Genomic DNA, 72,089 nt, shown 5'->3' with positions numbered 1-72,089 from the left:
ATGGTACAAGTTTCTTTTGGGATTATGGTTTTCTTTGGGTATATGCCCAGGAGTGGGATTCCTGGATCATATGGTAGTTCTATTTGTAGTTTTTTAAGGAACCTCCAAATTGTTTTCCATAGTGGCTGTACCAACTTACAGTCCCACCAACAGTGCAGGAGACTTCCCTTTTCTCCACACCCTCTCCAACATTTGTGGTTTCCAGATTTTGTGATGATGGCCATTCTGATTGGTGTGAGGTGATACCTCATTGTGGCTTTGACTTGCATTTCTCTGATGATGAGTGATGTTGAGCATCTTTTCATGTGTTTGTTGGCCATCTGTATGTCTTCTTTGGAGAAATGTCTATTTAGGTCTTCTGCGCATTTGTGGATTGGGTTATTTGCTTTTTTGGTATGAAGCTGCATGAGCTGCTTGTATATTTTGGAGGTTAATCCTTTGTCCGTTGTTTCATAGGCAATTATTTTTTCCCATTCTGAGGGTTGCCTTTTAGTCTTGTTTATGGTTTCTTTTGCTGTGCAAAAGCTTTTAAGTTTCATGAGGTCCCATTCGTTTATTCTTGATTTTATTTCCATGATTCTAGGAGGTGGGTCAAAAAGGATGTTGCTTTGATGTATGTCAAAGAGTGTTCTGCCTATGTTTTCCTCTAGGAGTTTTATAGTGTCTGGCCTTACATGTAGGTCTTTAATCCATTTGGAGTTTATTTTTGTGTATGGTGTTAGGAAGTGTTCTAATTTCATTCTTTTACATGTTGCTGTCCAATTTTCCCAGCACCACTTATTGAAGAGGCTGTCTTTTTTCCATTGTATACTCGTGCCTCCTTTGTCAAAGATAAGGTGCCCATATGTGTTTGGGCTTACTTCTGAGTTCTCTATTCTATTCCATTGATCTTCCTTTCTATTTTTGTGCCAGTACCATACTGTCTTGATCACTATGGCCTTGTAGTATAGTTTGAAGTCAGGAAGCCTGATTCCACCAACTCCATTTTTCCTTCTCAAGATTGCTTTGGCTATTCGGGGTCTTTTGCATTTCCATACAAATCGTAAGATTTCTTGCTCTAGTTCTGTGAAAAATGCCATTGGTAATTTGATCGGGATTGCATTGAATCTGTAAATTGCTTTGGGTAGTACAGACATTTTCACGATGTTGATTCTTCCAATCCAGGAACATGGTATGTCCCTCCATCTGTTTGTGTCGTCTTTGATTTCTTTCATCAATGTCTTAAAGTTTTCTGCATACAGATCTTTTGTCTCCTTAGGCAGGTTTATTCCTAGGTATTTTATTCTTTTTGTTGCAATGGTGAATGGGAGAGTTTCCTTAATTTCTCTTTCTGCTCTTCTGTTGTTAGTGTATAGGAATGCAAGAGATTTCTGTGCATTAATTTTGTATCCTGCTACTTTACTAAACTCATCAATGAGTGCTAGCAGTTTTCTGGTAGAGTCTTTCGGGTTTTCTATATATAATATCATGTCATCTGCAAAGAGTGACAATTTGACTTCTTCTTTTCCAATTTGGATTCCTTTGATTTCTTTTTCTTCTCTGATTGCTGTGGCTAACACTTCCAAAACTATGTTGAATAACAGTGGTGAGAGTGGACACCCTTCTCTTGTTTCTGTTCTTAGAGGGAATTCTTCCAGTTTTTCTCCATTGAGAACAATGTTGACTTTTGGTTTGTCATATATGGCTTTTATTATGTTGAGGTAATTTCCTTCTATGCCCATTTTCTGGAGAGCTTTTATCATAAATGGATGTTGAACTTTGTCAAAAGATTTTTCTGCATCTATTGAGATGATCATATGGTTTTTATCCTTCAACTTGTTGATATGATGTATCACGTTGATTGATTTGCGTATATTGAAGAATCCTTGCATCCCAGGGATAAACCCCACTTGATTGTGGTGTATGATTTTTTTAATGTGCTGTTGCAGTCTGTTAGCTAGTATTTTGTTGAGGATTTTTGCATCTATATTCATCAGTGATATTGGTCTGTAGTTTTCTTTTTTTGTGACATCTTTGCCTGGTTTTGGTATCAGGGTGATGGTAGCCTCGTAGAATGAGTTTGGGAGTGCTCCGCCTTCTGCAATATTTTGGAAGAGTTTGAGAAGGATAGGTGTTAACTCTTCTCGAAATGTTTGATAGAATTCGCCTGTGAATCCATCTGGTCCTGGGCTTTTGTGTGTTGGGAGATTTTTAATCACTGCCTCAATTTCTGTACTTGTGATTGGTCTGTTCATGGTTTCTATTTCTTCCTGGTTCAGTCTTGGAAGATTGTATTTTTCTAAGAATGTATCCATTTCTTCCAGGTTATCCAATTGATTGGCATATAGTTGCTTGTAGTAGTCTCTCATGATCTTTTGTATTTCTGAGGTGTCCGTTGTGACTTCTCCTTTTTCATTTCTAATTCTGTTGATTTGCATCTTCTCCCTTTTTTTCTTGATGAGTCTGGCTAATGGTTTATCCATTTTGTTAATCTTCTCAAAGAACCAGCTTTTAGTTTTATTTATTTTTCTTATGGTTTCTTTCCTTTCTTTTTCATTTATTTCTGCTCTGATCTTTATGATTTCTTTCCTTCTGCTCACTTTGGGGTTTCTTTGTTCTTCTTTCTCTAGTTGTTTTAGGTGTAAGGTTAGGTTGTTTATTCGATCATTTTCTTGTTTCTTAAGGTAGGACTGTATTGCTATAAACTTCCCTCTTAGAACTGGTTTTGCTGCGTCCCATAGGTTTTGGGTTGTTGTGTTTTCATTGTCATTTGTTTCTAGATATTTTTTGATTTCCTCTTTGATTTCTGTAGTGATTCCTTGGTTGTTTAAGAGTGAATTGTTTAGCCTCCATGTGTTTGTATTTTTTGCAGTTTTTTTCCTGTAATTGATATCTAGTCTCATGGCGTTGTGGTCTGAGAAGATGCTTGATATGATTTCAATTTTCTTGAATTTGCTGAGGTTTGATTTGTGACCCAAGATGTGATCTATCCTGGAAAATATTCCGTGTGCACTTGAGAAGAAAGTGTAGTCTGTCGTTTTTGGATGGAATGTCCTATAAATATCAATTAAGTCGAGATGGTCTAATGTGTCATTTAAAGCTTGTGTGTCTTTATTTATTTTCTGTTTGGATGATCTGTCCATTGATGTAAGTGGGGTGTGCAAGTCTCCCACTATAATTGTGTTCCTGTCGATGTCCCCTTTTATAGCTGTTAGCATTTGCCTTATGTATTGAGGTGCTCCTATATTGGGGGCATAGATATTTACCATTGTGATATGTTCTTCTTGGATGGATCCCTTGATCATTATGTAGTGCCCTTCCTTGTCTCTTTTAATAGTCTTTACTTTCAAGTCTAATTTGTCTGATATGAGTATTGCTACTCCAGCTTTCTTTTGACTTCCATTTGCATGGAATATCTTTTTCCATCCCTTCACTTTCAGTCTATATGTATCCCTTGTCTGAAGTGGGTTTCTTGTAGGCAGCATATAGAAGGGTCTTGTGTTTGTATCCATTCAGCCAGTCTGTGTCTTTTGGTTGGAGCATTTAATCCATTTACATTTAAAGTGATTATTGACATGTGTGTTCTAATTACCATTTTCTTAATTGTTTTGGGGTTGTATTTGTAGGTGTTTTCCTTTTCTTGTGTTTCCTACTTAGAGAAGTTCCTTTAGCACTTGTTGTAAGGCTGGTTTGGTGGTGCTGAATTCTCTTAACTTTTGCTTGTCTGGAAAGCTTTTGATTTCTCCCTCAAATCTGAATGAGATTCTTGCTGGGTAGAGTATTCTTGGCTGTAGGTTTCTCTCTTTCAGGACTTTCATTATATCCTGCCATTCCCTTCTGGCCTGCAGAGTTTCTGTAGAAAGGTCAGCTGTTATCCTGATGGGTTTTCCCTTATATGTTGTTTGTTGCTTTTCTCTTGCTGCTTTTAATATTTTTTCTTTGTGTTGAATTGTCGTTAGTTTGATTAATATGTGTCTTGGTGTATTTCTCCTTGGGTTTATTCTGTATGGGACTCTCTGTGCTTCTTGGACTTGGTGAATTATTTCCTTTCCCATGTTGGGGAAGTTTTCCACTAGAACCTCTTCAAATATTTTCTCAGACCCTTTCTTGTTTTCTTCTTCTTCTGGGATGCCTATAATTCGAATGTTGGTACGTTTAAGGTTATCACTGAGGTCTCTGAGGCTGTCTTCTAGTCTTTTTATTTTTTTATCTTTTTCCTGCTCTGTGGCGTTTATTTCTCCCATTCTATCTTCCAACTCACTTATTCGTTCTTCTGCCTCAGTCATTCTGCTGGTTAGAGCATCTAGAGTATTTTTAATTTCAGTTATTTTGTTATCCATTGCTGTTTGTTTTTCTGAGTTCTTATGAACTGTTTCTTGTACTTTCTCTATTTTGTTATCGAGATTTTGTATCATTTTTACTATCATTACTCTAAATTCTTTTTCAGGCATTTTTCCTATTTCCTCCTCATTTATTTGGTCTTGTGGGTTTTTTTCCTGCTCCTTTGCCTGCATGGGGTTTCTTTGTTTCCTCATGGTTGTCCAAGCTTTTGGGGTTGCTTGTCCTGGTGATAGAGGTGTTTATAGAAGACTGTCCAAGCCTCAGACTAATGTCCAAGTATTGGATTAAACGAATATTCAGTCTAGGAAACACATACATGTATAAGACACACAATTATTGAATCCGTTAGGACATAAGGCTCTAGGAAGACCTGACAGAACCCCAGTGTGCTATCAGATATTCAAAGAGAAACCCAGCAGAAATTGACAACTGAAACAGAACAAATCAGAGACAAAAGCAAAAGCAAACAAACAACAAATAACACCCTACACTTACAAACATCAATCCAGGGAGATTTTGTAAGCTAGGATCAAATATAGAAATGAGCTGGAGTACCACCAGAGAGAATGGAGATTCTCATAATGTAATTAGACAACTGTACTAAGAACTAAGATAAAGACAAAAGCCTAATATTAATACCAAGGCAGTGCATCATCTGGAGAATAGAGCAAGGAGTCTGAGCAGACCGATAGTGTTGCTTATACGTATGTTAAGATAAAATAAACTTAAAAAGGCTGGAAGGAAGGGGAACAGAAGAGCGTAATGTGGTTGGAAATATGCAAAGAAAAAGAAAGGAGTAGAAGTGTATAAAAGATAGGGATGAAAGGAAAGTATGAGAGATATTTTGTCTGTACTACCAAAAACTTAGCTAGATATAGAAGTATATAAAAAGGCAAAAAAAAAAAAAAAAGAATAAAAAATATCCTTAAAAAATTATGTTTTAAAACTTGTAGATCCCTTAGGGCTAAGATCGTATTTAATAAATCAAAAAAAAAAAAAAAAAAAAAAAAGAGAGAGAGAGAAAGAAAAAAAAAAAAAATCCAGAACTGATCCCAGAATGGACCAGTTCAATAGGTATTGATACTACTATTTCTGTGTCCTTAGCGTCTCAGCTGTAAGTGTCCTTCTCCTTGCCTTGGGTTTTTTTTTGTGTGATTCTGTGACCAGCAGAGGTTCCTTTATTGTTCGTCTGTAAGCCTCGGTGTGTGGGGAGGGAGAAGGTACAATAGTGGCTCCTTCTCCTGGGAGTGAGTGAGCAGTGGCGCACTGTTGTTTCAGTCAGGCTTGGAGGTGCCTGTTGCAGAGGGCGCTGGTGGCTCAGGCGTACACAGAAAGTCTTTTTTTTTTTTTTTTTTTTTTTATTATTATTTTATTTTATTTTTTTGGGGGGTACACCAGGTTCAATCAACTGTTTTTATACACATATCCCCATATTCCCTCCCTTCCTTGACGCCCCCCCCTCGATTCCCCCCCACCCTCCCTGCCCCAGTCCTCTAAGGCATCTTCCATCCTCGAGTTGGACTCCCTTTGTTATACAACAACTTCCCACTGACTATTTTACAGTTGGTAGTATATATATGTCTGTACTACTCTCCCGCTTCTTCTCAGTTTCCCCTTCACCCCCCACCCCCTCCCATACCTCGAGTTCTCCAGTCCATTCCCTGTATCTGCTTCCCTGTTCTTGTCACTGAGTTCATCAGTACCATTTTTAGATTCCGTATATGTGAGTTAGCATACAATATTTGTCTTTCTCTTTCTGACTTACTTCACTCTGTATGACAGATTGTAGTTCTATCCACCTCATTACATATAGCTCCATCTCATCCCTTTTTATAGCTGAGTAATATTCCATTGTATATATATGCCACATCTTCTGTATCCATTCATTTGTTGATGGGCATTTAGGTTGCTTCCATGTCCTGGCTATTGTAAATAGTGCTGCAATAAACATGATGGTACAAGTTTCTTTTGGGATTATGGTTTTCTTTGGGTATATGCCCAGGAGTGGGATGACTGGATCATATGGTAGTTCTATTTGTAGTTTTTTAAGGAACCTCCAAATTGTTTTCCATAGTGGCTGTACCAACTTACAGTCCCACCAACAGTGCAGGAGAGTTCCCTTTTCTCCACACCCTCTCCAACATTTGTTGTTTCCAGACTTTGTGATGATGGCCATTCTGATTGGTGTGAGGTGATACCTCATTGTGGCTTTGACTTGCATTTCTCTGATGATGAGTGATGTTGAGCATCTTTTCATGCACAGAAAGTCTTAGAGTTGGGCCTCTCTCGGGGTTTTTTCTTTTTGATGCTGGTTTTTTTTTTTTTTTCTCTCGGCAGCCTCCCTGCTGCTGGCGTTGCAAGGAGTTTTAATCTAGCCCCGCCCGAGTGCCTGAGGGTGCTTGTTATCCCTGAGCGCCTTAGGTGGCCCGCAGGGTGTCTCTCCACTGCCTGTTGCAGAGGCACCGAAAGAGAGGGAGAGGCTATGTGCGCGGCCCCTCCCCCCCGCCCGGGAGCCTGCAGCCTCCAGCCGCCATCATGGCCGGGCAGCTCTCAGGGACGGGCACTCCTCTCCGCGGACCTCCTCCCTCCTGTCCTCTCGGTCCGTCACCCTACCGGCAACAATGTTTCTCACCCTGAACCAGCTCTCCGGTTCCCACGCTCCCGCTCCTGGACCCTCCGTTCAGCCGCAGATCGATGTCTCGGTCCGGGAACGCTGAGCTGCGCTGCGGACCCTCTGTATGTTTCTCACTCCCTCCCGTCTGCCACAGCTCCGCCGCTTCACCCTCTTTGAGCCCTCGTAGATGCCTCCCTACTGGCTATGTCAGGCTCCCCGCAGCCCTTTCTGGTGTCCGAGGCCGTCTGCTGGTGTTCAGCTGGTTCTCTGTGGGAATGACTGCGTCCTTCCGTGCATTCCCAATGCATCTGTGGAGAGGGATGCACTCCACGTCTTTCTACCTCGCCGCCATCTTTTCTCTCTCTACACCTACTTTTTGAGGTCCTGTTTTCTGGCCCAGGATTAATTTCTTATCAGGATGATACACAAATGATCTTTGTCTCTAACCTTGGGATTGTGGCCTGGACCTGCAACGTCAACAAAACAAGAAAAAGTATTTTGATAAAAGTATTTGTCAAATATTACTCAAAGTTAAGAGTATTCAGACTTTCCATGGTAAGCTTGATTCTCCTTTATACTGGTGTTTCTTTATAATTTTCATATTTGGAGCAGAACTGCCTCATGATAGGATCATAAAATGACTGTCAACTATCATGAACTTCCTCCTTCAGTTTGGATTGTGTCCAAATTATTTTGTTCACTATGATTAGTGTCTTTTACATTAACCACAAAGATTTCTGTGAGAAATAAAATTAAACAGCAGGAGAATGTAAAATACCCAAGACGTGCTGTGTTCCCCAATCCAGACCTTGACAATGAGACCCTCTCATAAATTTATGTTTTATTGGGGGTAAGGTGGAGTCGTGACCCAATTCAGGTTTGTCAAAGTCCATGCTCCAGGTGCCTAGGTGTGGAGAAGTGTTCTAGATGCTATTTTCCCCTTAAAATATGGTTCTCTAAAGGAGGGTATATCTGGTTGAACAAAGGACAATATTTTACCAAATACAGAAATAAATCCTGCAATTAATAAGAAAACCGATCCAAATGAAAATGGGTGAAACATATGAAAAGGTAAAACACAGAATAATAAAAAAAGACAAATGGAAGAGGATATTCAATTTCTCATTACTTATCAAGGAAATGCATATTAAAACAGCAATAAGGCAATATGTTTATATGTTATATTGGCAGATACTAAAAGTGCATTTAGACCCAATGCTGGTAATAAAAAGCTTGTGGATTTATTTTCATATGCTTTTGAGAGTGACTACTGCGTCTGTGGAAAGCAATTTGGCCATATTTATTAAAATTTTAAAAGTGCATATATTTTGAACTAGGAATCACACTTCTGGAAATTTATCTGCTAAAAGTAAAAAACTAGCAGGTTAAGATATATAGAACAGAATGCTTATTGCAACATTGTTTGTAATGAATCACACTGATAATTATCTAAATGTTCCGTTTTAGAGAAAGTATTGACTATAACACCATATATTCATGTTATAGATTCAATAATGGGCATTAAAAACAATGTAATAATTATATCAGCACCTACACACGTGAATACGTATCGAAAGTGTATATTTCTACTCATGGAGAAAAGTACAGAAGGACACACAATTGACTCTGAACAAGGGTTATATGAGGAGGCGCTGACTGATAAGTGGACTGTTTGTGGGAGAAAAAGAAAAATATATGAAATGGAAAAGAACAGGAGAAAAAATGAAAACGAAGACTCACCAAAAAGTTATCTCTAAATGCTCCCTGTGCCATACATGATATGATACCATTTATATAAAATCTTATGTTGTGTATAGTTCTATGTAAAAAGACGTTTTAGAATAGGAAGATCAATAGCTACTGCTTTGTGAGTAGTGCACATCTGTGTTGAATATAAATGTATATACATGTTGTGCAGTGTAAAAAGCAAACTTGATAGTAACGTGTATATTGTAAGTTTATTTTCATAAAACGAAACATATAAACTCTCCAGTCAACTAATCAGCCAAGTAGTTAGATGCCGAGACCAGCTCGGCAGCTCGGGGCGAATGACGAATGACGGGTGCTGCAAGCTTAAAGAAACACAAAGACAGATTTAAGAGAAAGATGGGACCGGGGGACTCAAGACCTCTAGGATCCAGAGCCCCGCTGATTCATCCCACTTTGCTTTTATTGAGCTCTCGGCATTCAGGAAGTAGGATAGCATAAGGTTCTCACATTCCCAGTTCCGTCCCACAATCAATGTTTTCTTTGAAGTAACCAAATTTCTTTTTGTACATCTTTTTGTTACAAAGGGCCTCACATGATTGGGGGCAGTGGTCTTTTGCAAGAACAGCAGAAGGACAATCAGTGCGTGCGCAAGCAGCATTCTAACTTGCGCTGACCCGGCATTCCTAAATCCGCACCCTTAGCTCCTCCGCTGCTCAAGCAGGACATCCTGCACCTAGTTGCTTGGCCCACATACTTTAATTACTTTTAGCCATATTTTCTGTTACATTTTCAAGGCTTCAGAAAGACATCTGAATGTTTTCCCACAGTTAGAGCTAATCCCTTTTTCTGTGCATGTGTGTGTCTGTGTGTGTGGTGTGTATGTAAGTACACCTTCAGCTGGGTGTGTTGGTAGGAAGGAAAGAAAATTTCATTTTATTTAGAAATTACTACTTTATTTGTAATGTTACTATATATAGATATATAAAAATATGTGTATGTATATATGTGTACATATATATGTATATTTATATATGTGTTTGTACAAGGAAAAATATGTGAGGATTCACACCAGGCTTTTACATTGGTTATCCTGGGTGAGAGGGGGAGGTGGTATTAGAGGCATGAAAATTGGGAGAGATGACAATACTTTTCTTTCATCTTGTTTCCATGTTACAATATGAATCTATTACTTTTGGAATTTGATAAATAGAAAATAAATTTAAAGAGCAGTTTATATGGTAGCTGGTAAACATGTGAAAAATTTAAACATGGTAAAGTTTTTACATGGTAAAAATTAAAAGTGTATGCAATGAAAATTGTATCTATCACTCCATATCCCTGATACCCTTGCGTAGACTCCAGGTACAGTTAGAGTTAATAGTTTCTTGATTATGTACATATAAACAGATGTAAGTGGTTTAGTTTATTATTTTTTTTACACAAATGGGAACATACTAAAGCATATTGTTTTGTACCTTATTTTTTCTGTTTAATACAAATATGGCGCTCTTTGGCATCATTGGAAATAATCATAGTATATTATGTTTGCCTATGTTTATACAGGTAAAGTGAAAGGTATATACAGACACCAACATTTAAACAATGGTTTCATCAGCTGAGTGGAGAGTTTTGGTGGAGGGGGAAGAGAAAATCTTCATTTTCCTTTACAGGCTATTATTTTATTTGAATTGTTACAATGAAGATGTATCATATTTATGATTTAAGCTATTGAATTAAAAAAAGTAGGGTTGTATTTGCTGTTGGCTCTAGACAGTAGGCCTTATAGTAGTTCAGAGAGGGGTTTTCTCTGTTGGTCTGTTAGAAAGTGTGGCTTACTTCAGTAAGGGTCTGACTCAGATTGATGGCAGTGAAGTGACTGAGCACACTGCTGGGGATGAGAAGTCAATAGATCAGCCCAATTTCTGTAGAGAATTCACAGTAGGGAACGGTGGGAGACAAACTGCCAGGCAGGCATTTGGGCCTGGAAGATTCTGAAAGGCCATATAATCATTTGGAAGTTACTTTGTAACAATATTCCAGCATTCTTTCCCCTAGAGCAGGCCCAGCATTGGCAAGGCTTTGATAACCCACATAAAGCACTCCTGAAGGGCTGTCTCAATTGAAATAGTTTTCTGGGATGGTGAAAGGGTCTGAAAGCTGGGGCATGGGGAGGAAGGGTTGAGAGCAGTCTTCTGGGAGGACCACTATTGGGGGTGGTGGTTTAGGGATGCTGCAGCGAACTTAGGAGAATTTTGTGAGGAGTTCTGGGAAAGAGACTGGGAATTGGGGAGATGGGATGCTTGGTGGAGAGCATTAGCCCCCATGGAGAAGGAAAGGTGGGTTCCCATATGACTCTTGGTGTCTGCTCTGCTTTTGGTCAACAGTTCAGGAATCTCCTCTGGAAAAAGACAAGTATCTCAGGGGGCTGATATTTCTTTTTCATTTAAGGCTGCTCTCCGGTAAATCTGTAATTGGTTCTCAGGGGCCCCTCTCCTCTTGGCAATTGTCAGCCCTCTTTGTGATAAAGGGAAGGACCTACAATGAAAAGCCAAAGGACTCTGGGATCTAGAAAAGGAGATGGAGAGTGGAGGAGAGAATGGCTCTGGGGAGTGGAGGGTTACAAGTGTGACATTTCTTATCAATGTCCTACATTATTTCAGATTGAGCTCAAGTAGGGAGGATTTGAAGGTGGGAAATTTCAATATTCTGAATTCTTCAGAAAATCTTAGCACATTTTTTTTGCTTTAGAAGTGCTATTTCAGGTAAGTTTCCTATTTTTGTATAAACTGTTCACAGCTTAGTTCACAGATCTTTTTTAAAAAAAGATAAAGAATTGGTCTTTATGGATTTTTCCCCTCTGATCAGTAACACATTTTGTTTAACCCAGAGAGTCAAAAAATTCTCTTTTTCAAAGGCATTTAAACAAATCCCATGGTCTTCCTCTGGAATCTCAGTGTTGCAACATCTTCCACTGAACCTTTCCTATTTCTATAATCCTCACATCCTACTACCTTCTATTTACCTTCCTCTTTCTCCCCATTTCCCCAACCCCTTGAAAAATAGAGTGGGGAATGTGGTGGTCTGAAAATACAGGACTTGAGAATAGTTATGACTTGAAAATAGTTTTCACATTAGTGAACTTTTAAAACACTTCCAAGAACAGTCTCATTGTGGAGATGAAAACCCTATTTTCACAAACTCTGCTAACAGATTCTGTGACCTCTCTCTCTCTCACACACACACACACTCCTGCATTTTTTCCTGTACCGTTCCCCTCTGCTTCCAATCATTTGATATCTTCCCATTGTTTTTAATAAAAACACACACACATCCCTTTGGATAGCATATGAGATCTTCCTTGAAGGTACTCAGACCCATTTTTAGCTCTTCACTCAATTACACATCTTTGCTTTCAATGATGTTTCTTCTGCCTGGAATGCTGTGAGCAGTCTCCTACCCTTTGTCTGGCCAACTCTTACCTATTCTTCAAAAATAACCCATAACTACTTCCTTAGGGAGCCTCTCTGACCTTGATTCTCACAGTCCCCCAACTGCTAGCCTGGGTTTGATCTCTTTCTACTCCCACAACTACACTTTCTTCAACATTATTATTTATTACATGTGTACTATAAAATCTTGTATGAAACTAGAATATAAAGAAGGTTATTTTGATAAGGGAGAGGGCAATCTAGAAACAGTAAGGCTATAACTATGCTAAGATAGTCATAAAGAGGTTGTGAGACTAATGGGGGAATAGTGCAGAGGGAGTATATAAGAATTTCCTAAGCAACAATTGGTAATGTGCTTGAGGAATGAGAGTATTAAGAATAAAGATGACTACAATATAACAAACTTGAGTGTCAGGCAGAATTTTCAAACTACTCACAGTGGAGCTGGTTGTGGTCAGGGAAGATAAGAGTTCTTTTTTTTAAATCATGCTAATTTGAGCTGATGATGGGACATGTAAAGCAGGCATTTGAAAGGCATTACACTACTGGTCATGAGGAAGGCTCTAGGACTCGTTATAGAGATTGGGAAAGTGGAATTCATTATCTCATAAAAATATTACTCGTAGATTGAACGAATAGGTTAAAGGGCTCTGAAGACTAGAAATTGTGTTTGGATAAATTCTCTTGAGTCTTGAAACGTGTGGACAATTAAGGAATGCAGGGAAGGATAGAAGTTGGAAAAGGAGTACGCAACTAAAAAGAGAGACAGATGAGGACTTGTGTAAATGATTCTTGTTTGGGAGACTCACTTTTATCTTTTCCATTTTAGCTCTACTTATCTCAGTCTTGGTGTAGAAGATACAGTAAGATTCTCCCTTAATCGCTGACAAGCAGAAACGTGGATGATCCTCATGGAAATTGTCTCCATAGGAAACCAAACTATTACTAAATTTGTCCTTCTTGGTTTCTGTGTCATAGCTGAACTGCATCTCCCTTTCTTTATTGTGTTCACTTTCATCTATGTCTCCATCATCTTAGGGAACATGCTAATCATTGTGGCGGTGGTTAGCTTTCAGAGGCTCCACACACCCATGTATTTCTTCCTGGCTAATCTGTCCTTCTTGGAGATCCTCTATACTTCCACAGTGGTGCCAAAAATGTTGGAGGGCTTCTTGCAGCCGGCAGCCATCTCTGTGGCCGGTTGCCTGCTCCAGTTCTTTATCTTTGGTTCTCTGGCCACGGCTGAATGCTTCCTACTGGCTGTCATGGCGTATGATCGCTACTTGGCAATCTGCTACCCACTCTGCTACCCACTCCTGATGGCACCCAGATGGTGTTTGGGGCTGGTGGGCATAGCGTGGCTCTCAGGCTTCATGGTAGATGGACTGGTTGTCATCCTGATGGCCCAGTTGAGATTCTGTGGCCCCAACCACATCGACCACTTTTACTGTGACTTCACGCCTTTGATGAATCTGGCCTGCTCAGATCCCAGTGTAGCCCAGATGACAACATTCATTCTCTCTGTGGTCTGCCTCACGGTCCCCTTTGGACTGATTCTGACATCTTATGCCCGGATCGTGGTGGCTGTGCTAAGAGTTCCTGCTGGGGCCAGCAGGCGAAAGGCTTTCTCCACGTGCTCCTCCCACCTAGCTGTAGTGTCCACATTCTACGGCACTCTCATGGTCTTGTACGTTGCACCCTCTGCTGTCCACTCCCAGCTTCTCTCCAAGGTCTTTGCCCTGCTCTACACTGTGGTCACCCCTCTCTTCAATCCTGTGATTTACACCCTGAGGAATAAGGAAGTTCATCAGGTACTATGGAGGCTTCTCTACGTTAAGCAAACTGAAACTATTGATTGAAGGAGGCTGGTGGTAAAGCTTTTACTTGTACTTTGCGATATCTTCCGGGATTGGTTGGATAGAAATAACTTTGTTCTGTACTGACATTTCTCTCTGTGAAAAGTTTTATAGTTATCATACTCATGCTAAAAATGAGTATTGTAGAGGAATAATTTTAAAGTGCTAACAACATTTTTACTTTAATATTTTATTATGTCGTTACTAAATAGTCTATGACTATTTCCTATAGGAAATAGATATACAAAAATAGCAACACAAAACAAACCTAGAAATCTTGGCTACTGTATGTATATATATAAAACAAGTTTAATCATGGAACTTTGTAATCTAGTTTTCCATTGACTGTTATGTCTTGATTCTCTTTTTATTTTGATGAATATGTACCTATTTATTCTTCTGGGCTTTTTAGTATAGCTAAACATGATCTGTTTAAATAATCTTCTATTGTGGAAGTTTTTAGTTGTATTCAATTTTTTCAACATACAAATATAGTTCAAATCCAGATTTTCCTACAGTAAATTCTTAGGACTTGAATTGCAAGGTTTCAGGAGAAGCATATTAAAAAAATTTAAAGCTGAATGCATTTTGATTGTTTAACTATTTTATTGTAGAAAATTTCAAATATACACAAGGGTAGATAGAATATTATAATGAACTCCATACAGCCATCATCTAGCTTCAATATCAACATTTGCCAATACTATTTCAACTGCTTATAGCTCCTTTTTTCTTTTTTCTGGAAAATTTTAGAGCAAATTCCAAATGTTGTGCAAGTATAGTGTTGTGTAAGTTGTGTAAGTACTTGTTGCACGTGCAATGACAAATGATCCTTGAACAACATGGGTTTGAACTGCACAGGTCCACTTATATGCAGGTTTTTTTCAATAGTAAATACTATAGCAGTACAAGATTTGCATTTGATTGAATCCATGGATAGGGAATCTCATATGTACAGAGGAACCATGTATACAGAAGACCAACTTGAAGTTATACATGGATCTTCAACTTCTCAGTGGGTCAGTGCACCTAACATCGGTGTTGTTCAAGGGTCAACTGTATTCAGTATGCTCTCTGACTGATAAAGGCATTTAAAAAAAATGCTGACTCTGACATTATGATACTTAATACACATTTCCTTAATGTCATCTAATACACAGACCATGTTCAAATTTCTCCAATTATCTTTAAGTATATTCTTAAAATTAGGATGTAAACAAGGGTCACACAATGTAGCTAATGTTTCTTAGTCCCTTATTTCATAGCAGCCCTTCTCCCCTCTTTTTTTCACACCTTTGGCTCATTGGAAAAATCTAGTTATCTGTAGAACATTGCATATTCTAAATTAGACTTTCTGCTGACTTGTTTGTTTGATGTCTACTCCAGTATCTTGTATTTTATATGAACTTGTATTGTGTCAGTCTCAGCCTGTTGAAGGTGTAGTGATGCTATCAGCTAGGAATGCCTGGGGCACTCACCTGTCCTAACAGACATTTCTCTGAGCAGAGCCAATGCCGTGGCTGGGCTGGCCATTGTGGTTCTCATTATGATTACAGGATGCACTTCAATAACAACCGTCAGGCAACTTTGAAGAAATGAGGTTTATTATTCATAGGTCCTGGAGGTTACATGGCACACAAAGAGATCTTAGGGGGGAGAGAAAGAGAGAGAGAGAGAGAGAGAGAGCATGGACCTGGGGCTCTGCCTTTATTGGGATCAAGGGTGGGGTGCCTAGGGTTTTGTGAGTTCACTATTTATTGGTGAATGTAAAACTCAAGAGCAGGAATTAAAGCATGGGAAGGGACAAGCAGGGTCATTCAAGCATTCAGTTAATGGAGGTCACCCAGGGTTTTCTTTTTTTTTGTTTGTTTTTATTTATATATATATTGTATTACATGAATTTATTTCAAATTATTCAACCTGTATCAATATCTCAAAACATGAAGTTACTTGTATAAGCAGTAGAGTGATTCTGGAATTTTCTTTTTTTTTTAAAGCTCTTTATTGGAATATAATTGCTTTACACTGTTGTGTCAGTTTTTGCTGTATACCAAAGTGAAACAGCTGTATTTACACATATATCCTCATATCCCCTCCCTCCCGCGAGTCCTTCCCACCCTCCCTACCCCACCCCTCTAAGTCATCAGCCATCATTGAGTTGATCTCCCTGTGCTATGCAACAGCTTCCCACTAGCTTTCTATTTTACATTTGGTGGTGTATATATGTCAATGCTACACTCTCACTTTGTCCCAGCTTCCCCTTTGCCTCCCCCCCACCCCCGTATCCTCAAGTCCGTTCTCTACATCTGCATCTTTATTCTTGCCCTGTCACTGGGTTTATCAGAACCATTTTTTAAGATTCCATGTATATGAGTTAGCATAGTGTATTTGTTTTTCTCTTTCTGGCTTACTTCACTCTGTATGACAGTCTCTAGTTCCATTCACCTCACTACAAATAACTCAATTTCAGTCCTCTTTATGGCTGAGTAATATTCCATTGTAGATATGTGCCACATCTTCTTGATCCATTCATCTGTGGATGGGCATTTAGGTTGCTTCCATGTCCTGGCTGTTGTAAATAGTGCTACAATGAACATTGTGCTACATTTCTTTTTGGATTATGGTTTTCTCAGGGTATATGCCCAGTTTTGTGATTGCTGGGTCATATGGTAATTCTATTTTTAGTTTTTTGAGGAACCTCCATATTGTTTTCCATAGTGGCTGTACCAATTTGCATTCCCACCAGCAGTGCAGGAGAGTTCCCTTCTCTCCGCACCCTCTCTAGCATTTATTGTTTCTAGATTTTTTGATGATGGCTATTCTGACCGGTGTAGGTGATACCTCATTGTAACTTTGACCTGCATTTCTCTAATGATAAGTGATGTTGAGCATCTTTTCATGTGTTTGTTAGCCACACCCAGGGTTTTCTAAAAGGGGAACTTCATGGGTGGAGTGGCCTGGGTCTTTATCTAGTTGTGTAGTTGACTATACATGTTTATTTGAGATAAGTATGTTTGAAACAGTTGCCCTGGGAATCAAAAGCTTAATGTTAGGCACTTACATTACAATCAAAAATAAGATAATTATTACACACTTACACTACCAAACTGATATTAAGATAGAAGCTTAATTGGCTCTTGATTAGCTTTTTAGCAGAATATCACACAGTTGCTGTGATTTCTACTGCATCATATCATTAGGCATGCAGTGTTTGGTTGTCCCATTTTTAGTGATGCCACTGGTGACTGCTTACTTATGGTTCTGTTTGGCCATAAGTGGCATCTGTCTGATCCATGTATTATTCAGTCCTCCATCAGCCTTTCACGTAATATTTTTAGCTTCCATTGATAAATGTTGATAATTAATGCTCAAGTGATTTAATTCTTTGAACATACTTTCTTTTCATGTTTTGAATATATTTGCAACTGTTGTAACACCTATCTGTGGATTCATACATCAGGGCCACAGTAAGTTCAGTTTTTATATGACTTCCTTTTCTCTTGAATATGGATCAGATTTCCCCATGTATTTGTATGACTAATAATTTTTTGACTGAATACGGATCATTGTGGAAACTTGATTCTGTCACCTTCTTCAGAAGATTGATTTTTGTTCTAGCAGACATTTCGAGTCACAGAGAATCATCTTGAACTTGAGTAGGCTTGGTTTTATGCTTTGGTAGTATGGATTTGTGAAAAGCCCAAGGTGTCACTGTTGTGTCACATGACTCAGCTTCCAAATTCTCTCTTCCTGGTGTGCATAGTCAGGGCTTTGGCTTTAGCCTGTGTTTGGTCAGGTCTAGAGTAGACCTTACTCAAAGATGTGGTTTTCATTCTTAAGGCTTGGACTTAAGAGTGTTAGGTTGATAACAAGGATATTAATGAGGTATTAACAGGCTGTCCCCAGTTTAGCAGGGCCAGAACAGCACATTCTCCTGGTATTGCTTTTCCCCAAGACCTGCTTCTCTTCCAGTGTCTGTTTTATTTTAAGCCTGTAGCAGCTTCTTTCTAATAAGTCTCAAATGGTCTTTCCATGTACATGTACAACTTGGAAATCAGTCACAGCTACAACATCTGCCCCCAAATGTATTTTTTGGTGTCCTCTGCACAAGTCTCTCTTCTCTGATGCCTATCCTACAACTTTCAGTTGCTTCAGGTGCCCCAGATTTCCCAAACTCTGATTTCTGCTTTCTCAGATCAGTGGGATTGCCCATGGGTTGATTCTCAACCTTGGGAAATCCCCAGGTGAAATTCAAAACTGGCCCCTATACATGGAGGGCAAGGAGAGAACTCAAACCTAGTTCTGATTTCTATTTCAGTTTTCTTTCCAATAGTCTATGTAATGCTCCATGCAAATCTTGATGTTAATTGATTCACTTTGTCAATGTGGTGGTGAAGTGGGGAGAGATTTTTCCTGCTTGTTTATGGGGGTTATCCCTAATCCCAAGAACTCTCTATGCCCAGAACCCTTTTCAGTGAACTCTTCACATCCTTATTTCTTAGACTATAAATAAAGGGGTTGAGAGTGGGAGTTACCAGGGTATACATGACAGCAGCAATCAGCTCCCCAGAGCTGTGAGAAGTTGATGGGGGTTTCAGGTAGGTGGCAAAGACCGTGCTGTAGAAGAGGATGACCATGGAGAGGTGGGAGCTGCATGTGGCCAGGGCTTTCTTTTTCCCCTGTGCTGATGGGACCCTAGCTACAGCAAGGAAAATATGGGCATAAGAACTTATGATGCAGAGGAGAGGGCTGATTCCTAAAAGTCCTGTCAGAACCATCATCAGCTCCTCATTGAGGCGGGTATCAGAGCAGGAAAGCCATAAGAGTGGGCTGAAATCACATAAAAAGTGGGGAATCTTTAGATTAGTATAGAATGATAGTCGGGTTAGCAACAAGGTTTGGATCAAAGAGTCAGAGTGGGCCACTCCCCATGACCCACCCACCAGCAGTCCACATCTGCAAGGAGTCATGAGGATTGGATAGTGCAGAGGATGGCAGACGGCAGCATAGCGATCGATAGCCATGGCAGTCAAAAGCAGGTTGTCCATATTTGCAAAAACAGCAAAGAAATACAATTGGGCCAGACACTGAGAGAAAGAGATTGATCCATTGCTGGTCCACAAAGCCTCCAGCATTTTGGGGGCTGTGGTGGTCATGAGGCAGAGGTCGACCAGGGAGAGCTGGCTGAGGAAGAAGTACATGGGTGTATGGAGGTGGATGTCAGCACTGATAGCCAGCAGAAGTAGCAAGTTTCCTAAGAGACTCAGCAAGTAGAGGGTGAGGAAGAGACCAAAGAGGAGCTGTCGTTTGTCTGGGTCACTGGACAGCCCTGAGAGGACAAAGTCAGGGTTCTTGCTGCAGTTCATTCTGGGTCTTGATGTGCTATAAGGAGGGAATCAGCATGAAGAATATTCACTCACTGTTAGCTACTGTGGTGGATAGAACATGGATCGTTCTCTTATCTGTGGGTTTCCTTATACCACCAATGTGAGGAATGGATAAAAAACTAAAATAGCAATGGGAAGGACAGGAGTTGGACTTCATGAAAGATGGTCAAAGTAAGGAGGCGTGAAAGTAAGAGAATGGGAGAAACAACAGAGACTTCCTGGAGTAATTACAGTGTAAAGGAGTTTTCTTAATTAAACTTTGTATGATTTATGGTTTAACTACTTGTTCACGAGTCTGTTTTCTTCAGAAGACTACCAGTCTTTCAAAGCAGAGGCTGCATTTCAGTACTTAGCTTTGTGCTTGGCATATAGCAGAAACTCAATAAATGCTCCTACCCACCTGCACAGTCACTATTCTAGTTCAAGGTATTGTTGATTGACTGGAGAACTGTTATCCACCTAATTGTTTTAACATGGATCTTGCCCCATCCAATATGTTCTCCATACTGTGGTCAGCATGATCTTTTCAAAAAAAGAAAATCTCATCATGTCGCTTCTTTGTTTAAAAATGGGTCTCTATATTTTGGAGAGTAATCCCTTATCGGTTGCTTCATTTGCAAATATTTTCTCCCATTCTGAGTGTTGTGTTTTTGTTTTGTTTATGGTTTTCTTTACTGTGCAAAAGCTTTTAAGTTTAATTAGATCCAATTTGTTTATTTTTGTTTTTATTTTCATTACTCTAGGAGGATCAAAAAAGATCTTGCTGCGATTTATGTCAAAGAGTGTTTTGCATATGTTTTCCTCTAAGAATTTCATAGTGTCTAGCTTTACATTTAGGTCTTTAATCCATTTTGAGTATATACAAATAGCTCATGCAGCTCAATATCCAAAAAACAAATAACCCTATGAAAAAATGGGTGGAAGATCTAAATAGATATTTCTCCAAAGAAGACATAGAGATGGCCAAAAAGCACAGAAAAAAAAATGCTCAACATCACTAATTATTAGAGAAATGCAAATCAAAACTACAATGAGGTATCACCTCATACCGATCAGAATGGCCATCACCAAAAAATCTACAAGCAATAAATGCTAAAGAGGGTGTGGAGAAAAGGCAATTCTCCTACATTGCCGGTGGAAATGTAAATTGGTGCAGCCACTATAAAAAATGGTGTGGAGGTTCCTCAAAAAACTAAAAATAGAGTTGCCATATGATCCAGAAATTCCACTTCTGGGCATATACCCAGAGAACACCATAATTCAGAAAGACACATCCACTCCAATGTTCATTGCAGCACTATTTACAATAGCCAAGACACAGAAACAACCTAAATGTCCATCAACAGATGAATGGATAAAGAAGATGTGATATATGTATACACAATGGAAAATTATTCAGCCATTAAAAAAATGAAACAATGCTATCTGTGGCAACATGGATGGACCTAGAGATTATCATACTAAGTGAAGTCAGAAAGAGAAAGACAAATACTATATGATATCACTTATATGTGGAATCTGAAATACAACACAAATGAATACATCTATGAAACAGAAACAGAGTCATAGAAATATAGAACAGACCTGTGGGAGTTCGCTGGCAGTTAAGTAGTTAGGACACGGTGCTTTCACTGCAGTGGCCTGGGTTCAATCCCTGGTAGGGGAAATCTGATCCTGGAAAAAAGAAAAAACAAAAAACAAAGAGGAGACTTGTGGTTGCCAGTGGGGAGGGGAAAGGGGAGGGAAAAGGGAGGGGGGAGAGAAGGGGAGTCTTGGGAGTTTAGGATTAGCAAACTATTATATATAGGATGGATAAAAAACAAGGTCCTACTGTATAGCACAGGAAATTTGTTCAATATCCTGTGATAAACCATAATGCAAAAGAATATGAAAAAGAATATATGTATAACTGAGTCACTATGTTGTACAGCAGAGATTAACACAACATTGTAAATCAACTATACTTCAATAAAATTTAAGAAAGTGGGTCTCTAGAAAACCATTGCTCTTATGAAAAATGCCGTCGTATTTTTTTTAAAGCTCTTTATTGGAATATGATTGCTTTACACTGGTGTGCCAGTTTTTGCTATACAACAACGTGGATCAGCTGTATTTATACATATATCCCCATATCCCCTCCCTCCCGTGATTCCCTCCCACCCTCCCTATCCCACCGCTCTAAGTTATCACCCATCATTGAGTTGATCTCCCTGTTTTATGCAGCAGTTTCCCACTAGGTATCTATTTTACGTTTGGTAGTGTATATATGTCAATGCTGCTCTCTCACTTTGTCCCAACTTCCCCTTCAACCCCACCCTGTGTCCTCAAGTCCATTCTCTACATCTGCATCTTCATTTTTTCCCTATCACTGAGTTCATCAGTACCATTTTTTTTAGATTCCATGTATATGAGTTAGCATACTGTATTTGTTTTTCTCTTTCTGGCTTACTTCACTTTGTATGACAAATAACTCAATTTCATTCCTTTTTATGGCTGAATAATATTCCATTGTATATATGTGCCACATCTTCTTGATCCATTCATCTGTTGATGGGCATTTAGGTTGCTTCCATTTCCTGGCTATTGTAAACAGTGCTGCAGTGAACATTGTGCTACATGTTTCTTTTTGGATTATGGTTTTCTCTGGGTATATGCCCAGTAGTGGGATTGTTGGGTCATATGGTAGTTCTATTTTTAGTTTTTTGAGGAACCTCCATATTGCTTTCCATAGTGGCTGTACCAACTTATATTCCCATCAACAGTGCAAGAGAGTTCCCTTTTCTCCACACCCTCTCCAGCATTTATTGTTTCTAAATTTTTTGATGATGGCCATTCTGACCAGTGTGAGGTGATGCCTCATGGCTTTGACTTGCATTTCTCTAATGATGAGTGATATTGAGCATCTTTTCATGTGTTTGTTAGCCATCTGCATGTCTTCTTTGGAGAAATGTCTATTTAAGTCTTCTGCCCATTTGTGGATTGGGTTATTTTTTGGTATTAAGCTGAACGAGCTGTTTGTATATTTTGGAGATTAATCCTTTGTCAGTTTCTTCATTGGCAAGTATTTTCTCCCATTCTGAGGGTTGCCTTCTTGTCTTGTTTATGGTTTCTTTTGCTGTGCAAAAGCTTTTAAGTTTCATTAGGTCCCATTTGTTTATTCTTGATTTTATTTCCATGATTCTAGGAGGTGGGTCAAAAAGGATCTTGCTTTGATGTGTGTCATACATTGTTCTGCCTATGTTTTCCTCTAGGCGTTTTATAGTGTCTGGCCTTACATTTAGGTCTTTAATCCATTTTGAGTTTGTTTTTGTGTATGGTGTAAGGAAGTGTTCTAATTTCATTCTTTTACAAGTAGCTGTCCAATTTTCCCAGCACCACTTATTGAAGAGGCTGTCTTTTTTCTATTGTATATTCTTGCCCCCTTTGTCAAAGATAAGGTGCCCATACATGCGTGGATTTATCTCTGGGCTCTCTATTCTGTTCCATTGACCTATATTTCTGGTTTTGTACCGGTACCATGCTGTCTTGATTATTGTACTTATACTGTAGTTTGAAGCCCTGCCATGTCTTACAAAGCTCATTTGGTTTTGACCTTAAGGTGTCTCACCAGGTTCATCTTGCACCATAGTCCACTCATCATCTGCTTCCCAGCAATGCTGGCTGCATTGCATTACCTTATATGTACCACGTTCATTCTCTTTGCTCTGAGTTTGCTCTTGCTCATCCTTCCAACCTCAGATCTACTGGTGACTTTCTTAGGAAAGTCCTCTGTTGCCTCTTTGACTAAGACAACCCTTCCTTTTCTGTGCTGTCATGGCACCTTGGTAGATTACTACAGTTTTAATGTGGTGAATGTAACCACATTTATTTTATTTAAATATTTATTTAAGTTATTTAGCTAATGTTGGTCTCCCTAACAAGGCTATAGGATCATTGTGGCAGAGATTGAATCTGGTTTTCTTCTCCTGTGTATCTCAGTGCTTGGAATACAAAAGACAGTATTTGTTAGAAAATGAATAAATTAATTAATGGAATGTGAAGGCAGGACAAACAATAGGTTTTCTTCCCCCAAAAGTCCTATTGCATTTTAACACTTCAAGAATAAACTTCTTTCCTACAAAATATTGTCCTAGTAACATGGGTTGGAAACATTGATTCATCTTTTTCCTTTATTCATCAAGTTTAGACCAAAGGCTGTAAGCTTTATTTTCTAAAAATATCATTCATTTCAGTCCCTTTCTGACCTTTTTAATTGTTACCCTTTTGGGGCTTTCTCTAATGGACTCACTCCAGTTAGTTTCATCAGCCACTTAACAGGCTTCACTGTCTCTAGTTCCATGCCGTGAGCATCTGCCATATATTTTAGGGCTTTCTTCTTTGGGCCTGACTCTCCCTGGTTAAAATTCCTCTAACATCTTATTTCCTATTGCATCATATATATACTCAGTGCCTGTTTATCAAGAATTTCTACCTCTGTATCCTCCTACCTAGGCAACAGGATTTTCCACTGCTCACCAGCATCCACTCTCCTCTCTCCTTGGACTGAGCACCTCATAGTTCTACAAACATGCTTACTTCTGCCTTCACACACTTACTCTCATTAACTTTAAACCCCAGTCCTCTTCTCTCCTGATGTGTTTCCTTCTTCACCCAAATATCATCAGGCCTTGTGGGCTCATGTAAAATTTATCCTCTTCCCCACCATGAAGCTATCCTGTCTATCCCTTATTATTTTATAACTTCTGAAATATATAGATTGAATAATTTAGTCCTTAATACAATACTAACTGAAGGTATCTTCTGAAAATCCTCACATGTAAATCTTCTCTTCTCAATTATAGTATAAATTTGTGGGAGTAGGGACCATACGTTCTTTTAAAAAATTCTTTAAGCACCACCAAGGAGATGAGTACATGGTCGGTTCCAAGGATTATTGTTCAATAACTGCTCTCACAACATGAGGACATCTATGTATTTCAAGTGTGTAAGTGGGGGAGGAAATGCCCTTTGCATTAACTACTATGATGAGATGAGCTATACTATGCTCCTTGGAAATAATCAATTACACATAAACAAAAGGATATATATATCTATCTAACTGATTCACTTCGCTGTACAGCAGAAACTAACACAACATTGTTAATCAACTACACTCCAATAAAATTAAAAAAATATTTATTTGGGTTTGCTAATAATGAGTTGTGTAAGTAGATGATCTCTAACATCCTTTTCAGCCTGTGGAATCTATAATCAAAGTCTTTTAATGAATCTTGTGATAGGCACAATTACATTTTCATTTCCACTTACACTCTCATTTCTTTCTTGTTTCTAGCAATCTTTAAATATTCCAATGTTAACTGACTTAGGGTAAAGAGATATAACTTTTTCCCTCCTTATGCCAAGCAGTTTTGAATACTTGAGAACAGAGATTCTCAAACCTTAGCATGCTTAAGAATCACCTGGTGAGCCAGTTAAGTCTCAGATTTCTGGGATCCACTTCAGAGATTCTGATTTAATAGGTCTGAGGCGGGACATGAGAATCTGGTTTTCTAGCATGCTCTGACATCAGATGATGTGAATGCCATTAATCTCCTGGGTAGAATTCAAATATAGCATAATATATTCTTTCATTTTCTGTATTACTCTATTTCCTTTTTTCTTTATTTTCATTTTCCTTATCCTTTTTATTGAGAACTGAACTCTTCCCCTTTTCTTACAAGGTTAAGTCTTCCCCTACTCCTTCATCTCTTCAGAACAATACTTCAGCTCAGAGAGGGCCATACCACTCACATTTTCAAATCTTCTCCCAGATTGTGCCTTCTTGACTGTTACTGAATACTCTTACTGTTATTGTATCCACCTCCGGGTTATTCTCTAGAAAATATATGGTTCACCTTAGACCTCAGGACAAGTGCGGCTCAATACTGAAATTACCTATAAACTATTTCAACACCTCACAGTTATGAGGTCTTTTCTATTCATCTTTAAAATTTCAGCCTCAGAAGGACCATATCCTAACCCTGGTGAGTCCCTGTAGACTTCTCCAGCTAATGGCCCACGTCTCAGATCTTAGGGAAACCTCTTCAAAGAGTTCATTGTCTCCACTATTCATTGTCCATTACTCTTCAAACTGATTGTTTTGCCTTGACTCCTCTCTTGAACCCACTTCCATCAAGCTTTTGCTCTTATCATTCCACTGACTTTCCTCTTGTCAGTGTCAAAGTTCAATTCTCAGTCCTTAAGTTACTTGACCTCTCAATAAGACTTAACACAATTGAGCCATCTTTTCTTACCTGGTACATTTAAAAAAATCTTGCTTTCAGGATACCCACCACACTCTCCTGGATTTCCAGCGCAGACTCCTTTTCAATCTTCTTGCCTGGTTACTCCTCTTCCTCCCTGTTATTCACTTTTGTACCTCTCTTCTTCTCTGCCTTCCAGTTCCTTGCCTCATGTATCTATAAACAGGTAACTCTCAAATTATACCTTCATTTCAACCTATTTTCTTAACTCTAGACTTGTATATTTAACTTCCAAGTAGACATTTCTATAGTAGCAGTTTTACCATTTTAGATGTTTTCTTACAGCTGGATTGATTTACATACTGTGTTGGAAACAGATACACAAATCAAACAGACTTTCAACATTATATAGCCCACCAAGTGCAGAACTTTAACTCTCTGTGGTCCACTTTGAAAGCTGATCCCATTCCTCCATTTGCCAAATGACATCTTCAACACTTGCCTCTAGCTTTCCTAATCTCTACTCCATGAATGATGACCTTGGAGATGTTCATTCTAGCCAATGCTATTGGTGGGTAGATGGGACAGAACATGTCCAGGGCCTTGGGATACACCAATGAGAGCAGGTAAAGATAATGCAGTATAGGAGCTGAGCATTATCAACCTTCATCTCTCTTGGGACCAGAAAGAGTTTGGCTTCAGAAGAAATCTTTTTGGCCTTAGAGACTCAGTTCCCAGAGTTACTCATTAGTGAAAAACCTTGAGGAATTTTTGGTTGAGGAAATGTCCAATAGATAGAGTTGAGGAATAAAATCAACAGTTAAACAGAAGCCAACATTGATTTGGAAGTAAAGTTAGAAAGATTACTTAAAACTCACAACTTCTTTCTAGTCACTTCCCTGTCTCCTTAAGTAAGAATAACTTGAAGAGACTGATATAGGGCCATGACATTTTATGTGTCATTTTATTGTTATTGTTCTGAGAAGTTTTATCATAGAAATATATTGAAGTTTATGAAATTATTTTCATACATCTATTGATAAAGTCATGTTGATTTTTCTAGTCTGTTGGAAACTGTGCAAGAATCAAGCAAAAAATAAAATAACTCTGGCAGACTACTTTGATATCTCGGACTACAAGAGAATCCCAGAGAAATATATAGAATAGTAAATATTACAAAATGTGTCAGAAAAAATGCAGCATCAATGAATGAGATAAAATAATAGATTAGCATATTTAGTATTTGATATAAAAGAAGATTCTGAAGTCAACTAAAATGTTTAAAATTATTATAGAGATAAAAGAAGAAATAGAAACCAAAAGAGAGATAAAAACATTTTTTAAAATAAACAACAAGCAGGTCTGGAAAATAACCATGGAAATCTTCTAGAAATAAAACATAGAATCTTTGAAATTAAAAACATGGTGAATGTGTCAAATTGCTGATTGAACAAAGCTAAAGAGAAAAATGGTAAAATGAAAGGGACATCTAAGATAAAAACCAAAATACAAACCTAGACAATAAATAGGTTGAGTTAAAGAACATGGAAAATAGATTGAAAACTTGCTACTTCATCTGGTAAAAATGAAGTCCAGAAGAATATAGCAGGGAGAATGGGTTATATTTGAAGAGGTAACCGCTAAGAAAGCATAGTATAATGTTTAAGAAAAAAGACTGTAGGCAGAGTGCTTGGACTTGGAGTCCATCATTGCCAATCATTGTCCCAAAACTTTGGGGAAGTTACTTAACATATCTGTGCCTCTATTTCCTACGTACAAAATAAAGATAAAGATTGTTATGATGATTAAATGCGTTAATGCATGTGAAATATTTAGAATAGTGTCTGACACCTAGAATGTACTATATACATTTTTGCTAGGTAGAAAGAAAAACATAACTCTTCAGATTGGAGCGTCACAATGAGTCTCAATAGAGTGTGCTAGCTAGTCTCGAAACATGGATGGCCAATGAACCATGTCTCCCAGGATTGATGCCTTTTGGTGTTCTTTCTCCTTGAAATTGTGCTGGCACAGTGACTTACATGACCAATGGAATGTAGCAGAAGTGATGTTCTGGGACTTCTGAGTGTAGGTCATAAGATACCTTGCAACATCTTTCTGGACCTCTTAAAATACTCATTCTGGGGTGCTACTGAGAAACAAGAATGCATTTGCCAAATCAGTTTGTATATACTATGTATCTGAAATCCTGTTAATCTGGTCTATCCATAATACTATGTCTGGCACCACAGCTGTGATCAAGACTACTACTTGGTTGAGCTTGGCATAGTCTGTAGTCATTATCCAGAATCCATCTCATTTCTGCAAGTGACATTTCAGTCTTTTGATATTTAAGGGGTGGGGCCACTAATCTTGGCTATCCTTCCCAAGATGTGGTATTGTTTTAGTGTAATATCCTAGCCAGATGAAACAGATTCAAAGGCTTCCACTTGGCTTTTCCCACAGATCAAGGACCTGATTTAGGCTACAATAACTTTAAGCATGTCAATCCTGATTATATATCTAGTGGCTGGGGAATGACTGTTAGATGTGTCTGCACTAAAAAGTGCCCCACTGAAAGCCAGACTAACCACAACTCTATTTATCACCTGGCCTCTGTATACTCACTCTAACAGGAGAGCCATGATGATGCTTTGGTACTTTTGAGTTTTAATATCGTCAGACTATATCTCCAAAAGTCCTTGAAATATCTGGGAATTCCCCTTTTCCCAGTTTACAGTCATCTGCATAAAGGGAGATAGTTCTCTTTAGGGAAGAAATGGGGGTATCTTTCAATAAATGCTTGCCATGATGTGACATGCTAATTCCTCCTGGGCGACATTTTCTGGGGGACATGTGTTCTGCATCTAAGAATTGGCTTAGGTCAATGAATTGAGTGGAGAATTTTGACATTTTATTGGGGGGGGACTATTCTTAGTCTTCTGCTCCACAATTGTTGCCTTATTCTGACAGATGTCAAGCAGCACCCTCATTGACTCCTCCCTGATTTTTTCCCCTACGGACACCATATTACATTAACCATCTCCACAACTTCCTGTGACTGCCCCCTCTGACTCACTGTTAACGAAAATTGTAAACTGCTGTATTTTGGTGGTTCAGTCCTACGATCTGTTCTCTATTGCCTCTTCTTCCTCATCACTATTAACAATACAGCTCTGTGATTACCTCCTCATTATTCAGCCCTGGTTTACAGAGGAGAATCATTGCAGAATTTAGTAATTCTGGTGCTCCTTCACCAGAACGTTCCTAATGGCCTTGTTGAATGATATAGCTCCTCTAGGCTCTCTCATATGGCATAGTATAGTGGATTATCTGACCTAAAATAATATATCCATTGCATTGTCCCACTTTCCTTCAGTTTTTTTATTCCTCTCTCTATGATCTTCCAGGGCAACTCAGACATTTCATAATTGATTAGCATGCTCCGCTGACTTTTTTTGCGCTTCTAGGAACCACACTAACAGCAAGTTGCCCCATCCCTTGGGTCCATGTCTAAGAATTCAATCTCCTGACTTTAATGCTTTCTTTTTCACTCAGTTTTATGTTCCAATCTCTTGATTAAGCACCCTCAGAATCCATGTATTCTTCTGCTGGTACATAGTGGCTAATACTTGCAACTCCTTTGGGTTTAATCTCTTTCCTTCCTTAAATGCCTCAGGACATCCTTAGTTAATTTATGCAGGGATTTAACTCTAGTGATTGGCTTAGAACCAAGAAAAGATATACAGTATTTTCTATGGTAATATGAAACATAGGAAGAGTACCTATTAAACCCATGGATTTTGCTAATGAGATTGCTAGAAAGCTTGGTGAAAGTTACAGCTGACTTCTTTTAGTCCACAATTATGAAACACAGAAGAAAGAGAAAAACTAAGATACAGACAGACCAATATTCATGCAAAATTTAAAGAAAAATTAAAGGAGTCAGGACTTCCCAGGCTCAAAAAATTAAACTGTATATTATCTAGAATAACTGTCTTAGTTACTTGAGGAACCTTACCCAAGAAGCCCAATGTGTACCTTGATTTGATTTAGATGAAGAGACCTAGACTTTGAACTGATGTTACAATGTGATGAGGTTTTAAGATTATTTGGAGGGAGAATAAGTGTACTTTGTATGTGGGGGAAAATGTAAATTACTAGTAGTCAGAGCTGGGATTGTGGTGAATTAAGAATGTTCCCAAAACTTTGATGCTCTTTCCAATGAGAGGTAGGAATTATTTCCTCTCTCTGTGAAGCTTGATTAGCCTTTGACTATTTAAACCAATAGAGTATGGTAAAAGTGATGTGAATACTGGTCCTTGGATTTGTCTGTGAGATGACTGGCAGCTTTCACCTTGGTCCATTGGTCCCATGTAAAAAGTCTACCCTGAAGCATTTCTGCTGAAGAAGCTCATGATATCCACATGGAGAAACTGGAGAAAGAGGGAAATAAAGAGAGATTTAGTTAGCTCCCAGCTGTTTCATGCCCAGTAGCTCAAGTCATCTCAGTTGAGATCTGACACGTTATTAAACACAGTCAACACTTCCTTGCTGTGTTCTTCGCAGTTTCTGAACCACAGAATAATGCAGTTTAATTAAATAAGTGTTTAACCTTCTGTGTTTTGAGTGATAATGTGTTATGCAGTAATAGGTAACCAGAACCCATACAGTCCATGTAGGCTGGATTGTATAAAAAATTCTGAACAACAGAAATTCTGGTCTGAGATAGTTCAGGGTAGAAGATGCCTTCTTCACACACACATTCTTTTTTATAACAAAACTGGAATTGAGGGAAAAAAGAAGGTAGAACTGGAAGATAGAAGAAACATGTGAGTAAGGTTGGAACCAAATTCTATAGATTTACAGAAGTGAATGTAGAAAATTCGAGTATTCCGTCCATGAGCTCAAAATACCCTTTTAGTAGTCTTACCTGTCTGTATCTCTAAATAGTTGTAAATGCTGGCAACCATTGTTTCAGGCCCAGCAGCCAATTCTAGGAACTTAGAAAGTAAGGAACATAGCAATTCTTGTGTATTAGCTCCAAAAATACCTCAGCAATTACTATTTACTATCTTTCACTTAGTATATGTTTGGTGACAGGTAAGAAAAACAAGACAAAATTTTGATGAATTTTTCATGTTTTACTGGTATTACATTATATTATAATCTGTGAAAGTAAGTATAGAAATAGAAAAACAAAATAAATAGAGAGGAAGAGTTTTTGAAACTCATAATTTTTGTTGACTAAAAATTGAGGGGAAAATAATATACCAATGAGCTAGAAAGGTATTCCTGAGATTTTTTTCAAGCTGCTTCCACATTTAACAATATTTAACAGCAATCTTTGACAGTTTGTCCAATTGACTTATAACACATCTTTGGAGTCAGAGTTCACAAAACTCTTTAGATAAATCATTGGTTACTTAATCTCTGCTAATTAGTCCTCACAGCATGATTTGTTTTAATCACTTGCCTCCTTTCTTAGAGGAAAAGAAATCATGAAATACTGCTTAAAATTTTCCTTTAACTCATATGTGAGTCAACATTTACCTTTCCATGGCTCTGAATTTAATACCTTAAATTAGAAGAGCATAATAATTTCATTGCTCACAGTATAATATGTTAACTTACAGGGAACACACAGACAAACAAGTCTAAGTACTACCCAACCACACAATACATGAGTAATATAGGTAAATTGCTATATCTGATTTCATTCAAGAACACCAAAGACTACATAACAAATTAGTTTTATCAACTGATGTCCTCCCCAAAATACAACATTAAGATTCCATGCACAGTGTCCCATTTGTTCAAGTTTCCCTTATATTACCAAGGAATAGCATTAACACAACTAGATTGGACTTTCCCATTTATTTTTCCTTTATACAGTTCCCTCTGTTTTATGAATAGTAAACAATTTGAAAAGCAGCATAATTCCATATTTCAGCTTTCTCATTGCCTGTTTATTTACATCTCAGAAGAGTTCTCTATATTTCTGCAGGTCAAAACCTCCTTCTGCTCACCCTTCTCAAGGCCCTCTTTACTTCCTTGTTCCTCAAAGTATAGATCAGTGGATTTAGTACGGGAGTGACCACACTGTACATAATGGCAATGATCCGGTCCTGGTCCATGGAGCTACCTGAGGTAGGACGAGTGTAAATGAAAACAACAGGAACGTAGAAGAGAACAACTACCATGAAGTGTGAAGCACAAGTGGACAGTGCTTTATGGAGCATGCTGCAAGAATATGTCTTGAAGAAAAGATAGATAATAATATAGAAATAGGAGAGAAGTATTAGAAAGAATGGGCCCATGGCAATGGTTCCTGTGACAGTATTGAGCAGCCACTGGTTGAGCTCAGTGTTCCCACAGGCCAACTCTAGCAATGGCTTGACATCACAGAAGAAGTGATGGATACGGTTGGAACCACAGAAGTTTAAGCGAGAGGTCATCATTGAGTGCAGCAGGGCATGGAAAAAACCAGTTATCCAGATAGTGATAGCCATCTGGGTACAGACCTGAGGATTCATGAGAAGGGTGTAATGAAGCGGTTTGCAGATAGCCACAAAGCGGTCCAAGGCCATCACAGCCAACAACATGGCCTCTGTGCTGCCCAGGAAGTGGAAGAAATGCAGCTGGCTGATGCATCCCAAGAAAGAAATTGCTTTGTGTGTAGAGAGGAAGTTCTCCAGCATTTTTGGCAGTGTCACTGTGGAGAAGCAGATATCTAGACATGACAGGTTTCCCAGAAAGAAATACATAGGAGAATGGAGTCTTGGATCAGAGATGACAACCAACAGGATGGCTCCATTCCCAGTCACGTTGACAAAGTAAATTGCAAGGAAAACCACGAAGAGAAGAGGCTGCAGTACTTGGATGTCTGTCACTCCCAGGAGGAGAAATTCAGTGACTGATGTTTGATTCAGCATCACTTAGAAGAAAAGACAAAATAACATATGGAATGCGATCTCGGATGGGAACTAAAGTTTGCCAGCTGAGGATTTTCCCACCTAGACAACAATATTTTGAGGGAGAGCACTGCTGTCTTAAATACTCCAGTCAGAGTTTGTATTATACAATCTTTGGACCAGTAGATTATTAAATATTAAGGTTACTAATTGGTTATGAACTGTTACTAAATCTCTTTTTTTCTTTATAAGCTTTATCATTGATATTTTTCTTTCTCCCAGGGATTCAGAGCATGTTGCCAGCCTACCATCTTCTCTGATACAACTTACCTTATAGCATCCTAAATTAGCTATAACAGAGGGTAAATTTTTAAGCACTCCACCACACTGCTATCTGTTGACCTAGTAAGAAACCATCTGAAGGGTTTTTACTTAAGAAAAATAGACAATGAGAGAATAATAAGCGTTAAAAGGAAATTTGAATAGAGATGCACACACTGGAGTGCTCCTTATAAAGAGGAATTATTCAAAGTTAGGAAAATCCCTGAAAGGAGAAGTAAAAGATTTGATGAACTTAGAATAAAAAAATGAATTAACTAGAGAATGTTTCTAGGGATCCCATGGGATACTTGCTTTTATAGCTAGAGAAAATTTTGAGAAATTATCTAACCTTTATTACACCTTTATGGAAGGCTGCCTGCAAGTAATTCAGAGTAGCTTTCCTTGATAGCCGTGTATATATCGTTAAAATTTATTTATTTATATATTTATTTTATTTTTTAGAACTTTTATTGGGTGTAATTGACATACAATAAAGTGTGTATATTTAAAGTCTACAATTTGATATTTTTTTTCTTATTAGTAATTTATATGTGGCAATCCCAATCTCCCAATTCATCCCACCCCAACCCTCCTGCCCCCACTTCTTCCCTGGTGTCCATATGTTTGATCTCTATGTCTGTGTCTCTAATTCTGCCTTGCAAACCGGTTGATCTGTGCCATTTTTCTAGATTCTGCATGTATGCGTTAATATACGATATTTGTTTTTCTCTTTCTGACTTACTTTACTCTGTAGTATATCGTTAAAATTTATCACTCCTGCTTAAGATACAAATGATATGCCAAACATCATTTCTGGTTCTCTACCCACAAAACAAAACAAAATTGTATCAAAAATTCACTTGGGGGCAAAAAAACCCTTTTCCTGACATTTAAAGAAAGTAGCCATCAGACTTTCTGTACTAAATGATTTATTTCACTGTATCCTGAATATTTAGATCACATATTTACTCTGGAGAATATCTAGAGATATGGCAATTAAAATGTAGGCAGTAAAGAGCCTTCATAACCCACAAACACAATGAGGAGCCCATCATAAGACAGGAAACAAGCTCTAAATCCAGGGCATGTAAATTTAATACTAGCAAGAAAACAGAGAATATGGGCAACTCCCCATCCTGTCTCCTGATTCATTCTCGTACCTGATTGAGTGCTCAGATTCACAGCTAAGAAACCTTATCAGGTTTCTTACTCCTGAAAAGTAAACAGTAGAAAAATATTTGAAAAATGAAGAGTAAAACAATATTTGAAGTGCTAGTTTATATTGGGATTACAGCATAAAATCTTCATCTTCCAAAACCTCTTCCTTCTGAAATTCTGCCTATTTTTTATGATCCAAAGATCTTTAAACATAGAAACCCCAAGAGAGAGTGTCCCTGGGGTTTGAGAGGATTGTTGTAAGAATAAACAAGGTATCTTTCTATACCTGCAATACAAAGGACTTCTCCTTGGGGAATTCCTATCTTTAGTTCCATTTTTTTGTTGTTGTTCCTATTTTCTTTCCTTACTATGTTTCTTTCTTAGTTTCACAGCCACTTGGATAGTACAATTCTCAATGGCCTCGTGTTTCTTTTTTTTAATAAATTTATTTATTTATTTATTTATTTACTTATTTATTTATTTATTTTATTGGCTGTGTTGGGTCTTTGTTGCTGCACTCAGGCTTTCTCTAGTTGTGGTGAGCGGGGGCTACTCTTTGTTGCGGTGCATGGGCTCCTCATTGCTGTGGCTTCTCTTGTTGCAGAGCATGGGCTCTAGGCACGTGGGCTTCAGTAGTTGCAGCACATGGGCTCAATAGTTGTGGCGCACAGGCTTAGTTGGTCTGTGACATGTGGGATCTTCCTGGAGCAGAGATTGAACCTGTGTCCCCTGCATTGGCTGGTGGATTCTTAACCACTGTACCACCTAGGAAGCCCGGCCTCATGTTTTTTTTTTTAATTACCTTTCATTTCCTGGGACAGAGGTCTGGATACACTTTCTCATCTTGGGGACTTCCCTGGAAAAACTCTATGAAATGGATGGAAATTGGGCAATGACAGTTAAGGAATGAGGGCCAGTCACATCCCATTGACTCATACAGAAAGCTGATTATCTTTAATGTTCTCCTCATTTATTACTGTGCTTCTATGGAAAACAAAAAAAAGAGGAACAGGGAGAAGTAGTATTACTTTTGTTCCTTCTAAATTTGACTCTTCACTGTTGGTAATAACACTAAATTATTTTCTTTAATTTTGGGATCCTAAAGCTGACATTTCTCTCTAGGAGAATGAGGCTGTTCTCTCCAATGTGTATCTACAGTCCTTGCTATATCTTTTAGCTAAAAATATTTTATCTGCTTCATCCAAGGAATATCTATATGCAATCTGACATCTATGCAAGCTTTCTAATTATTATTATACATGTCAGGTAGTTTGTCCATTTTTCTATTGTGGTTCATTTTTGTTGCTTTGTAGAAGTTCATTATATATTCATCACATTAATAATTTCTTGTTATAGTATATGCTGTGAATATAATACAAACAAATAACAATTATTGTGTGCTCATAGTGTAAGTTATTGTTCTGAATCCATGTATTTGTATTTCTGCCCTTCCTTGACAATCTCTACATCTTTAAAGTGATGCCAAAAGTGCTGGTGGACTTCCTGCAGGAAGCATCCATCTCTGCAGCTCGTTCTTTGATCCAGTTCTTTATCTTTGGCTCTCCAGGGGCAGCTGGATGCTTCTAGTTGACTATCATGGGATAGTATCACTACTGAGTAATTGCTACCCACTCTGCCGCTCACTCCCAGATAGTACTTGGGGCTGGTGGGCATAGCCTGGCTCTTTGGCTTCATGGTAGATGAATTGGTTATGGCCCTGATGGCCCAGTGGAGGTTCTGTGGCCCAACCACATTAGCCAATTTTACTGTGACTTCATGCCTTTGGTAAGCCTAGCCTGCTCCGTGCGTACAGAGAGTGGTTCAGGTGACAACATTCATTCATTCATCATGTGGTCTACCTCACTATTCCCTTTGGACTGATTCTTATATCTTGGGACTGGATTGCAGTGGTTGTACTAAGAGTTCTTGCTGGGGTCAGCAGGAGAAAAGCTCTCTTCTCATGGTCCTCCTACCTGACCATAATGTCCACATTCTATGAAATTCTCATGACCTTGTTCATTACACCTCTCTGCTGCCCACTCCAAGTCCCTCTTTAAGGTGTTTAGCATGCTCTATAGTGGTCACCACCATCTTCAATCCTGTGATCCACACTCTTTGGAGTAAATTGGCTCATTAGGCACTGAGGAGGCAGCTCTGCATAAGGAAACTGATACACTTGATTTATGAAGGAGGGTGGTGTTGAGTTTATTTTGGGAGTGCAGATATCTCCATGGAGAAGTCTTCCAAGATTGTTTAGAAAAGAATATCTTTGTCTGTTGTTCTCCTCTAATCCTTCCATAGTTCCTCTAAAAGTGAGGACAGTATGGCAGTTTTCAAGGGCTAGATTAAGAAATTTTATTTTAAATTCTATTATTTCTTATTAAACAGGCCATGAATATTTTATACAGAAAAATAAACACAAACTGTATCACCAAAGGAAGTAGAAATATTGGCTACTTATATTGTTGTATGATATCAGAATTTATATATATATATACACAGGCATAAGAGAAGTTGGATTATTAAGTTTGTATCTGGTTTTTTAGTGAAAACTGTCATGACAATTTTTCAAGATCAACAAATATGCACTATATTCTTCCTGGGTTGATAGTATGACTAAACATGATGTGCTTAAATAATCTTTTATCATTGGGAATTTTTAGTTGTATTCATTTTTTTTTCACTATACAAGCATTGCTTATATCCAGAATTTGTTTTAACATTCTTAGAGGTTTGATTGCCATGGCTAAGGATATTGATTTTTTAAAAATTATTTATTTATTTATTTATTGTTTTATTGTGTTATTTAATTCGCTGCTTTGGGTCTTTGTTGATGTGCGGGCTTTCTTTAGAAGAGAGAGCAGAGAGTGGGGGTACTCTTAATTGCAGTGCTCGGGCTTCTTCTTGCAGTGGCTTCTCTTGTTGTGGAACATGGGCTCCAGCAGTTGCAGCACGTGGGCTCAATAGTTGTGGCTCATGGGCTCTAGTGCGCAGGCTCAGCAGTTGTGGTGCACGGGTTTAGTTGCTCCACGGCATGTGGATTCTTCCCAGCCTAGGGTTCGAACCCATGTCTCCTGCACTAGCAGGCAGATTCTTAATCACTGTGCCACCAGAGAAGCCCAGGATATTTATTATAAAAAAATATTTAAAGCTGACTGCACTTTACTTATTCATTTAATTTTCCATTGTAGAGAATTTCAAATATTCACAAACGTAGAGAGAGCAGCATCATAAATCCTCATGTAGCTGTCATTCAGCTCTGACATCAACATTTGGAGAATATTGTGCCAACTATCTACCATTCCTTTCCTTTAAGGAAAGTTTTAGACATTGTGTGTGGATTGTGTTGTGTAAACTATATAATTATGTATTCCAAACGTAAATATTTATCATGCTGTCAAACTTATGAAGACATTTTTATAAAACATACCCACCGTGTCATTATGATACTTCCCACAATTATGAAGATAGTATAAAAACACAAATAAATAGAACATTCTGAAAAATGAGGCATTAAAAAGAGAAAAAGTTCATGGAAGCAGTTTCCACTCTCTTACTCATCATGATGGTATTGATGGTATTGATGGGGATAGAACTGAAAATGGTAATTTGTAAGGTGACTCTGATGACAGAAAAGATGACATTGAATATAAAAAAGCTAATGGTGAGGATCTTCATTATTAAACTGGTGATAGAAAAGGCAATGGTGATGAAAATGGTGGTAAAGATGGGAATAGATGACCAAGTTTCAATTATATCAGTGTTACAAGGCACTTTAAAGAACAGCTCATCCAATCCACTCTTAAGTATATTATACTTATATAATATACCTAATTATATATTATAATGTAGTATATTGCGATCCCTTTGACATATTATTGATATAATATTTTGATACAATAATTTGTATAATATATAACATATATACCAAAGCAGAAATCTATATATAAGCTTGCACTTAGAGAGGGACCTAATTTCTGCTTAGTGTTCTTCCCAGTACACCATCTCACGCTCTGTGACAGCCTTGGAGTTAACTGACTCACTTTGTCATGTGGTGGTGAAGAGTGGGAATTTTTCCCCAAATGCTTGCTTATGGGAATTATTCCTAATGTCATGAACTCTCTATGCCCAGAATCGTTTTCAGTGAGCGTTTCACATCCTTATTTTTTAGACTCTAAATGAAAGGATTGAGAGTGGGAGTTACCAGGGTATACATGAAAGCAGCAACCAGCTCCCCAGAGGCGTGAGAAGTTGATGGGGGTTTCAGGTAGGTGGCAAAGACCGTGCTATAGAAGAAGATGACCACGGAGAGGTGGGAGCTGCATGTGGCCAGGGCTTTCTTTTTCCCCTGTGCTGATGGGACCCTAGCTACAGCATGGAAAATATGGAGATAAGACCTCATGGTACAGAGGAGAGGGCTGATTCCTAAAAGTCCTGTCAGAACTATCATCAACTCCTCATTGAGGCGGGTATGGGAGCAAGAAAGTTTAAAGAGTGGGCCAGAATCACAGAAAAAGTGGGGAATTTCTTGATTAGTATGGAATGATAGTTGGGATAGCAACAGGGCATGGACAAGAGAGACAGATGGGCCACTCCCCATGACCCACCCACCAGCAGTCCACATCTGCAAGGAGTCATGAGGAGTGGATAGTGCAGAGGATGGCAGATGGCAGCATAGCAGTCGATAGCCATGGCAGTCAAAAGCAGATTGTCCATATCAGCAAAAAGTGCAAAGAAATATAATTGGGCCAGACACTGAGAGAAAAATCCATTGCTGTTCCACAAAGCCTCCAGCATTTTGGGGGCTGTGGTGGTCATGAAGCAGAGGTCAACCAGGGAGAGCTGCCTGAGGAAGAAGCACGTGGGTGTGTGGAGGCGGATGTCAGCACCGACAGCCAGCGGAAGTAGAAAGTTTCCTAAGAGACTCAGCAAGTAGAGGGTGAGGAAGAGACCAAAGAGGAGCTGTCGTTTGTCTGGGTCACTGGACAACCCTGAGAGGACAAAGTCGGGAGTCTTGCTGCAGTTCATTCTGGGTCTTGATGTGCTATAAGAAGGGAATCAGCATGAAGAGGATTCACTCACTGTTAGCTACAGGTGGATAGAGCCTTGGATGCTGCCTCTTGGCAATGGGTTTTCCTTATACCACCAATATGACGAATGGATAAAAAAGTAAAATAGCAATGGGAAGGACAGAGTTGGACCTCACAAAAGCTGGTCAAAGTTAGGAGACACTAACGTATGAGAATGAGAGAAACAACAGAGACTTTCTGGAGTTATTAAAGTGCAAAGAAGTTTTTTTTCCAAAGATTTTTTTTTTTTTGATGTGGACCATTTTAAAAGTCTTTTTTGAATTTGTTACAATATTGCTTCTGTTTTAGGTTTTTGTTTTTTGGCTGCGAGGCATGTGGGATCCTAACTCCTTGACCAGGTATCAAACCTGCACCCCCTGCATTGGAAGGTGAGGTCTTAACCACTGGACTGCCAGGAATGTCACGTAAAAGAGTTTTCTTAACTAAACTTTGTGTGACAGATGGCTTAAGTACTTGTTCGTAAATCTGTTTTCATCAGAAGACCATGAATGTTTCAAGGCAGAGGCTACATCCAGTACTTAGCGTAGTACTTGGCATATAGCAAGAGCTCAATAAATGCTCTTACCCACCTACACAGTAACTATTCCAGTTCAAGATATTGTTGATTGACTGGAGAACTATTATCCTCCTGTTTTAATATGGATCTTGCACCATCCAATACATTCTCCGTACTGTAGTCAGTGTGATCTTTTCAAAAAAAGAAAATCTCATCAAGTCACTTCTTTGTTTAAAAATGGGTCTCTACATACAGATGCCAATAGACCCATGAAAAGATGCTCATTATTGCTAATTATTAGAGAAATGCAAATCAAAACTGCAATGAGGTACCACCTCACACTGGTCAGAATGACCATTAATAAAAAGTCTACAAATAAAAGTGGTAGAGAAGGTGTGGAGAAAAGGGAATCCTCTTACACTGTTGGTGGGAATGTAAGTTGGTGCAGCCACTATGGAAGACAATGTGGAGGTTCCTCAAAAAATTAAAAATAAATTTGCCATATGATCCAGCAATTCCACTTCTGGGAATACACCCAGACTAAACTATGATTCAAAAAGATACATGCACCCCTATGTTCATAGCAGCACTATTTACAATAGCCAAGATAGAAACAACTTAAATGTCCATCAGCAGATGAATGGATAAAGAAGATGTGATATATATATATGTATATATATGGCATGTATATACATGTACATATACTAAGTGAAGTAATTCAGAATGAGAAAGACAAATACCATATGATATCACTTACATGTGTAATCTAAAAATATGACACAGTGAATATATCTATGAAACAGAAACAGACTCACAGAAATAGAGAACAGACTTGTGAAAGTTCCCTGGCAGCCCAGCAGTTAGGATTTGGTGCTTTCACTGCCTTGGCCTGAGTTCAATCCCTGGTAGGGAAAATCTGATCCTGCAACAAAAAAGAAGAAGAAGGAGAAGGAGAAGGAGAAGAAGGAGAAGAAGAAGAAGAAGAAGAAGAAGAAGAGGAAGAAGAGACTTGTGGTTGCCAAGGGGGAAGGACGGGGAGAATAAGGGGAAGGGGGAGAGAAAAGGGAGGGGATAGGAGAGGGATGTATTGGGAGTTTAGGATTAGCCAAAGAAACTATTATGTATAGGATGGACAAATAGCAAAATTCTACTGTTTAGCACAGGGAACTTCAATATCCTGTGATAAATCATAATGGAAAGAATATGAAAAATAATATATGCATAACTGAGTCACTATGCTGTAGCGCAGAAATTAACACAACATTGTAAATCAACTACACTTCAATAAAATAAAAAAAAGGGTCTCTAGAAAACCATTGCTCTTATAAAAAAATACCTTGTCATGTCTTACAAAGCTCATTTGGCTTTGACCTTGAGATGTCTCACCAGCTTCATCTTGCACCACAGTCCACTCGTTATCTGCTTCCCAGCAACAGTGGCTGCACTGCATTAGCCTGCATGAACCATATTCATTCTCTTCTCTCTGAGTCAACGCTTGCTCATCCTTCTAGGCTCAGATCTATTGGTGATGTTCTAGCACTTTTTTTTTTTTTTGGTGGCCATACTGCATGGCATGTGGGATCTTATTTCCCTGACAAGGGATTGAAACTGGACTTTTGCCTTTACACCTTTCTTGAACACACTTCCATCAAACTTCTGCTCTTATCATTCCACTGAATTCCCTCTTGTCAATGTCAAAGTTCAATTCTCAGTCCTTAAGTTACTTGACCTCTCAATAAGATTTAACACAGTTGAGCCTTCTTTTCTCACGCCAAACATGTTTTAAAAAACCTTGCTTTCAGGATACCCACCATGCTCTCCTGGGTTTCCAGCGCAGACTCCTTTTCAGTTTCCTTGGCTGGTTACTGCTCTTCCTCCCTATTATGCACTTTTGTACCTCTCGCTTGTCTACCTTCCAGTTCTGTGCCTCATATATCTATAAACAGGTAACTCTCAAATTATACCTTCAGTTTCAACCTATTTTCTTAACTCTAGACTTGTGTATTTAACTTCCAAGTAGACATTTCTACAGTAGCAGTTTTACCATTTTAGATGTTTTCTTATAGCTGGATTGATTTACATACTGTGTTGGAAACAGATACACAAATCAAACAGACTTTCAACATTATATAGCCCACCAAGTGCAGAACTTTAACTCTCTGTTGTCCACTTTGAAAGCCGATGCCATTCCTCCATTTGCCAAATGGTGTCTTCAACACTTGCCTCTAGCTTCCTTAATCTCTACTCCATGAATGATGACCTTGGAGACATTCATTCTAGCCAATGCTATTGGTGGGTAGATGGGACAGAACAAAGAATCCAGGGCCTTGGGTTACACCAGTGAGAGCAGGTAAAGATAATGCAGTTTAGGAGCTGAGCATTATCAACCTTCATCTCTCTTGGGACCAGAAAGAATTTGGCTTCAGAAGAAATCTTTTTGGTCTTAGAGACTCAGTTCCCGGAGTTACTCATTAGTGAAAAACCTTGAGGAATTTTCTGTTGAGAAAATTTCCTATAGATAGAGTTGAGGAATAAAATCAACAGTTAAACAGAAGCCTAACATTGATTTGAAAGTAAAATTAGAAAGATTACTTAAAGCTCACAACTTCTCTCTAGTCACTTCCCTGTCTCCTTAAGTAAGAATAGCTTGAAGAGACTAACATAAGACCATAACATTTTATATATGTCCTTTTATTGTTATTGTTCTGAGAAGTTTTATCATAAAAGTATATTGAAGTTTATCAAATTGTTTTCATACATCTATTGATAAAATCATCTCAGTTGAGACCTGAAACATTATTAAAGGGTCAATGCTTCCCTGCTGTGTTCTTCTCAATTTCTGAACCACAGAATAATGCAGTTTAATTAAATAAGTGTTTAACCTCCTGTGTTTTTGGCAATATGTGTTCTACAGCCATGAGTAACGAGAACCCATGTGCTCCTCTGTAGTTTGCAGCCTCCATGTAGGTTGGATTATGTAAAAAATTCTCATCAATGGAAGTTATAGTCTGAAATAGTTCAAGGTAGAAGATGCCTTCTCCACACACACATTCTTTTATAAACAAAACTGGAATTGAGGGACAAAGAAGGTAGAGTTGGAAGATAGAAGAAGCATGTGAGTAAGGTTAGAACCAAACTCTTTGGGTTTACAAAAGTGAATGTAAAAATTTGAGCAGTCTGTCCATGAGCTCAAAATATTCTTTATAGTCTTATCTTTCTGTATCTCTAAAAAAGTTGTAAATGCTGGCACCCACCATTGTTTCAGGTCCAGCAGCGCTTTGGAACTTAGAAGTGAGGAGCAAAGTAATTCTAGTCTATTATCTTCAAAAATACTTCAGCAATTACTACTTAATAGCTTTAACTTAGTATAAGTTTGGTGACTGGTAAGGAAAACAAAACAAAATTTTGGTGAATTCTTCATTTTTCACTGGTATATCATATTGTATCACATTACAACCTGTGAAAATAAGTATAGAAAAACAAGTAAATAAAAAAGAAGAGTTTTGCGTCTCAATTTTCCATGACCAAAAATTGAGGGGAGGGTTTCCCTGGGGGCACAGTGGTTAAGAATCTGCCTGCCAATGCAGGGGAATGCATTCGAGCCCTGGTCCGGGAAGATCCCACATGCCGTGAAGCTACTAATCCTATGCACCACAACTATAGAGCCTGTGCTCTATAGCCCATGAGCCAAAACTATTGAACCCACGTGCCACAACTACTGAAGCCCACACTCCTAGAGCCCAAGCTCCACAACAAGAGAAGCCACTGCAATGAGAAGCCTGTGCACTGCAACGAAAAGTAGCCCCCATTCTCTGCAACTAGAGAAAGGCTATGTGTAGCAACAAAGATCCAACACAGCCAATAAGTAAATAAATGAATAAATAAATGCATAAATAAATAAATTGAAAAATTGAGGGGAAAATAATATACCATTGAGCTACAAAGTTATTCCTGAGATTTGTTTTTCAGGCTACCTCCACTTTTAGCAATATTTTACTGTAATCTTTGACAGTTTGACCAACTGACTAATAACACATCTTAGGAGTCAGAATTCACAAAACTCTTTAGATAAATCATTGGTTACTTTATATTTCTGTTAATTAGTACTCAAAACATCATTTGCCTTAATTACTTATATACGTCCCTGCTTAGAGAAAAAGAAATCATGACATACTGCTTAAACATTTTCTTCAACTCATATGTGAGTTAACAGTTACTTTTCCAGTTGAGTAACCATGGCTCTAAATTCAAATCCTTAAAATATAACAGCATAATAATTTTATTGCTCACAGTATAATATGTTAATTTACAGGGAACACACATAAACAGGTCTAAGGACTATCCAACTACACAGTAGATGGGTAATTGAGGCAACTTTTTATATCTGATTTTATTCAACAACACAGAAGAATACATAAAAATCAGTTTTATCAGCTGATATATCACAAACAAACTCAACACTAAGATTCCATGGATAGTGTCCCATTGATTTAAGTTTCACTTATATTACCTAGGAATGTATAGTTTAACACAACTAGACTGGACTTTCCCATTTACCATTCCTTTATACAGTTTGCTCTGTTTTACGAATAGTAAACAATTTGAAAAGCAGCATAATTTCACATCTCAACTTTCTCATTGCTTGTTTATTTATGACTGAGAAGAGTTCTCTAGATTTCTTCAGGTCAGAGCCTCCTTCTGATAACCTTCCTCAAGGCCCCCTTTACTTCCTTGTTTCGTAAAGTATAGATCAGTGGATTTAGCAGTGGAGTGACCACACTGTACATAATGGCAATGATCCGGTCCTGGTCCATGGAGCTACCCGAGGTAGGACGAGTGTAAATGAAAACAACAGGAACGTAGAAGAGAACAACCACCATGAAGTGGGAGGCACAAGTGGACAGTGCTTTATGGAGCATGCTGCAAGAATATGTCTTGAAGAAAAGATAGATAATAATATAGAAATAGGAGAGAAGTATTAGAAAGAATGGGCCCATGGCAATGGTTCCTGTGACAGTATTGAGCAGCCACTGGTTGAGCTCAGTGTTCCCACAGGCCAACTCTAGCAATGGCTTGACATCACAGAAGAAGTGATGGATTCGGTTGGAACCACAGAAGTTTAAACGAGAGGTCATCATTGAGTGCAGCAGGGCATGGAAAAAACCAGTTATCCAGATAGTGATAGCCATCTGGGTACAGACCTGAGGATTCATGAGAAGGGTGTAATGAAGTGGTTTGCAGATAGCCACAAAGCGGTCCAAGGCCATCACAGCCAACAACATGGCCTCTGTGCTGCCCAGGAAGTGGAAGAAATGCAGCTGGCTGATGCATCCCAAGAAAGAAATTGCTTTGTGTGTAGAGAGGAAGGTCTCCAGCATCTTTGGCAGTGTCACTGTGGAGTAGCAGATATCTAGACATGACAGGTTTCCCAGGAAAAAATACATAGGAGAATGGAGTCTTGGATCAGAGATGACAACCAACAGGATGGCTCCATTCCCAGCCACACTGAGAAAGTACATTGCAAGGAAAACCACAAAGAGAAGAGGCTGCAGTGCTTGGATGTCTGTCACTCCCAGGAGGAGAAATTCAGTGACTGAGGTTTGATTCAGCATCACTTAGAAGAAAAAACAAAGTAACACATGGAATGCTGTCTCCGATGGGAAGCAGAGTTGTCCAGCTGAAGATTTTCCACCTAGAGAACAATATTTTGAGGAGCACTGTTGTTTTAAATGCTCCAGTATCAGAATATCTTTTATACTATATTTGGACCAGTAGATTATTAAATATTAAGGTTACTAATCGGTTATGAACTGTTATTAAACCTCTATTTTTCTTTATTTGCTTTATCATTAATATTTTTCTTTCTCCCAGGGATTCAGAGCATGTTGCCAGACTACCATCTTCTCTGATACAACTTACCTTATAGCATCCTAAATTAGCTATAACAGAGGGTAAATTTTTAAGCACTCCACCACACTGCTATCTGTTGACCTAGTAAGAAACCATCTGAAGGGTTTTTACTTAAGAAAAATAGACAATGAGAGAATAATAAGGGCTATAAGGAAATTTGAATAGAGATGCACACACTGGAGTGCTTCTTATAAAGAGGAATCATTCAAAGTTAGGAAAATCCCTGAAAGGAGAAGTAAAAGATTTGATGAAGTTAGAATAAAAAAATGAATTAACTAGAGAATGTTTCTAGGGATACCATGGGATACTTGTCTTTATAGCTAGAGAAAATTTTGAGAAATTATCTAACCTTTATTACACCTTTATGGAAGGCTGCCTGCAAGAAGTTCAGAGTAGCTTTCCTTGATAGCCGTGTATATATTGTTAAAATTTATTTATTTATATATTTATTTTATTTTTTAGAATTTTTATTGGGTATAATTGACATACAATAAAGTGTGTATATTTAAAGTTTACAATTTGGTATTTTTTTTCTTATTAGTAACTTATATGTGGCAATCCCAATCTCCCAATTCATCCCACCCCAACCCTCCTGCCTCCACTTCTTCCCTGGTGTCCATATGTTTGATCTCTACCTCTGTGTCTCTAATTCTGCCTTGCAAACCAGTTGATCTGTACCATTTTTCTAGATTCTGCATATATGCGTTAATATACGATGTTTGTTTTCCTCTTTCTGGCTTACTTCACTCTGTAGTATATCGTTAAAATTTATCACTCCTGCTTAAGATACAAATGATATGCCAAACATCATTCCTGGTTCTCTACCCACGAGACAAAATTGTATCAAAAATTCACTTGGGGGCAAAAAAACCCCTTTCCTAACATTTAAAGAAAATAGCCACCAGACTTTCTGTACTAGATGATTTATTTCACTGCATGCTGAATATTTAGAGATCACATATTTACTCTGGAGAATATCTAGAGATATGGCAATTAAAATGTAGTCAGTAAAGAGCCTTCATAACCCACAAACACAATGAGGAGCTCATCATAAGACAGGAAACCAGCTCTAAATCCAGGGCATGTAAATTTAATACTAGCAAGAAGACAGAGAATATGGGCAACTCCCCATCCTGTCTCCTGGTTCATTCTTGTACCTGATTGAGTGCTCAAATTCACAGCTAAGAAACCTTATCAGGTTTACACTCCTGAAAAGTAAACAGTAGAAAAATACTTGAAAAATAAAGAGTAGAACAATATTTGAAGTGCTAGTTTATATTGGGATTACAACATAAGCTCTTCATCTTCTGCAATCTCTTTCTGAAATTCTGCCTGTCTTTTATGATCCAAAGATTTTTAAACATAGAAACCCCGAGAGAGAGTGTCCCTGGAGTTTGAAAGGATTATTATAAGACTAAACAAGATTCCTTTCTATACTTGCAATATAAAAGAATTCCCCTTTGGGAATTCCTATCTTCAGTTACATTTGTTGTTGTTGTTGTTCCTATTTTGTTTCCTTTCTATGTTTCTTTCTTAGCTTCACAGACGCAGACAGTATAATTCTCAGTGGCCTCATGTTTTCTTAAATTACCTTTCATTTCCTGGGACAGAGGTATCAATATACTTTCTCATCTTGGGAACGTCCCTGGAAAAACTCTGTATGAAATGGAAAGAATTTGGGCAATGACAGTTAAGGAATGAGGGCTAGTATATCCCATTGCCCCATACAGAGAGATGATTATCTTTAATGTTCTCCTCATTTATTACTATGCTTCTATGGAAAACAAAAAAAAGAGGAATAGGGAGAAGTAGTATTGCTTTTGTTCCTTCTAAATCTGACTCTTCACTGTTGGTAATAACACTAAATTATTTTCTTTAATTTTGAAATCCCAAAGCTGACATTTCTCTCTAGGAGAATGAGGCTTTCTCTCCCATGTGTATCTACAATTCTTTTATTATTATTATTTTTTTTAAATAAATTTATTTATTTCATTTATTTATTGGCTGCGTTGGGTCTTCGTGCACACAGGCTTTCTCTAGTTGCTGCGAGCGGGGGCTACTCTTCATTTTGGTGCTCAGGCTTCTCATTGTGGTGGCTTCTCTTGTGTGGAGCACAGGCCCTAGGCGCGTGAGCTTCAATAGTTGCGGCACATGGGCTCAGTAGTTGTGGCTCACAGGCTCTAAAGCACAGGCTCAATAGTTGTGGAGCACGGGCTTAGTTGCTCCATGGCATGTGGAATCTTCCCAGGGCAGGGCTCGAACCCATGTCCCCTGCATTGGCAGGCAGATTCTTTACCACTGCGCCACCTAGGAAGTTCCTACAATTCTTGCTATATCTTTTAGCTAAAAATATTTTATCTGCTTCATCCAAGGAATATCTATATGCAATCTGACATCTATCCAAGCTTTCTAGTTATTTTCATAAATGCCATATACTTTGTCCATCTTTCTATTGTGGTTCATTTTTGTTGCTTTGCAGAAATTCCTTATATATTCATCACATTAATAATTTCTTGTTATAGTATATGCTATGAATATAATACAAACAAATAACAATTATTGTGTGCTCATAGTGTGTTATTGTTCTGAATCCATGTATTTGTATTTCTGACCTTCCTTGACAATCTCTACATCTTTAAAGTGATGCCAAAAGTGCTGGAGGACTTCCTGCAGGAGGCATCCATCGCTGCAGCTCGTTCTTTGATCCAGTTTTTTATCTTTAGCTATCCAGGGACAGACGGATGCTTTTGGTTGGCTGTCAAGGGATATAATCACTACTGAGTAATTGCTACCCATTCTGCCATTCACTTCCAGATGGTATTTGGGGCTGGTGGTCATAGCCTGGCTCTTTGGCTTCATGGTAGATGGATTGGTTATGGCCCTGGGCCCAGTGGAAGTTCTGTGGCCCAACCACATCAGTCAGTTTTACTGCGACTTCATGCCTTTCATAAGCCTGGCCTGCTCAGATCCTAAGGAGAGCAGTGCAGGTGACAATATTCATTCATTCATCGAGTGGTGCACCTCACTATTCCCTTTGGACTGATACTTACACCTTATGCCTGTATTGTGATGGTCATACTGAGTTCTTGCTGGGGTCAGCAAGAGAAAAGCTCTCTTCTCATGGTCCTCCTGGCTGTAATGTCCACGTTCTATGGAATTCTCATGATCTTGTGCATTACACTCTCTGCTGCTCACTCCAAGTTCCTCCTCAAGGTGTTTACCCTGCTCTATCCCGTATTTACCACCATTTTCAGTCCTGTGATCTAAACTCTTTGGAGCAAGCTGCCTCATTAGGCACTGAGGAGGCAGCTCTGCATAAGGAAATCAACACACTTGTTTTAAGAAGGAGGGTGTTGTTGAGTTTATTTTGGGAGTGCAGATATCTTCATGGAGAAGTCTTCCAAGATTGTTTAGAAAAGAATATCTTTGTCTGTTGTTCTCTAATCCTTCTATAGTTCCTCTAAAAGTGAGGACAGTATGGCAGTTTTCAAGTGCTAGATAAAGAAATTTTATTTTAAAATCTATTATTTCTTATTAAATAGGCACGAATATTTTATATAGAAAAATAAATGAAAGCAGTATCACCAAAGGAAACCTAGAAATATTGGTTGTTTATAGTATTGTTATATGACATCAGAATTTCTATGTATATGTATAAATAATAGAAGTTGGATCAGTAAGATTGTAATCTGGTTTTTCAGTGAAAACTGTTATGACATTTTTTCAGGATCAATAAATATGCCCTTTATTCTTCTGGGCTTCATAGTATGACTAAAAATGATGTACTTAAATAATCTTTTATCATTGGGAATTTTTAGTTGTATTCACTTCTTTCACTAAACAAACATTCTTTACATCCAGAATTTATTTTTATATATTCTTAGTGGTTTGAATGCCATTGTCTAAGGATATTGATTTCTCAAAAATATTTAAAGGTGACTGCACTTTACTTATTTATTTTAACTTTCTATTGTAGAAAATTTCAAATATTCACAAAAGTAGAGGGAGTGACATCATAAACCCTCATGTAGCTATCATCCAGCTCCGACATCAACATTTTGCCAATATTGTGCCAACTATTTACAATTCCTTTTTTTTTTCCTGGAAAAAGTTTAAAAAAGTTTTAGATATTGTGTATGTATTGTGTTGTATAAACTATATAATTATGTATTCCAAACATAAATATTTATTATGCTGTCAAACTTATGAAGACATTTTTATAAAACATATCCACCACGCCATCGTGATATTTCCCACAATCATCAAGATAGTACAAAGACAGAAATAAATAGAACATTTTGAAAAGTGAGGCATTAAATGGGGAAAAAGTACATGGAACTAGTTTCCACTCTCTTACTCATGGTGATGGTACTGACGGTATTGATGGGGATAGAACTGAAGATACTAATTTGTAAGGTGACTGTGATGACTAAAAAGATGATATTGACTATAGTAAAGCTGATGGTGAAGATCTCCATTATTAAAACCAGTGATAGAAATGGCAATGGGGATCAAAATGGTCATAAAGATGGGAACAGATGATCAAGTTTCAATCATACTAGTGTTTCAAGGCAATTTAAAGAACAGCTCATCCAATCCACTCTTAGGTATATTATACCTATATAATATACCTAATTATATATATTTTAATGTAATATTTTGTATTCTCTTTGACATATTAATGATATAATATTTTGATGCAATAATTTATACAATATATTTATTTATACTTATTTATTTATTTATATTTATTAATTTATACAATATATATTTAATATATATACCAAGGCTGGAATAAATATATAAACTTACATCTATAGAGGGACCTAGAAGCTAGTTGTCCTAATTTCTTTTTAGTGTTCTTTCCAATACACCATCTCATGCTCTGTGACAGCCTCGGTGTTAACTGGCTCCCTTTTCAGTGTGGTGGTGAAGACTGGGGATTTTTCCCAAAATGCTTGCTTATGGGAATTATTCCTAATCCCATGAACTCTCTATGCCCAGAACCCTTCTTAGTTAACTCTTCACATCCTTATTTCTTAGACTCTAAATGAAAGGATTGAGAGTGGGAGTTACCAGGGTTTACATGACAGCAGCAACCAGCTCCCCAGAGGCGTGAGAAGTTGACGGGGGTTTCAGCTAGGTGGCAAAGACCGTGCTATAGAAGAAGATGACCACAGAGAGGTGGGAGCTGCATGTGGCCAGGGCTTTCTTTTTGCCCTGTGCTGATGGGACCCTAGCTACAGCATGGAAAATATGGAGATAAGACCTCATGGTGCAGAGGAGAGGGCTGATTCCTAAAAGTCCTGTCAGAACTATCATCAACTCCTCATTGAGGTGGGTATGGGAGCAAGAAAGTTTAAAGAGTGGGCCAGAATCACAGAAAAAGTGGGGAATTTCTTGATTAGTATAGAATGATAGTTGGGATAGCAACAGGGCATGGACAAGAGAGACAGATGGGCCACTCCCCATGACCCACCCACCAGCAGTCCACACCTGCAAGGAGTCATGAGGAGTGGATAGTGCAGAGGATGGCAGACGGCAGCATAGCAGTCGATAGCCATGGCAGTCAAAAGCAGGTTGTCCATATCAGCAAAAAGTGCAAAGAAATATAATTGGGCCAGACACTCAGAGAAAGATCCATTGCTGTTCTACAAAGCCTCCAGCATTTTGGGGGCTGTGGTGGTTGTGAAGCAGAGGTCGACCAGGGAGAGCTGCCTGAGGAAGAAGCACATGGGTCTGTGGAGGCGGATGTCAGCACCGACAGCCAGTGGAAGTAGAAAGTTTCCTAAGAGACTCAGCAAGTAGAGGGTGAGGAAGAGACCAAAGAGGAGCTGTCGTTTGTCTGGGTCACTGGACAACCCTGAGAGGACAAAGTCGGGAGTCTTGCTGCAGTTCATTCTGGGTCTTGATGTGCTATAAGGAGGTTATCAGCATGAAGAGGATTCACTCACTGTTAGCTACAGGTGGATAGAGCCTTGGATGCTGCCTCTTGGCAATGGGTTTTCCTTATACCACCAATATGACGAATGGATAAAAAAGTAAAATAGCAATGGGAAGGACAGAGTTGGACCTCACAAAAGCTGGTCAAAGTTAGGAGACACTAACGTATGAGAATGAGAGAAACAACAGAGACTTTCTGGAGTTATTAAAGTGTAAAGAAGTTTTTTTTCCAAAGATTTTTTTTTTTTTGATGTGGACCATTTTAAAAGTCTTTTTTGAATTTGTTACAATAGTGCTTCTGTTTTAAGTTTTTGTTTTTTGGCTGCGAGGCATGTGGGATCCTAACTCCTTGACCAGGTATCAAACCTGCACCCCCTGCATTGGAAGGTGAGGTCTTAACCACTGGACTGCCAGGAATGTCACGTAAAAGAGTTTTCTTAATTAAACTTTGTATGACAGATGGCTTAAGTACTTGTTCGTAAATCTGTTTTCTTCAGAAGACCATGAATGTTTCAAGGCAGAGGCTACATCTCAGTACTTAGTGTAGTACTTGGCACATAGCAAGAGCTCAATAAATTCTCTTACCCACCTACACAGTAACTATTCCAGTTCAAAATATTGTTGATTGACTGGAGAACTATTATCCTCCTGTTTTAATATGGATCTTGCACCATCCAATAATTCTCCATACTGTAGTCAGTGTGATCTTTTCAAAAAAAGAAAATCTCATCAAGTCACTTCTTTGTTTAAAAATGGGTCTCTACATACAGATGCCAATAGACCCATGAAAAGATGCTCATTATTGCTAATTATTAAAGAAATGCAAATCAAAACTGCAATGAGGTACCACCTCACACTGGTCAGAATGACCATTAATAAAAAGTCTACAAATAAAAAGTGGTACAGAGGGTGTGGAGAAAAGGGAATCCTCTTACACTGTTGGTGGGAATGTAAGTTGGTGCAGCCACTATGGAAGACAATGTGGAGGTTCCTCAAAAAATTAAAAATAAATTTGCCATATGATCCAGCAATTCCACTTCTGCGAATACACCCAGACTAAACTATGATTCAAAAAGATACATGCACCCCTATGTTCATAGCAGCACTATTTACAATAGCCAAGATAGAAACAACTTAAATGTCCATCAGCAGATGAATGGATAAAGAAGATGTGATATATATATATATATATATATATATAAGTATATATATGGCATGTATATACACGTACATATACTAAGTGAAGTAATTCAGAATGAGAAAGACAAATACCATATGATATCACTTACATGTGTAATCTAAAAATATGACACAGTGAATATATCTATGAAACAGAAACAGACTCACAGAAATAGAGAACAGACTTGTGAAAGTTCCCTGGCAGCCCAGCAGTTAGGATTTGGTGCTTTCACTGCCTTGGCCTGAGTTCAATCCCTGGTAGGGAAAATCTGATCCTGCAACAAAAAAGAAGAAGAAGGAGAAGGAGAAGGAGAAGAAGGAGAAGAAGAAGAAGAAGAAGAAGAAGAGGAAGAAGAGACTTGTGGTTGCCAAGGGGGAAGGACGGGGAGAATAAGGGGAAGGGGGAGAGAAAAGGGAGGGGATAGGAGAGGGATGTATTGGGAGTTTAGGATTAGCCAAAGAAACTATTATGTATAGGATGGACAAATAGCAAAATTCTACTGTTTAGCACAGGGAACTTCAATATCCTGTGATAAATCATAATGGAAAGAATATGAAAAATAATATATGCATAACTGAGTCACTATGCTGTAGCGCAGAAATTAACACAACATTGTAAATCAACTACACTTCAATAAAATAAAAAAAAGGGTCTCTAGAAAACCATTGCTCTTATAAAAAAATACCTTGTCATGTCTTACAAAGCTCATTTGGCTTTGACTTTGAGATGTCTCACCAGCTTCATCTTGCACCACAGTCCACTCATCATCTGCTTCCCAGCAACAGTGGCTGCACTGCATTAGCCTGCATGAACCATATTCATTCTCTTCTCTCTGAGTCAGCGCTTGCTCATCCTTCTAGGCTCAGATCTATTGGTGATGTTCTAGCACTTTTTTTTTTTTGGTGGCCATACTGCATGGCATGTGGGATCTTATTTCCCTGACAAGGGATTGAAACTGGACTTTTGCCTTTACTCCTTTCTTGAACACACTTCCATCAAACTTCTGCTCTTATCATTCCACTGAATTCCCTCTTGTCAATGTCAAAGTTCAATTCTCAGTCCTTAAGTTACTTGACCTCTCAATAAGATTTAACACAGTTGAGCCTTCTTTTCTCACGCCAAACATGTTTTAAAAAACCTTGCTTTCAGGATACCCACCACGCTCTCCTGGGTTTCCAGCGCAGACTCCTTTTCAGTTTCCTTGGCTGGTTACTGCTCTTCCTCCCTATTATGCACTTTTGTACCTCTCGCTTGTCTGCCTTCCAGTTCTGTGCCTCATATATCTATAAACAGGTAACTCTCAAATTATACCTTCAATTTCAACCTATTTTCTTAACTCTAGACTTGTATATTTAACTTCCAAGTAGACATTTCTACAGTAGCATTTTTACCATTTTAGATGTTTTCTTACAGCTGGATTGATTTACATACTGTGTTGGAAACAGATACACAAATCAAACAGACTTTCAACATTATATAGCTCACCAAGTGCAGAACTTTAACTCTCTGTTGTCCACTTTGAAAGCCGATGCCATTCCTTCATTTGCCAAATGGTGTCTTCAACACTTGCCTCTAGCTTCCTTAATCTCTACTCCATGAATGATGACCTTGGAGATATTCATTCTAGCCAATGCTATTGGTGGGTAGATGGGACAGAACAAAGAATCCAGGGCCTTGGGTTACACCAGTGAGAGCAGGTAAAGATAATGCAGTTTAGGAGCTGAGCATTATCAACCTTCATCTCTCTTGGGACCAGAAAGAATTTGGCTTCAGAAGAAATCTTTTTGGTCTTAGAGACTCAGTTCCCGGAGTTACTCATTAGTGAAAAACCTTGAGGAATTTTCTGTTGAGAAAATTTCCTATAGATAGAGTTGAGGAATAAAATCGACAGTTAAACAGAAGCCTAACATTGATTTGGAAGTAAAATTAGAAAGATTACTTAAAGCTCACAACTTCTCTCTAGTCACTTCCCTGTCTTGTTAAGTAAGAATAGCTTGAAGAGACTAACGTAAGACCATAACATTTTATATATGTCCTTTTATTGTTATTGTTCTGAGAAGTTTTATCATAAAAGTATATTGAAGTTTATCAAATTGTTTTCATACATCTATTGATAAAATTATCTCAGTTGAGACCTGAAACATTATTAAACAGAGTCAATGCTTCCCTGTTGTGTTCTTCTCAATTTCTGAACCACAGAATAATGCAGTTTAATTAAATAAGTGTTTAACCTCCTGTGTTTTTGGCAATATGTGTTCTACAGCCATGAGTAACCAGAACCCACATGCTCCTCTGTAGTTTGCAGCCTCCATGTAGGTTGGATTATGTAAAAAATTCTCATCAACGGAAGTTATAGTCTGAGATAGTTTAAGGTAGAAGGTGCCTTCTCTCCACACACATTCTTTTATAAACAAAACTGGGATTGAGGGACAAAGAAGGTAGAGTTGGAAGATAGAAGAAGCAAGTGAGTAAGGTTAGAACCAAACTCTTTGGGTTTACAAAAGTGAATGTAAAAATTTGAGCAGTCTGTCCATGAGCTCAAAATATTCTTTATAGTCTTATCTTTCTGTATCTCTAAAAAAGTTGTAAATGCTGGCACCCACCATTGTTTCAGGTCCAGCAGCACTTTGGAACTTAGAAGTGAGGAGCAAAGTAATTCTAGTCTATTATCTTCAAAAATACTTCAGCAATTACTACTTAATAGCTTTAACTTAGTATAAGTTTGGTGACTGGTAAGGAAAACAAAACAAAATTTTGGTGAATTCTTCATTTTTCACTGGTATATCATATTGTATCACATTACAACCTGTGAAAATAAGTATAGAAAAACAAGTAAATAAAAAGGAAGAGTTTTGCGACTCAATTTTCCATGACCAAAAATTGAGAGGAGGGTTTCCCTGGGGGCACAGTGGTTAAGAATCTGCCTGCCAATGCAGGGGATTGCATTCAAGCCCTGGTCCGGGAAGATCCCACATGCCGTGGAGCTACTAAGCCCATGCGCCACAACTATAGAGCCTGTGCTCTATAGCCCATGAGCCAAAACTATTGAACCCATGTGCCACAACTACTGAAGCCCACACTCCTAGAGCCCAAGCTCCACAACAAGAGAAGCCACTGCAATGAGAAGCCTGTGCACTGCAATGAAAAGTAGCCCCCATTCTCTGCAACTAGAGGAAGGCTATGTGTAGCAACAAAGATCCAACACAGCCAATAAGTAAATAAATGAATAAACAAATGCATAAATAAATAAATTGAAAAATTGAGGGGAAAATAACATACCATTGAGCTACAAAGTTATTCCTGAGATTTGTTTTTCAGGCTACCTACACTTTTAGCAATATTTTACTGTAATCTTTGACAGTTTGACCAACTGACTAATATCACATCTTAGGAGTCAGAATTCACAAAACTCTTTAGATAAATCATTGGTTACTTTATATTTCTGTTAATTAGTACTCAAAACATCATTTGCCTTAATTACTTATATACTTCCCTGCTTGGAGAAAAAGAAATCATGACATACTGCTTAAACATTTTCTTCAACTCATATGTGAGTTAACAGTTACTTTTCCAGTTGAGTAACCATGGCTCTAAATTCAAATCCTTAAAATATAACAGCATAATAATTTTATTGCTCACAGTATAATACGTTAATTTACAGGGAACACACATAAACAGGTCTAAGGACTATCCAACTACACAATAGATGGGTAATTGAGGCAACTTTTTATATCTGATTTTATTCAACAACACAAAAGAATACATAAAAATCAGTTTTATCAGCTGATATATCACAAACAAACTCAACACTAAGATTCCATGGATAGTGTCCCATTGATTTAAGTTTCACTTATATTACCTAGGAATGTATAGTTTAACACAACTAGACTGGACTTTCCCATTTACCATTCCTTTATACAGTTCACTCTGTTTTACGAATAGTAAACAATTTGAAAAGCAGCATAATTTCACATCTCAACTTTCTCATTGCTTGTTTATTTATGACTGAGAAGAGTTCTCTAGATTTCTTCAGGTCAGAGCCTCCTTCTGATAACCTTCCTCAAGGCCCCCTTTACTTCCTTGTTTCGTAAAGTATAGATCAGTGGATTTAGCACTGGAGTGACCACACTGTACATAATGGCAATGATCCAGTCCTGGTCCATGGAGCTACCTGAGGCAGGATGAATATAAGTGAAAACAACAGGAGCAAAGAAAAGAACAACTACCATGGAGTGGGAGGCACAAGTGGACAGTGCTTTATGGAGCATGCTGCAAGAATGGGTCTTGAAAAAAAGATAGGTGATAATATAGAAATAGGAGAGAAGTGTTAGAAAGAATGAGCCCATGGCAAGGGTCCCTGTGACAGTATTGAGCAGCCACTGGTTGACCTCAGTGTTTCCACAGGCTAACTCCAGCAATGGCTTGACATCACAGAAGAAGTGATGGATACGGTTGGAACCACAGAAGTTTAAGCGAGAGGTCATTATTGAGTGCAGCAGGGCATGGAAAAAACCAGTTATCCAGATAGTGATAGCCATCTGGGTACAGACCTGAGGATTCATGAGAAGGGTGTAATGAAGTGGTTTGCAGATAGCCACAAAGCGGTCCAAGGCCATCACAGCCAACAACATGGCCTCTGTGCTGCCCAGGAAGTGGAAGAAATGCAGCTGGCTGATGCATTCCAAGAAAGAAATTGCTTTGTGTGTAGAGAGGAAGGTCTCCAGCATCTTTGGCAGTGTCACTGTGGAGTAGCAGATATCTAGACATGACAGGTTTCCCAGAAAGAAATACATAGGAGAATGGAGTCTTGGATCAGAGATGACAACCAACAGGATGGCTCCATTCCCAGCCACACCGAGAAAGTAAATTGCAAGGAAAACCACGAAGAGAAGAGGCTGCAGTACTTGGATGTCTGTCACTCCCAGGAGGAGAAATTCAGTGACTGAGGTTTGATTCAGCATCACTTAGAAGAAAAGACAAAATAACATATGGAATGCGATCTCCAATGGGAACTAAAGTTTTCCAGCTGAGGATTTTCCCACCTAGACAACAATATTTTGAGGGAGAGCACTGTTGTTTTAAATGCTCCAGTATCAGAATATCTTTTATACTATATTTGGACCAGTAGATTATTAAATATTGAGGTTACATATTAGTTATGAATTGTTACTCAATCCCTTTTTTCTTTATTAGATTTATCATTGATATTTTTCTTTTTCCCACGATTTCAGAGCATGTTGCCAGACTACCATCTTCTCTGCTACTACTTGCCTTTTATAATCCTAAATCAGTTGTAACAGAGGGTAAATTTTTAAGCACTCCACCACACTGCTATCTGTTGACCTAGTAAGAAACCATCTGAAGGGTTTTTACCTAAGAAAAATAGACAATGAGAGAATAATAAGGGCTATAAGGAAATTTGAATAGAGATGCACACATTGAAGTGCTTCTTATAAAGAGGAATCATTCAAAGTTTGGAAAATCCCTGAAGGGAGAAGTAAAAGATTTGATGAGACTAGAATAATAAAATGAATTAACTAGGGAACAGTTCTAGGGATTCTTGCCTTTATAGCTAGAGAAAAATTTGAGAAACTATGTAACATTACACCTTTATTAAAGGCTGGCTTCAAGAAATTTAGAGTAGCTTTCCTTGATAGCCACGTATATTTTGTCTATTGTTAAAATTTATCACTCCTGCTTAAGATACAAATGATATGGCAAATATCATTTTTGGTTTTCCACCCACAAGACAAAATTGCATCAAAATTTCACTTGGGGGAAAAACCCTTTTCCTAACATTTAAAGAAAATAGCTATCAGACTTTCTATACCAAATGATTATTTTCATTGCATCCTAAATATTTAGAGATTACATTTACTTTGGAGAATATCTAGACATATGGCAATAAAAATGTAGGCCGTAAACAGCCTTCCTAATCCACAAACACAATGAGGATCCTATGATAAGATAGGAAACCAGCTCAAAATCCAGGGCATGTAAATTTAATACTAGCAACAAGACAGAGAATATGGGCAGCTCCCCAGCCTGTCTCCTGGTTCATTCTCATACCTGATTGAGTGTTCAAATTCACAGCTAAGAAACCTTATCAAGTTTACATTCCTGAAAAATAAATAGTAGAAAAATATTTGAAAAATAAAGAGCAGAACAATATTTGAAGTGCTAGTTTATATTGGGATTACAGCATAAGCTCTTCATCTTCCAAAACCTCTTCTTTCTGAAATTCTGCCTGTCTTTTATGATCCAAAGATCTTTAAACATAGAAACCCCGAGAGAGAGTGTCTCTGGGGTTTGAGAGGATTATTGTAAGAATAAACAAGATACCTTTCTATACCTGTAATACAAGAGACTTCTCCTTGGGGAATTCCTATTTTGAGTTCTATTGTTGTTCTTGTTTTCTTGCCTTACTATGTTTCTTTCTTAGTTTCAGGACCATGGACAGTACAATTTTCAATGGCCTCAAGTTTTCTTAAATTACCTTTTATTTCCTGGAACAGAGATCTGGATACACTTTCTCATCTTGGGAACTTCCCTGGAAAAACTCTGTATGAAATGGAAGGAAATTGGGCAATGACAGTTAAGGAATGAGGGCCAGTCACATCCTATTAATCCATACAGAAAGATGATTATCTTTAATATTCTTCTCATTTATTACTGTGCTTCTATGGAAAACAAACAAATAAAAAAACAACAACAGCAAAAAAAAAGAGGAATAGGGAGAAATAATATTGCTTCTTTTCCTTCTAAATCTGACTCTTCATTGTTGATAATAACACTAAATTATTTCTTTAATTTAAAGCTGACATATCTCTCTAGGGATTGAGGTTGGTCTCTCCAGTGTGTATCTACACATCTTGCTATATCCTTTAGGTAACATTTTATCTGCTTCATCCAAGGAGTATCTATATGCAATCTGACATCTATCCAAGCTTTCTAATTACTGTTATACATGTCATGTACTTTGTCCATCTTTCTATTTGTGGTTCATTTTTGTTACTTTGAAGAACTTCGTTATATATTCATCACATTAATAATTTCTTGTTATAGTATATGCTATGAATATAATACAAAAAATAGCAATTATTGTGTGCTCATTGTGTAAGTTATTGTTCTGAGTCCATGTATTTGTATTTCTACCCCTCCTGATAGTCTCTACATCTTTCAAGTGATGTCAAAAATGCTGGAGGACTTCATGCCGGAGGCATTCATCACTGTGGCTGGTTCCTTGATCCAGTTCTTTATCTTTGGCTCTCTAGGGATAGCTGAATGCTTCTAGTTGTCTATCAAGTGTTATAATCACTACTGAGTAATTGCTACCCACTCTGTCGCTCCCTCCTGGATGGTGCTTGGGGCTGGTGGGCATAGCCTGGCTCTCTGGCTTCATGGCAGATGGATTGGTTGTGGCCCTGATGGTCCAGTGGATGTTCTATGGGCTAACCACATTAACCAAATTTACTGTGACTTCATGCCTTTGGTAAGCCTGGCCTGGTCAGATCCCAGAGTGAGTGGTGCAGGTGACAACATTCACTCATTGATCATGTGTTCTACCTCACTATTCTTTGTGAACTGATTCTTATATCTTGGAACTGGATTGTAGTGGTTGTACTAAGAGTTCTTGCTGGGGTCAGCCGGAGAAAAGCTCTCTCTACACAGTTCCGCTTCCTAGGCGTAATGTCCACATTCTATGAAATTCTCATCGTCTTGTACATTACACTCTCTGTTGCCTAGACCCAGTTCCTCAAAGTTTTTACCTTATTCTATACTGTGGTCACCACCGTCTTCAATCCTGCGACCTACACTCTTTGGAACAAGTTGGCTTATTAGGCACTGAGGAGGCGGTTCTGCATAAGGAAATCGACACACTTGATTTAAGAAGGAGGGTGTTGATTTCATTTTGGGAATGCGGATATCTCCATTGAGAAGTCTTCAAAGATTGATTGGAAAAGATTATCTTTGTCTCATCTGTTGTTTCCCTCTAATCCTTCTATAGTTCCTCTGCAAATGAGGACAGCATGGCAGTTTTCAAGTGCTAGATGAAGAAATTTTATTTTAAATTCTATTATTTCTTGTTAAATAGGCCATGAATATTGTATATAGAAAAATATCTTATATAGAAAAACAGTATCATCAAGACCAAGAGTATCACCAATAGCAAATACTGGCTACTTATATTATTGTTATATAATAACAGAATTTCATTCTACATGTATGTATAAATAACAGAAGTTGGACCATTAATTTTGTCCTGGTTTTCCCTTGAAAACTGTCATGACAATTCTTCAAGATCAAAAAATATATACTTTATTCTTCTGGGCTTCATCGTATGACTGAACATGATGTGGTTAAATAACCTTTCATCATGGGGAATTTTTAGTTGTATTCAATTATTTCACTATACAAGCATTGTTTATATGCAGAACTTACTTTGATATATTCTTAGTGGTTTGATTGCCATATCTAAGGACACTGATATTTTAAAAAATATTTAAAGCTGAATGCACTTTATTATTCATTCTAATTTTTTATTGTAGAAAATTTTAAGCACTCAGAAAAGTAGAGAGAGTGGCATCATAAACCCTCATGTAATTACCATTCAGCTTTGACATCAACATTTTGCCAATATTGTGCCAAGTATCTACCACTCCTTTCTTTTTTATTTCCTGGAAAAATTTAAAGAAAGTTTTAGACATTGTGTATGTATTGCATTGTATAAACTATGCAGTCATGTATTCCAAACATAAATATTTATTATGCTGTCAAACTTTTGAAGACATTTTTATAAAACATATCCGTCATGCCATTATGATACTTCCCACAATTTTCAACATTGCACAGAACACAAATAAATAGAACATTCTCAAAAATGAGGCATTAAAAGGCATAAAAGTACATAGAACCCGTTTCCTCTCTCTTACTCATGGTGATCATACAGATGGTATTGATGGGGATAGAACTGAAGATGGTAATTTGTAAGGTGACTCTGATGACCAAAAAGATGATATTGACTATAATAAACCTGATGGTGAGCATCTTCATTATTAAACTGGTGATAGAAATGGCAATGGTGATCAAAGTCATAGTGATGATGGGAAGAGATGACCAAGTTTCAATCATATTAGTGTTACAAGACAATTTAAAGAACAGCTCATCCAATCCACTTTTAAGTATGTTATATCTATATAATATACCTAATTGTGTATATTATAATGTAGTATATTGTATCTCCTTTGCATGTTATTGATATAATATTTTGATATAATTTATATAGTATATAATATATATACCAAAGCTGGAATATATATGTATAAATATATATGTAAGCTTGCATCTAGAGTGGGACCCTGAAGCTAGTTGTCCTAATTTCTGTTTAGTGTTCTTTCCAGTACACCATCTCATGCTCTGTGACAGCCTTGGTGTTAACTGGTTCACTTTGTCAATGTGGTGGTAGAATGGGGATTTTTCCCAAAATGCTTGCTTATGGGAATTATTCCTAATCCCATGAACTCTCTATGCACAGAACCCTTTTCAGTGAACTCCGCACATCCTTATTTCTTAGACTATAGATGAAAGGATTGAGAGTGGGAGTTACCAGGGTATACATGACAGCAGCAACCAGCTCCCCAGAGGCGTGAGAAGTTGATGAAGGTTTCAGGTAGGTGGCAAAGACCGTGCTGTAGAAGAGGATGACCACCGAGAGGTGGGAGCTGCATGTGGCCAGGGCTTTCTTTTTCCCCTGTGCTGATGGGACCCTAGCTACAGCATGGAAAATATGGGCATAAGAACTTATGATGCAGAGGAGAGGGCTGATTCCTAAAAGTCCTATCAGAACCATCATCAGGTCCTCATTGAGGTGGGTGTCAGAGCAAGAAAGTCTAAAGAGTGGGCCAGAATCACAGAAAAAGTGGGGAATTTCTTGATTAGTATAGAATGATAGTTGGGATAGCAACAGGGTATGGACAAGAGAGACAGAGTGGGCCACTCCCCATGACCCACCCAACAACATTCCACATCTGCAAGGAGTCATGACAAATGGATAGTGCAGAGGATGGCAGACGGCAGCGTAGCGATCGATAGCCATGGCAGTCAAAAGCAGGTTGTCCATATCAGCAAAAACAGCAAAGAAATACAACTGGGCCAGACACTGAGAGAAAGAGATTGATCCATTGCTGATCCTTAAAGCCTCCAGCATTTTGGGGGCTGTGGTGGTCGTGAAGCAGAGGTCGACCAGGGAGAGCTGGCTGAGGAAGAAGTACATAGGGGTGTGGAGGCGGATGTCAGCACTGATAGCCAGCAGAAGTAGCACGTTTCCTAAGAGACTCAGCAAGTAGAGGGTGAGGAAGAGACCAAAGAGGAGCTGTCGTTTGTCTGGGTCACTGGACAGCCCTGAGAGGACAAAGTCAGGGTTCTTGCTGCAGTTCATTCTGGGTCTTGATGTGCTATAAGGAGGGAATCAGCATGAAGAATGTTCACTCACTGTTAGCTCCTGAGGTGGATGGAACCTGGATCGTTGTCTTACCTGTGGGTTTCCTTATACCACCTATGTGAGGAATGAAGAAAAGACACTCAACTAGCAATGAGAGGGACCGGACTTGGACTTTCTGAAGGATGATCTAAGTGAGGAGGCACAAAGTTGAGGGAGTGATGGGAACTACCAAACTTCCTAGATTTCCTTAAGTGCATAAGATTCCTCTTAAACTTTGTATGGTGGAATTATTTGTTTATGAATGAGTTTTCATTACAAGATCTTGAATCTTTCAAGACAGAGACTACATCTAAGCACTTAGCCTAGTGCGTGGCATGTAGTAGGAGTTCCCTAAATTCTGCTACCCATCTACACAGTCGCTACTCAGGTTTAAGCTATTCTTAGTGACTAGAGTACTGTGAGCCTCTGAAGTGGTTTAGTATGCCCATTCTTGCCCCATTCAGTATGTTCTCTACACTGCCACCAGAGTGATCGTTTCAAAAAAGAAAATCTGATCATGTCTCTTTCTTTGTTTAAAAATGGGTGTCTGGAGAATCTTTGGTCTTGTGAAAGAACAAATATCCCCACCATATATGACAAAGCTCAATGTGATTTGATCTCGAGGTGTCTCAGCAGCCTCCTCATCCTCTGCTCCCCAGCCACTCTGGCTGCATTGCATTCCCTCCTGTGCACTGTTCTCCTTTCCTTCATTCTGAGTCAACTCCTGCTCATCCTTTCACAGTCTCAGATCAATTGGTGACTTTCTTAGGAAAGTTTTCCCTTGCGTCTTTGATTAAGTCTAACCTACTTTTTATATACAACTGTATGTATCACCTTCTTATAATTACTATAGGTGTCATATGGACAATGTAATTCATATTTGTTTTCTGGAAATATTTAAGACATTTAGTTCATGCTGGAATCCCTCATGAGGCCATAAGGTGCATTATGGCAAATATTGCATCTTCTTTTCTTCTCCCTTGTATCCCCAGTGTTTGGCATCCATAAGACAGTATTTATGACAAAGGAGTAAATAAATCAATTAATTGAGACTGGAGACAGGAAAGGGCAATATGTTGTCCTCCCCAAGTGTTGAAATGTCCTCCCTTCCATTTCAACATTTTATGAATGAGTTTTTCCCATCAAATATTCTCCTAATAATGTAAATAGAAACATTGTTTCATTTTTAAATTTCATTCCTAAAATCCAGATTAGTACTATAACACTTTTTTTAAAACTATAAAATGATCCTAATTTTAGTCTTTTTCTCACCCTGTTCACAGTTACCTTCTTTGAACTTTCTTTCATCAACTCGCTCCCAGCTTATTTCATCAGCAGCTTAACTGGCTTCATTGATTCCAGGAAATGTACAACTTGATGCTTTTGGCCTTGCTCAAATATCTCTAATATCTTATTTTCTAATGCATGGCTTATACGTATGTGTGCCTGGTTATCAAGAACTTCTATCTTTTTATCCACCTACCAACAAAATGATTTTCCACTATTCATCCCTATTTAGTCTCCTCTCTCCTTGAGCTGATCGCCTCATAACTCCATGAATATGCTCACTTATGCTTTCACTTTCACACACTGATATATAGATAGGATAATCTAGCCCTTATGAATATTGTCTTAAGATGTTTTCTAGTTTTTATAATGTAAATTTTCTCATATCAATTATAAATATCTTGAAAGCAGGAATCATGTTTTCTTTTTAAAAGTTCTTTAAACCAAAAGCAAAAAGTTGAGCACATGTTCTGTCCAAAGGATTATTGTTCATTGACTGCTCTCTAATTACATGGCACAGTTTCCTTTTATTTTTCCATTTATACACTCATTATGTCCTTGTTTCTAATCATCTTTAAGTGTTCCAATAGGTAATTAATTTAGGAAAATGGGACATAATCTTTTCCTTCTCTATACAGAGCATTTTTGAATACTTGAGAAAAGAGCTTTTCAAACTTTCACCTGGAGAGCTAGTTAAGTGACAAATTTCTTGGCTCTGTACCCCATAAACTATGTTTTAGTAGGTTTTTTAAAAACTGGAAGCTGGAGGATTCCTTTTTTTACTACACGATTAAGGATTCCCTTACTTCTCTGTCTCTTAAGAATAATACTTCTTTCAGCTCAGACATGACCTTACCTCTCATATTTTTACATTTATTCCCCGGGTTGGATCTTCTTGATGACTTCACATGGATAATCTCACTGCTGTTATATCCACCTCCAGGTAATTCACCTGAAAAATAATCGTTCATGTTGGATCTCAGATCAGGTGTATTTAAAACTGAGTTTATCTGAATAATATTTCAGCATTGAAAATGTATGAGGCCCTGACTAAGTAAAACTGTGAGGTCCTAACCATATAAGATCTCAGCCTCAGATGGACAATGTATAAATATCTTAACGTCTCCACAGCCTTCTCCAGCTACTCCTCAACTTCTCTGCTCTTTATGACAAATCCTTCAAAAAGTTACTTGTCTCCATCACTCATTGTCCATTACTCTTCAAGTTTATTGTTTTATCTTCCAAGATGTTTTGAACCCTCTAATAAGCTTTTGCCCTTAGCATTCCGTTGAAATCACTCTTGTCGATGTCAAAGTTCAATTTCAGTCCTTAAGTTACTTGACCTCCCAACAAAAGTTAACACAGTTGACTCCTCTTTTCTTACATCGAATACTTTCCCCCCCTTGCTTCCAGCACATCCCCACAGTTTCCTGGGTAGCCAGCAAACTCACTGATGACTCCTTCTTAGTCTCCTTGGTTGGCTCCTCCTCTTTCTTATTATTCAATTTTGGACCTTTCTCTTACTTCTAGTCTCAGGCTTTAAATATCTATAAACAGATAACTGTTAAGTTATACCTTCCATTCTATTTTCTTTTCTAAACTCTAGACTCATATACTTAACTTCCTTTTAGATATGTCCTTATGCTTGTCTGTTAGAAATTTTACCATCTAAGATATTTCTTACAGCTAGACTGATTTACCTACTGATTTGGAAACAGATACAGATCTAGCCCTCAAGCGCAGAACTTCCAACCACTGTGTTCCACTATGAAGTCTGAGCCTGATACTCTATTTGTCAAATGCTACCTTCCACACTTACTTACCAGCTTTCCTAACTTTCACCACATGAATGATGGCCTGAGAAATATGTATTCTGTTCAGTGCTCTCATTAAGCAAGTGGGACAGTCCAGAGATCCCAGAATCCTTTGCCTACATTGGTGAGATGATGTCCATAGGTTGTGAAGGTATAGCTTGGAAGCTATTATCAATCTTTATCTCTCCTGGGATTGGAAGGGGTTGGCTTCCATTAGGAATCTTTCTTATCCTTGGGGACTGTCCCCAGAGTTACTCATTAGTGGCAAATCTTGAGGAATTTTCCATTGAGAAAATTGGCTATAAATGGTGTTGAGGAGTAAGATCAATAATTAAACAGGTCTGCTCTTGAGAACGACTTGGAAGTAAAATCAGAAAGATTACTTAAAACTCACAATCTCTCTCTAGTTACTGCTCTGTTTCCTTAAGTCAGATTATCTTGAAGAGGCAAACATGTGGCCATAACATTTCATAACCCTTAATAGTTACACACACACACACACACACACACACACATATATGCACATGAGGGTGAGTCAAAAATTATCCACACTCTGGCTGTGGAATTTATAGAGTAATTTTGAGTAATCCTCTTTCCCTCTTTTATATAAATATAGATTGAAAGATTGAAATATTTGGGCCATCATATGTCATCTACCCTTGGATATCTGACGGCCATCTCAAATTTAATTCTATCCAAATGAGAACTTTCGTACCAATCTCTTCACTCTTCCTTGTTTTTAGTCCAATATTTACCATTTTAATAACTTGGTCTATGGTATATCATTTCCTGAATTCATATAGGAATCACACATAGCCATCAGAGACTGTCAATACAAGTTCTAAACAAGTAGAAAGTCAGTTTTCTCTCATGTAAATGAAGTCCAGTGGTAGGCAGTCTGGTGAGGATGTGGTGGATCATGATAGACTAAAGCTCCTTCTATCATTGGCATATGGTTTTTATCCTCATGGTCAACTGCTGGAGCTGCATTAGTTTTGGTAATCATGCTGTTTTCCAGGTGAACATTTTCCACACCTAACTGTCTAGAACTTAATCCCTTATTTCTGGGCTCTATTCTGTTTCATTGATCTGTGCATCTGTTTTCATGCCACTACCACATTGCTTTGACTACTATAGCTTTGTAATATCATTTGAAATCAGGGAGAGTAATATGTCCAGCCTTGTTCTTCTTTCTCAAGGTTGTTTTGGCTATTTGGGGTCTTTTGTAGTTCTACACAAATTTTGTGATTATTAGTTGTAATTCTGTGAAAAATGCCTTTGGTACTTTGCTAGGGATTGCATTGACTCTGCAGATAACTTTACATTGACTCTGTAGACTCTGTAGATTACTTTGTGGATATTTTACCAATGCTTCCTATTTGTGAGCATAGTATATCTTTCCATTTCTTTGTGTGTTCTTCAATTTCTTTACTCATTGTCTTATAGTTTTCAGAATACAGGTTTTTTACTTCCTTGGTTAAATTTATTCCTAGCTGTTTTATTATGTTTGATGCAATTGTAAACGGGATTATTGTCTTCATTTTTCTTTCTGATAGTTTATTATTTGTGTATGGAGATGCAAAGGGTTTCTGTATATTAATTTTATGTCTTGCAACTTTACTGAATTCATTTAGTAGTTCTAACAGTGTTTTGGTGGAGTCTTTGGTGTTTTCTATATATAGTATTATGTCATCTGCAAATAATGATGGTTTTAATTCTTTCTTTCCAATTTAGATAACTTTTATTTCTTTCATTCTTAATTGCCGGGCTAGGACTTCCAATAATATGTTGTATAAAAGTCCTTATTCCTGATCCTGGAGGTAAAGCTTTCAGCTTTTCACCACTGCGTATGGTATTAACTGTAGGTTTGTCATCAATGGCCTCTTTTTTTTTTTGGAACGGAACTTGTTATTTTATTTATTTATTTATTTATTTATTTATTATTTTTTGGGGGGTACACCATGTTCAATCATCTGTTTTTATACACATATCCCTGTATTCCCTCCCTTCAATGGCCTCTTTTTATGTTGAGGTAGGTTCCATCTATATCTGCTTTGTTGAGAGTTTTTAAAAAAATTATAAATGGATGTTGCAATTTGTCAAAACCTTTTTCTGGGGACATCCCTAGTGGTACAGTGGTTGGGAATCCACCTGCCAATGCAGGGGACGTGGGTTCGAGCCCTGGTCTGGGAAGATCCCACATGCAGCAGAGCAGCTAAGCCTGAGGGACACAACTACTGACTCTGCGCTCTAGAGCCCTTGAGCCACAACTATTGAGCCCGTGTGCCACAACTATTGAAGCCTGCATGCCTAGAGCCTGTGGTCTGCAACAAGAGAGGCCGCTGCAGTGAGAGCCTCATGCACTGCAGTGAAGAGTGCCCCCTGCTCGTTATAACTAGAGAAAGCACACACACAACAATGAAGATCCAAAGCAGCCAATAAATAAATAAAACAAAAACAAAACAAAACAGAAAACCAAAAAACCCCATGCTTTTTCTGCATCTATTGTAGTCTAGGTGCCCTTTAACTGCTGTTTGTTGCTGTGTCCCAGGGTGGGAAAGTCTGAACTCACGTCCCTCAGCAACATCCCTCCTTATTGCAAGTCACCACATTGGGGTTGTTTCCCATGAGTGCCATGTCTTTGTCTTTCTTACCCATTTTTCTATGTGGTACTTCTATGTGCAGAAGCTGTTCAATCAGCCTGAGGTTTTCTTCAGGAAGAATTGCTGTATGTAGGTCTAGATTTGGTGTGCTCAGGTGAGGAGGTCAGTTCAGGGTCTTTCTTGCCACCATCTTGGACCCCTCCTCTAAGTGTGTTTTTTAATTTTAAACTAGCGTTTTAAGAGAATTATGCATCCTGATTACCATATTACAAAATCTAACTTTGCCTATATATTTACCATTACCAGTAAGTTTGACGTGACTTCATAATGTTTTTTTTAGCTCTTTATTGGAATATAATTGCTTTACACTCTTGTACCAGCTTATGAGGTACACCAAAGTGAATTAGCTGTTTTTATACACATATCCCCATATCCCCTCCCTCCTGCGACTCTCTCCCACCCTCCCCATCCCAGCCGTCCAAGGCATCACCCACCATCGAGTTGATGTCCCTTTGTTATACAGCAACTTCCCACTAGCTATCTATTTTACAGTTGGTAGTATATATATGTCTATGCTACTCTCTCACTTCATCCCAGCTTCCCCTTTGCCCCCCGCCCACCCAACCCCATGTCCTCCAGTCCATTCTCTGCATCTGCATCCTTATTCTTGCCCTGTCACTGGGATCATCAGTACCATTTTTTTTTTTTTTTTTAGATTCCGTATATGTGAGTTAGCATACAGTATTTGTCTTTCTCGTTCTGACTTACTTCACTCTGTATGACAGACTCTAGGTCTACCCACCTCGTTACATTTAGATCCATTTCATTCCCTTTTATAGCTGAGTAATATTCTATTGTATGTATATGTCACTTCTTTTTTAGCCATTCATTTGTTGATGGGCATTTAGGTTGCTTCCATGTGCTGGCTATTGTAAATAGTCCTGCAAAGAACATTATGCACATGTTTCTTTTTGGTTTATGGTTTTCTCTGTGTATATGCCTAGTAGTGGGATTACTGGATCATATGGTAGTTCTATTTGTAGTTTTTGAAGGAACCTCCAAACTGTTTTCCATAGTGGCTGTACTAACTTACATTCCCATGCAGAGGGCAGGAGGCTCCCCTTTTCTCCACACCCTCTCCAGCATTTATTGTTTCTAGATTTTTTGATGATGGCCATTCTGACTGGTGTGAGGTGGTACCTCATTGTGGCTTTGACTTGCATTTCTCTAATGATTAGTGATGTTGTGCATCTTTTCATGTGTTTGTTGGCCATCTGTATGTCTTCTTTGGAGAAATGTCTATTTAGGTCTTCTGCCCATTTGTGGATTGGGTTATTTGCTTTTTAGGTATTAAGCTTCATGTGCTGCTTTTGTATTTTGGAGATTAATCCTTTGCCCATTGTTTCATTGCCAAGTATTTTCTCCCACTCTGAGGGTTGCCTTCTTGTCTTGTTTATGGTTTCTTTCACTGTGCAAAAGCTTTTAAGTTTCATGAGGTCCCATTTGTTTATTCTTGATTTTATTTCCATGATTTTAGGAGGTGGGTCAAAAAGGATGTTGCTTTGATGGATGTCATAGAGTGTTCTGCCTATGTTTTCCTCGAGGAGTTTTATAGTGTCTGGCCTTACATGTAGGTCTTTAATCCATTTGGAGTTTATTTTTGTGTATGGTGTTAGGAAGTGTTCTAATTTCATTCTTTTACATGTAGCTGTCCAATTTTCCCAGCACCACTTATTAAAGAGGCTGTCTTTTTTCCATTGTATATTCTTACCTCCTTTGTCAAACATAAGGTGCCCATATATGCTTGGCCTTACCTCTGAGTTCTCTATTCTATTCCATTGATCTTCCTTTCTATTTTTGTGCCAGTACCATACTGTCTTTTTTTTTTTTTTGGTTTCTATTTTTTTTTTTTAATGTTTCAATAGCATTTTTTTTTTAACTTTTTTTGGGGTACACCAGGTTCAATCATCTGTTTTTATACACATATCCCCGTATTCCCTCCCTTCCTTGACTCCCCCCCCTCGAGTCCCCCCCCCTCCCCGCCCCAGTCCTCTAAGGCATCTTCCATCCTCGAGTTGGACTCCCTTTGTTATACAACAACTTCCCACACCATACTGTCTTGATCACTATGGCCTTGTAGTATAGTTTGAAGTCAGGAAGCCTGATTCCACCAACTCCATCTTTCCTTCTCAAGATTGCTTTGGCTATTCAGAGTCTTTTGCATTTCCATACAAATTGTAAGATTTCTTGTTCTAGTTCTGTGAAAAATGCTGTTGGTAATTTGATAGGGATTGAGTTGAATCTGTAAATTGCTTTGGGAAGTACAGTCATTTTCACCATGTTGATTCTTCCAATCCAAGAACATGGTATGTCTCTCCATCTGTTTGTATCATCTTTGATTTCTTTCATCAGTGTCTTATAGTTTTCTGCATATAGGTCGTTTGCCTCCTTAGGCAGATTTATTCCTAGGTATTTTATCCGTTTTGTTGAAATGGTAAATGGAAGAGTTTCCTTAATTTCTCTTTCTGCTCTTTCGTTGTTAGTGTATGGGAATGCAAGAGATTTCTGCACATTAATTTTGTATCCTGTTACTTTACTAAATTCATCGATTAGTGCTAGCAGTTTTCTGGTAGAGTCTTTAGGGTTTTCTATGTATAATATCATGTCATCTGCAAAGAATGACAATTTTACTTCTTCTTTTCCAATTTGGATTCCTTTTATTTCATTTTCTTCTCTGATTGCTATGGCTAAAACTTGCAAAACTATGTTGAATAATAATGGTGAGAGTGGGCACCCTTGTCTTGTTCCTGTTCTTAGAGGGAATTCTTTCAGTTTTTCCCTATTTAGAATGATGTTGGCTTTTGGTTTCTCATATATGGCTTTTATTATGTTGAGGTAATTTCCGTCTATGCCCATTTTCTGGAGGTTTTTTTTTTTTATCATAAATGGATGTTGAATTTTGTCAAAAGGTTTTTCTGCATCTATTGAGATGATCATATGGTTTTTATCCTTCAATTTGTTGATATGATAGATCACATTGATTGATTTTTGTATATTGAAGAATCCTTGCATCCCAGGGATAAACCCCCCTTGATCGTGGTGTATGATTTTTTTAATGTGCTGTTGGATTCTGTTAGCTAGTATTTTGTTGAGCATTTTTGCATCTATATTCATCAGTGATATTGTCCTGTAATGTTCTTTTTTTGTGACATCTTTGCCTAGTTTTGGTAGCAGGGTGATGGTGGCCTCAGAGAATGAGTTTGGGAGTTTTCCTCCTTCTGCTATATTTTGGAAGAGTTTGAGAAGGATAGGTGT

The 72,089-nt window shown here is 38.2% G+C and overlaps 4 protein-coding genes and 4 pseudogenes across 4 annotated transcripts; 1 reads left to right on the top strand and 7 right to left on the bottom strand.

The window, feature by feature from the left end:
- Positions 1 to 13,004: 13,004 nt before the first annotated feature.
- On the top strand, positions 13,005 to 13,952 carry LOC130830779 (olfactory receptor 11A1). Its single transcript, XM_057698096.1, has one exon. The coding sequence runs from the start codon at positions 13,005 to 13,007 to the stop codon at positions 13,950 to 13,952; it is 948 nt and encodes a 315-aa protein (XP_057554079.1).
- A 4,433-nt stretch (positions 13,953 to 18,385) lies between these two features.
- On the bottom strand, positions 18,386 to 19,315 carry LOC130831936 (olfactory receptor 24-like). The gene has a single exon (XM_057700415.1). It carries the CDS (start codon positions 19,313 to 19,315, stop codon positions 18,386 to 18,388), a length of 930 nt encoding a protein of 309 aa, XP_057556398.1.
- A 12,271-nt stretch (positions 19,316 to 31,586) lies between these two features.
- Positions 31,587 to 32,540, bottom strand: LOC130830844 (olfactory receptor 12D2-like; annotated as a pseudogene).
- Positions 32,541 to 38,082: 5,542 nt separating this feature from the next.
- LOC130831953 (olfactory receptor 1361-like) lies at positions 38,083 to 38,999 on the bottom strand (annotated as a pseudogene).
- A 5,243-nt stretch (positions 39,000 to 44,242) lies between these two features.
- LOC130831905 (olfactory receptor 12D1-like) lies at positions 44,243 to 45,190 on the bottom strand. The gene has a single exon (XM_057700371.1). The coding sequence runs from the start codon at positions 45,167 to 45,169 to the stop codon at positions 44,243 to 44,245; it is 927 nt and encodes a 308-aa protein (XP_057556354.1). The 5' UTR covers positions 45,170 to 45,190.
- A 5,254-nt stretch (positions 45,191 to 50,444) lies between these two features.
- On the bottom strand, positions 50,445 to 51,367 carry LOC130831952 (olfactory receptor 1361-like; annotated as a pseudogene).
- A 5,257-nt stretch (positions 51,368 to 56,624) lies between these two features.
- LOC130831904 (olfactory receptor 12D2-like) lies at positions 56,625 to 57,578 on the bottom strand (annotated as a pseudogene).
- Positions 57,579 to 62,098: 4,520 nt separating this feature from the next.
- LOC130831962 (olfactory receptor 1361-like) lies at positions 62,099 to 63,028 on the bottom strand. Its single transcript, XM_057700458.1, has one exon. It carries the CDS (start codon positions 63,026 to 63,028, stop codon positions 62,099 to 62,101), a length of 930 nt encoding a protein of 309 aa, XP_057556441.1.
- Positions 63,029 to 72,089: the final 9,061 nt, after the last annotated feature.

Source organism: Hippopotamus amphibius, chromosome 11, assembly GCF_030028045.1.
Source record: "Hippopotamus amphibius kiboko isolate mHipAmp2 chromosome 11, mHipAmp2.hap2, whole genome shotgun sequence".
Classification (NCBI taxonomy): Eukaryota; Metazoa; Chordata; class Mammalia; order Artiodactyla; family Hippopotamidae; genus Hippopotamus; species Hippopotamus amphibius.
The sequence above is the reverse complement of the archived record's forward strand: the minus strand, read 5'-3'. Positions and strand labels throughout refer to the sequence as shown.

Bases quoted from the DNA above. Each gene is read 5' to 3' on its own strand.
- LOC130831936 (XM_057700415.1), bottom strand. From the start codon at position 19,315: ATGAACTGCAGCAAGAACCCTGACTTTGTCCTCTCAGGGCTGTCCAGT.
- LOC130831905 (XM_057700371.1), bottom strand. From the start codon at position 45,169: ATGCTGAATCAAACCTCAGTCACTGAATTTCTCCTCCTGGGAGTGACA.
- LOC130830779 (XM_057698096.1), top strand. From the start codon at position 13,005: ATGGAAATTGTCTCCATAGGAAACCAAACTATTACTAAATTTGTCCTT.
- LOC130831962 (XM_057700458.1), bottom strand. From the start codon at position 63,028: ATGAACTGCAGCAAGAACCCTGACTTTGTCCTCTCAGGGCTGTCCAGT.